This window comes from Hibiscus syriacus, unplaced genomic scaffold (genome assembly GCF_006381635.1).
Source record: "Hibiscus syriacus cultivar Baekdansim isolate YM2019G1 unplaced genomic scaffold, ASM638163v2 tig00110348_pilon, whole genome shotgun sequence".
Classification (NCBI taxonomy): domain Eukaryota; kingdom Viridiplantae; phylum Streptophyta; class Magnoliopsida; order Malvales; family Malvaceae; genus Hibiscus; species Hibiscus syriacus.
Window position 1 is genome coordinate 2050286 of NW_024062699.1, and position 72089 is coordinate 2122374.

Here is a 72089-nt window from a genome sequence, read left to right on the forward strand (position 1 = left end):
TCGGTCTAACAAAGCGGGGTCCTATATTTGCTCCCATACAAATCCTCGTACGAAGCCATCTGGATGCTAGACTGGTAGTTTCTATTGTATGCGAATTCGGCCAGTGGTAAATAGTCTTCCAACCTATTCTTAAGGTCTATGATGGTACATAAGCATATCCTCTAAAATCTGAATAACACGCTCAGACTGGTAATACATCTGATGATGGAACGCAGTGCTAAAGTGGAGTTTGGTGCCTAAAGCCTCATGAAGAGATTTCCAAAATCGAAAAGTGAAAGAGGATCTATATCTGAAATGATCAATGACAGTACGCCATACAACCTCATGATCTCAGGGACATACAACTGGGCTAGTCTCTCAAGGGTAAAATCCATCCGAATCGGTAAGAAGTAAGTGGACTTTGTCAACTGATCAACTATAACCCACACTGCATCATGTTTTAGTCTAGTTATTGGTAACCCTGTCGCGAAATCCATTTCATGTGATCCCATTTCCACTACGGTATCTGAATCGGCTGAAGCAACCCTGAAGAAACCTAGTATTCAGCCTTGACCTGCTGACATACCAAACATTTAGCTACATACTCAGACATCTCCCTTTTCATGTCTGGCCACTAGTATAAGGATCAAAGTTCTTGGTATATATTTTTTCTACTCGAAGAGATTGAGAGTGGACTACAATAGGCTTCATAGAGGATCTTATTACGTAATCGTTTGTCAGAGAGAACACATAACCTACCTCTAAAGAAAAGTTCCCCATATTCTCTCAGCTCAAAACCTAAGGCCTCACCCTTGTGGACTTTCTCTATGCGAGTCCTTAAGTGACTATCTAAACTCTGAAACCTCTTAACCTCGCCCACTAGCTCGGGCTCTAGTCGCAGCTCGATTAATAATCCATCATCACTAAATAAGCTCAGACGTGCTAACAACTCTCTTAGCTCTAACATTGACTTTCTGCTCAACGAGTCGACAACTACATTCACTTTCCCTAAGTGGTAGTAGATCACACAATCATAATCCTTTAATAGTTCAACCCACCTACGTTGTCTCAAATTCAACTCTTTTTATGTTAGGATATACTTGAGGCTTTTGTGATCGGTGAAGATATGACATTTTTCGCCAAACATGTAGTGCCTCTAGATCTATAGTACAAAAACTACTATTTCATATTCTAAGTCGTGGGTGGGGTAGTTACGCTCTGAGGCTTGAGTTGACGAGTAGCATAAGCTACAACTTTCATTCTTGCATCAGAACGTACCCAATACCATTTAATAATGCATCACTAAATATGGTGAAGTCATTTCCCGATTTCGGTTGGGTTAGCAATGGGGCTTGGGTTAGAATGGCTTTCAACTGCTTGAAACTTTTTTAAAATTTCTCATCCCAAACAAAATATACTCTTTTTTAAGCATTTTAGTCATCGAGGCGACGATCGTCGAGAAACCTTTTACAAATCGTCGATAGTACACGACAAGGACTAAGAAACTATGTACTTCGGTAATATTCTTCAGAGATTCCCACCCCAAAACAACTTGAATCTTCTGAGGGTCAAATCGAATGCCATCCGTTGTCACTACATGGCCCAAAAACGCAATTTCAGACAACCATAATTCACACTTCCCAAGCTTAGCAAACAATTAACGCTCTCAGAGAGTCTATAGAACTATACAGAGGTATCAGTCGTGCTCATCCTCTGATCTTGAGTTCATAGGTATGTCTTCTATGAACACCACCATAAATTGGTCCAAGTATAGGTGAAACATTATATTCATTTGGTCCATTAATACCATCAGGGTATTGGTGAGTCTGAACGATATTACAAGGAACTCATATTGACTATAACTTTTCCTAAATGTCATCTTGTCTATGTCTTTATCTTTAACTTTCAACTGGTAGTACCTCATCCCTTAAGTTGGTAAAAAAGGTCATCTATCTTAGGGAGTGGGTAATGATTCTTGATGGTTAACTTATTTAATTGATGGTAGTCAATACACAACCTCATTGAACTTTCATTTTTCTTGATAAAGAGAACCAACGCACCCCATGGAGAAATACTTGGCCGAATAAAACCCTTTTCTAACAATTCTTGAATCTGAGCCTTTAACTCTTTTAGTTCCATCGATACCAAACGGTAAGGGGCAATGAACATCGGGGCTGAACCTGAAAAAATCTCAATGCTAAACTTTAACTCTTGATCGAGTGTTAGTCTTGGCAATTCCTCTAGAAAGACATTTGAGAAATCTTGCACTGCTCTAATATCTCCCAGTCTCGGGACTGTGGCTCAAGTGTCGTTCACGTGAGCTAAGAATGTCTCACAACCTTGGTCTAACATTCTTTATGCCTTGATGGTTGACATAATCCTTGGACACCTCGACTTCTCACTAATCATTACAACCTTGATTTCGTATACCTTCTTGAGTTTAAACTATCTATCTTTACACCTCAAGCTAGCATCATGCTTTGAAAGCTAATACATTCCAAAAATTAAATCAAATTCTCTAAAGTGAAGCTCTATGAGATCGATTGGAAATATTTTGCCTTGAATTTTTACTGGGCAACGACGGTGGACTTGGTCTACTAAGACGTCTAACCCTAGAGGATTGGACTCTCTGACCTTCATCTCTAGATCATCGGCTACTAAGTTTCTTTCCTGAGGTAAGTCATGACATATGTATGAATGAGTGGATCCTAGATCCACTAGTGTTATAACCGGAATAGAAAACACTGTAAATGTACCTAAGATCACATCTATAGGGCTACACTCCTCCTAAGCTCTAATGACATACTAACATGAGGTCACCCTATGCTTGAAACCAACTGTTAATCTCTGCAGCTCTACTATACTGCCCTGAAATATATTTCTCGCCTCTAGCAGATCCCTGACCCCTAAGGCCTGACTGAACATATCTCTGGGTCTGATCTACGGTCCTACTCTCAGTCTCTGGGTAATCCCGAATGAAATGATCCATCGAGCCACAACCAAAAACATCTTCTTGTTCTAGATAGACATGTCCCAATGTGCCTCTTCATGCATGTTTAGTAAGTAGGGTACGATGTCCCCACATATCAGTTGGCACTCACCATAAAAGTTGATGATAAAAGTCTCCGATGAGACCTGGATCTATCCCCACGATATGCGCTCTATGAAAAGCTTTTGAACTGGCTTACTGGGGTCCTCTATGACCCTTAAGAATCATTGGCCCTCTTGTCCTAAGATTGGGTCGGTCTAGAAGACTTAGCCACCCTCTGACCCTGTCCTAAGGTGGTAATAGGAGCTCTAACTCTCATCCCTAAAACCTTTTCAAGTGCATTTGCCTTACGAGACAGGTCGATAAAGACCCCAGATGGATCTGTAGCTAGATAGGTGAGAATATTGAGGTGGAGGCCCTCCTTGAACCTTATGTAGCCATGATATTATGATGCTACTAACTCTAGTGTATACCGACTTAACCGAAGAAATTTTCTCTCATATTCCATCACCGAACGATCCTCTTATCTCAGGTGCAGGAATTGATCTCTCAGGTCATCCGTGTAAGCCTCCCCAATATACTTCTCTTTAAACCCAGACAAAAATGCTCCCACATTGGCCTTTCTGGCTCCATAGCCATCTCAATTGTCTCTCACCAATCTATAGAGTCACCCTCCAAAAGAACGGTGACACACTCCAAATTACCCTAAGGGGTAAAGTGCAACTAGTGAAGAGTCCTCATAGTCTCCCTCAACCACTAGTGTAGGTGCCCTAGGTATGACACGTACCATGTGCATGAGAAGGTCACCTCGTCGACCCCTTGTCTCTCTAATTCAATATCTGAGGCAAACTCGTCTCCGGATTTACCCGCTAAAGTGACTACGCTCTCTACTATGATCTTGTGGCTAGGATCGGTGCTGTCGCTCATGGCTAAATCCTGAAATTACGATAAAATGAGGAATCATTATGGCTATTCCAGACATAAACATACTTTTGATTCGCTAGGGGCATGTATACTTATATGCTTTTACTGACTCAAATCTGCGAGTCCTAAAACTGGCAAAACCTCCGGCATCAAAACTCCTCCAATCAACTTTAATATATATGCTTGAGTTGCATATAATTCTTCTTCCTCAGTATTATTATCATCAAACTCGAGACCAACTTGAACTCCCGAACAAAAGTTACATGGTAAAATCCAGTATGTTGTAAGTTATATTTAATCAACTGGAGTGACTTCTTGGGAATATTGATTCGATGACACAACCTTATCTCGCCCAGCACAGTGCGACACTCCTCTACACTGTAGCAAACGCCTATCCAAGTAAATAATTCTCAACCTGCAATAGCTGCGATTTTTTTTCTCAACGCATTATCCAAAATATTTTGCCAATGATTTTAAATAAAAAATTAATCCGACGTTGAATTTTTAGGTTTAGGTCGTTATAAAAATTAATTTACTCTATTTTATAGGGATGAGATTAACCCAAATAAAACATTTATGTTTGATACATTTAAGGGTAAAGTATATAAATAGTTCCCAAACTTTTATTATATTTACATTTTAGTTACTCAACTTTTGAAACTTGCAATACAATCATCGAACTTTTAGTTCGTTTCCATTTATATCCTTGTCGTTACCTCCGTTAGTTTTGCTGATGTGGCACTTAACTCCCGTTAACCCACCCCTTTCTTCTTCTCCAAGTTATTTTTTCTTCTTCTTCTCCATGTTTTTTCTTCTTCTTATAAAACGACATTAACCTCCATTTGCTTTATTTATGATGATATGCGGGGTTACATAAGTTGGGATCGGACCAATGAAATGACTCATGCCTTTACCACGAGAAGGATGATATGTTTTCCCTTGATTTTCAAGCTTTTGAGAGTTTTGTTTATTTCATCTGAAAGCAAAATGACAAGGTTTCTCGTCTATCTTGAATTTTGCAAGCTGGGAGAAGGCCTTAAGGTTTTGACACCTCGTATAAATGGCATTGATACCTCTGTTAGTCATCATGGAAACCACTTCCTTATCTAGAAGAGAAGTGATGAATTTTTTTGTTCAAAACTACTAGTTTGTCCAGTGGATAATACATCTGAAACTACTAGTTTGAATCATTAAAGGATTAACTAATAATTTCATACAAAGTACCCATCATAGAACTAACAATAACCCAAATAGAAAAAATAAATAATTAAGCAAAATCTATTTGGAGTAACTAAGAGAATTTAAAAAATGATTTCTAAATCCAAATAATCATATATGTAAAACTGAAAAAGAAGCCAACATGTCCAGAAAAGAACCAAATTCATGTTTATGAAGAACATGAATGAAAATTGAAAATGAGGAATTAGTGCAGTGTGAGGAATAAATACTGTTGTTGCAGATGTATTATCCACTGGACAAACTAGTAGTTTTGAACTGAAAAATTCATCACTTCTCTTATAGATAAAGAAGTGGTTTTCATGATGACTAACAGAGGTATCAATGCCATTTATACGAGGTGTCAAAACCTTAAGGCCTTCTCCCAGCTTGCAAAATTCATGATAGACGAGAAACCTTGTCATTTTGCTTTCAGATGAAATAAACAAAACTCTCAAAAGCTTGAAAATCAAGGGAAAACATATCATCCTTCTCGTGGTAAAGGTATGAGTCATTGCATTGGTCCGATCCCAACTTATGTAACCCTGCATATCATCATAAATAAAGCAAATGGAGGTTAATGTAGTTTTAGAAGAAGAAGAAGAAGAAGAAATAACATGGAGAATAAGAAGAAAAAATAACTTGGAGAAGAAGAAAGGGGTGGGTTAACTGGAGTTAAGTGTCTCGTCAGTAAAACTAACGGAGGTAACGACAAGGATATAAGGGTGCGTTTGGTTCATGGAATATAAGATTATCAGTGGGAATATGATTATCGGAATGTAACATTACCTAACACATTACTGGGAATGTTATTACTATGTTTGGTTTGTTTGACAGTAATGTAAGATTACAGTGTTTGGTTGAAGGAATAAAAGATTACTAGAATGTATATTTTATCAAATTGACCTTGTTTTATATTTTTTAACAAGTGAAATTCTAATTATTTAAATAAAAATTATTTATGTAAAAAATCATCGATAATATATTTAGATAAAAATTATTTATATAAAAATTCATCGATAATATATTATTTTATTATTTAAAAATATCATGTATTATTTTAATTTTAATTAATATTAAATTTTATATAATTTATTTAAAAATATATTAAAATTTCACTTTAATATAATTTATATAAAAATATTTCATGTTCAATATTAGGGATTTTTAACTTTCACTATGATATTTAATTTTATAAAAAGTAATTAACATATTCGAAAACTAGCACATTACTTGCAAGTCATATACTACATAACAGAAAGAAGTATAACATTAACCATCAAAAGTTTGTACAATGTTCATACTTACAAAAGATAATAGCCATGACATTCTAAACTTAATCATATATGTTGGTTATATTATATACTCAAAAATTTCTTCAAGTCAAAAGATTGACATATAACTGGCTAAGATACACAAAAAAGTTGGGACCATACTCTAAAGTCATAATAAAAAAGAGATCGACATAATTGTAGAAGGAACACAATCAAAATGATAGTCTAAATTGACGGCATATAGGACTGCAGGAGAAATGGATTGACAACAAATTTGAATATTAAATAATAAATGGCAATAGTAGTTTACAAAAATTCCTAAAATCTCATCACAATGACTAAGCTTCACTCACATGTAAACAAGAACAGAATTGTTGAAGATGCTCACAATTAAAGTAACACAACTCACAATCTTATTCCCAGCTTAGCTTTACTCATTATCTAAGGCTTCCTCAGCAGCAGCTGCCATCAACTCATCAAACTTCTCCGACTTCCTCAACAGTATTTCAATCTATAATATAGCAAATTGTAATAAGAAAACTTCAATGAACCTGAGAATTAATGTTAGTGTTAAATGATTAAAAATGGACGAAAGTAGTACAACTGAATTGTACTATATATTAATCCCTAACCTACCAATTAATAGAATTTATGTCCCAGAACTAGTAATCCACCTAATTCCTCTCTCATATCAACTACACAATAATCAGATGCCTCATTATATATCTAATTGGTTTAACAGTCTTACAACTTACTTTAGCTTTTTGTATAGGTCGTCCGCCTGATTCTTCTCCCATGTCAATGGTGGAAGTCATGATTTCTGTCATATAATGCATATATATCACGATACAAATTTTGAGTTATAAAAAAGAGATGAAAGCTAAAATGTATATTTTGTTATGGTTAAGACTCACTTTTCTCTATGGCTAGCCCATTGTTCTTCAATATCTCAGCAATGGTAACAACAGTAGCAATAGTTGTCAGGCCGCATAGAAAGCGAGTTAAAAGAAAAACAAGAGAAAGAAACAGTTATGTTTTCCTCAATATTCAAAACCAAGAGCCGCATTTCAACACAATCATAAATCACGTTCCATGAATATACACATAGCATGTTTGTATGTCAAGGTAATGTGTTGTATATCAACTCGAGTGGTGTAAAACCAATCATTCACTTTATTCCTTTGATTACATTGAAGTAGCCATGAAAGGTAACAAGAATAAAATAATTTGCGAGCTCCATGATATTTTAGCCACAAAGGTTGAAGCTATCAATTTAGATGACAACTCCATCTCTCAAAAGCTAAACATATAATATTTAATAAGAAATACAGAGAGCAACAAAGCAAACTGCCACTTTAATACTAAAAAGAACATCCGAATAAAAAAGTTCCAAGAGTAAACCAAGCAAGTGAGAGTGGAAAGAAGAGCAAAGAAAGAATACCCATTCCAAGCGCTGAGAGTTCCACCTAATTGTATTGCTGCATGTACCACTGTTAAAAGGGAGCAAAAATAAATGTATAAACAACTAACCAAAAAAACTAATTTAATTCATTTTTTGTTCATATCATGATCAACAACAACAACAACAAAATCCGAACGGAAAAAACAAACGAAAACCCAAAGTCATAACTCAAAGTCTTATATTATTCATTAATCACCGAGAGTTAGAAATTTAGAAAGAAAAAACAAAGTGAAGGAACCTTGGCAAGATTAACATAGAAGAAGAGGAGGTTTCTGGGTATTAGAGACCTGGATACGGTTCTTGTTGTTGTTGGAGCCCGATGAATCCACTGCCTCTATTGTTCCCACCATTCTCGTTATTTAGAGAGACATAAAACAAAATCTGGAGGCTAGAGCGGTGGTGCGTGAGGAAGGAACGAGTGGCTTTACAAAGGGATTTCAATTTTGGGAATTCCAATTTTGATAACACAAACCCATAACCAAGTTGAAGAATAAGAAGCTTTCAGCATAACAAAGTGGGGGAGAAGGCTATTTTAGACAACAAGACGGAAATAATGAAATACCTAAGAGAGATGGGGATAGATATTATCGGGAAAGAGAGACAAAATTACTGTTGGTATTAATTTTTTACCGGTACTTGGTAATGTGGCTCATCCAAATGTGGGTATATTCCTCCGGGAAAAAAACATTCCTTCCGGAAATGAATTATACCCTTAATCAAACGGGGCCTAAATGAAAACGAACTAAAAGTTTGATGATTGTATTGTAAGTTTCAAAAGTTAAGTGACCAAAATGTAAGTACTATAAAAGTTTGGGAACTATTTATATATTTTACCCTAAATTTAAACATATTTATAAAAAAAAAGAGGAAAAGAAAATTGGTTTGGTTGTGTAAGCCCAAGTTGGAAGTCCATGATAAAACGTTATGGAATAGAGGCAGGTTCCTAGTCAGAGCGAGAGTCGAGAGGAGCCTGGGACCGAGAGAAATACAGTCGTCGTCGTTTTTACGCTCCCGTATTATCATCTCAAGTGAGATCCAGAGACTCAGATCTGTAAAAGGGAAAACAAGGAAGGGATCCCACAAATTTTTAAGAAGCGTATTGAACAAGCAAGAACAAGAAGGAAGAACAATAAGGGAATATGTTACCAACAGTGAGCAAAACGCGTTCGTCGCCCTCCACATCTCGGCCGAACTCCATGTTCCCTCAGTACCTCCGTCGAATTGTCAAGGTTCAATCTCTCTATCGCTGGATCTGATCTTCATTTTTATCTAATTTCCATCCAAATTTTTGAATCTTGATGCAATTAGGAATCATTGCTTCCTTCATCCATTTTTCTGTCAGTTGGTGTTGTCCCTTTTCTCTTGTTCCTGATTGAATGGAATTCACATATTTACCTTCCAATTTTTATTTATTTATTATTTTTATTCTAATTTTAAGATTTAGTGGCAGCTTGTATATGGGATCAGGGAGTAGGCTTGCGGTTTGGAATTGATAAAATATAAGTGATTAATGTTAAATCCAGAATGAAATTCCAATTTCAATACGGGAGAAATAATGAGAAGAGAATTAAGCGATTTGTGTGTAATAGGACTTTGGATCCATTTAGTGATTCCTGAGTTTCTTCCCTGAAATATGTCAAAGTAGAAATAGCCTGGACCATTTCAAATTGAATTCCTACTAATTAAGCGGTAATTTTCTAATAAAATGAACAATTTGACTTTGATTTATGTCTTTGTCAAGTTAAATTTGAGCACTCACGGTATTGATTGTTAAGTTTTGAGTAGTTTAATCAACCTAAGTGACTTTTTGTATGATATAAATTCCTGCTTTTTCAGATATTGCTGTGTAAGCTGGTAAATTTCCGTTGCTTCCATCACATAATGTGAAAACTTTCACGAATTTATATTTGAAATATTATGCTAACGGTGAATTCCAGCTAAACAAAATATGCAATTAACTTGGTTTGCTTCATTTCTGATTGTATTATCGCTACATTTCTACAACATAATGTTTGAAGTATATGGTTTGCTTCATCTGATTGTGCAGCTTTGTTGGTTTGTGTAGTGGCAACAAATGGATATTGAATATACCTTCTGGCAAATGCTTCACTTATGTACTGCACCAAAGGTCGTGTAAGTATACTATTAACCCCTTATCACAGTTCAACTTGTTTTTTCCTGTCGTCCCATATTATAATCATTGTTCGGTTACTGGTTGCTAAATTCATATGATGCCTGGAATATAAGAAAAGTACTTATATTGACATTTGACACTCATTTTCTGCTGACTGATAGTTTAATTCTCATTGCTTCCGCTAGATGCATTTTGAGAGAGTCTTGGGATAAAATTTGAGCTAGTAATCCTCTTTATCTCAATAGAATTTTGAGCATTTGCTATTAATTCATTTTTTATCCGGAAAATGGTATTATTTCATTTCACTTATGTTTTCTGTTTGGGTAGAGATCATAGTATTGTGACAGATTGCTGTATTTGCATCTGGTACCGGAAACTTGCTATTGCTTGGTTCTGCGCATGCTTATTGATTTTTTTAGTAAAGGGATTAAATGCATAAAGAAGCTTTTTGTGTGTTAAAATGTTCTTTTCTAATTATTTTTGTTCTATTGTGGACATGATTTTCTATGGTGGATGCAGCTATCAGCACACAAAATATCACAAACGTATGTTCATTTTTCTTTAATTGATTTTTTCATTCATGCCCATTTTCAGCACTTAACTTGTAGCAGCAATGTTTTCAATCACGGCATGCTACTTTTGTTCCCATGGATATACTAACTGCAAGTATAGTTGTCTTTCAAATGACTTGTACGCTATCAAGTGGTAATGCATATACAACTGAATCATGATAATGATCTCTCAATAGTGTAAATCATTTTATACATTGCATGTGCTATTTTTTTATAAGTGCCCTCATCCTTTGGCCTATGCCTACAATAAATTGTATTCTATATGTTCAACTGGATTGTACTCTATCAAGTAATTAACTGAGTGTCAATGAAGATGGGATGTGCTTTCATCTATTACTATTAGGTGACTTATCTCTGCCTTTGTCTCCCCACCATGTGAAAGAAACTATCCAAAAGCACCCATAAGTTGCTAAGAGTTGAAATACCGTGTTATAGCTTTAAAATTAATGCGTCAAAATAGGTTTTCTTATTTTTCCTTTTGGGGTTAAGTTTCATGTTCCACTAACATGTTAAAGGTGTGATGTTATTAGATTCTTTCCATCATCTAATGAACTACAAAAACATTTTATTTGTCTTTTTCGTTCAGAAACCAAGAACCAGTGGGCGCGCGACGACCCTGCTTTTGTTGTAATCTGTAGCCTTCTTTTGGCAGTTGCAACAGTAGCTTATTGTGCTGCGTAAGTTTCTTTTTTCATTCCAAACATGACTGCATATAAAGAAAATGACTAGCTAGGCATCGGAACTTTAAAAGTGATCCTTGCTTTTAGATTTATTGGGTTGTTTAGGAATTAGTCGTCTTAGATTCAGTTTTATTGATCTCACATTGGTGTGCGTATGTTCTATAAAAAAAACATTGGTGTGCTTATGGTATTTATAATTTGTATGGTATCTTTTTGTAAGAATTCTTGTGTTGAGTTTATAAACAGCCTTGGATTTTTTGTAGTCTTAAGCAACATGATTGGGGCTGCATCATGAGGGTGCTAAGTTCTCCCAAGTAGAGTAATATCATGGCCCCAATTAGGGATGGCAAACGGGCGGGTCGGGTGCGGATACCCCCTCCCCCATCCCCATACCCACCTAATATTTTTCAATCCACCACCCGCCCACCACCCATGATGGGTAAAAATTTTCAAATCTACACCCGCCCACGCGGGTACATTCTCAAATCCATCCCCACACCCACTACCCACTGGAGAAGTACCCGGCTAGACCCGCCTGACAACAAACTTAAGTTATACATAAGTAACAAACATAAAACAAACACATCTATTAAGAAACATAATAAAATAAACTAATGATTATCTGAGTTAAGTGTTAATATAGATTTTAAAGTACATAAAACATCATAATAAAAGACATAATTAAAGTCTAGAAATATAAATGACAAGCACATAATGTTTTTGTTCTTTGGCACAACATTCTAAAATTTCAAGCAATACTTGTGACATCTGATACTCCAGTATTACAATCATCATTCTCATAAAACACCATAATAAAACACCAGTATTGCAAAATACTCGGTTGAAATTTGAATTTGAAAAAGTCAGTTTCAATGGCGTTAAAAATGGAGGTTTTTGAAGCACATGTGAAACACTTAATTCTATTCAGTGGCGTTAAAAATAGAGATTTGAGAAGCAACGATCTGACTCTGTTAGCCAAAAACGTGGGTGCTCAGTCAGAAGATATTGATTTGTAGAACATTAAGAAATTAAGCTTAAAACAAACATTAAGATGAATCTAAAAAATAATTAAAAATCAGTACGAGCAAATAAAAATTAAACTCTTAAAACTAAATGCAGAGGAGCTTAAAACGAAATGACTACGGAAATGACTCTTACAAAAATTAAATTTCAAGTAAAAAAGGAAGAAACATACATGAATAAGCTGGAGAGTGAAGACAAGAGGTTTGAAAGAAAAAAATTTATGCATAAACTTATCCCTAATACTTGGTTAAATTACAAGTTATATCTTATACAATATTAGGATTTATAAATTAGTCTCTTAAAATTACACCTAAATTCAGAATGGTCTAAAATTTAATGGATATTTAGTTGGGCGGGAGGATGTGGGGAGGGCGGATGCGGGGCGGGTGGATGCGGTGCGGATGCGGGGCGGGTAAGGTCTCAAACCCATTACCCGCCCACTACCCGCGACGGGTACCACTTTCTAAATCCACACCCGCCCACTACCCACTAAAATTATACCCATCCCCGCCCCAATTGGAGCGGATACGGTGCGGAATCCACGAAATTGTACCCGCTTGCCATCCCTAGCCCCAATAATGTACTAACATATTTGGATTCTTTAAGAATGCTAATGGAATTATTTTCTTTTACTTCTTCCTTTTCCACTGAACTGCTGGATATATTGTTGACCTAGCCATTGTAATATTTTTCTGTTTTCTTTGTAATGCAGGTATGATCACAGTGCTGCACATGCTGTTTTTGTAGTTATTTCAGTATTGCTTTTCCATTTTTTACTAACTGGAGTAATTCTGGCTACATGTTGTTGGTAAGAGGCAGAATCTATTTATTTTCAAACGGGAGTTTGTTATCTCTTAAAGTAATATCTTAACTGTTAGCTCCAAATTGGCGTGTAGCATATATACTGATAATATCTATTTGTTATATTGGAAAGCTGCATAAGTTAAGTTAGTGTCTGTCATTCTTTCTGAAGGCTCAGTTGCTTTTGGAAATAGGCATATATCTGTTCAGTGCTAAAATTGTTGCTTCTTTTAATTAGGTCTGAGGATGCAGCTGAATGCTATAACTGTTTCACTATTTTTATAATAGGAATGTAGTTATGGTTGTGAAATAGGCTGTAGCGGTTTGTTGTCTTACATCAGTCTTGCTTATGTTTTAGGTTTGTTGATTATGCTTGTTCCAATGAGAAAAAAAAAACTTATTAATAAGTCCAACACAACAGTAAGAATATATATTAGATGCTGCATGCTTCTGCCACAAATGTAACAGTGCAAAAATAGCTGAAGGTTTTAAGCTTCTGTCAGCAATATAAAATTGAATGAGATAAAAGCTAAAGTTATATGTATTACTAAGTTAGTGCTTGTTCTTTCTGAAGGCTCAGATGCTTTTGGAAATTGGCATATATTTGTTCTGTTCTATAATTTTTGCTTCTTTTAATTAGGTCCGAGGCTGCTGGCTGCAGCTGAATGCCATAACTGTTTCACTTTTTTTTTAATAGGAATGTAGTTATAGTTGTGGAGTAGGCCGTCACGGTTTGTTTTCTTACATCAGTCTTACTAAACGAGGGAGATCAAATTTTTCATTACATTTTACTAACTCTGACTGCTTGGGATATCCCAAGGAATTGTTAGCCAAAAATCTACATTGATTTAACTTTATATGGAGGCTATATAAGCCTTAGTCTCGTTCCTTATGCTTCTTCCAGTAAGAAAAAAATATTAATAACTCCAACACAACTGTAAGCATGTATATGAGATGCTGCAAGCTTCTGCCACAAATGTAACAATGCAAACATAGCTGAAGGTTTTAAGCTTCTGTCACCCGAAAAAATTGAATGAGATAAATGCTGAACTTAAATGTATTACTAATTTCATGCTAGCACGGTTGCACAAGGGAACTTGTTTGGTGGTGAATTTCATTTTCTTACTCCATGCAGGTTTCTGACAAATGCTTATCTTCGGGAGGAGGCTCCAAACAGTCACGTAGTGGAACAACGGGTTGAATGGCAAGTCTGAAGACTTCTTCCTATTTTTCCAGAAATTTTTAATCTCTTTTTGTGTGAGCTGTTTATACTGGTTTGGTTGTTATTTGATAGATCCGAATCATTAATGCTTTATTTTTTCTGCAAGCAGCAGAGTAGGTTGTGAATATTATTATCTAAAATAATTGTGCGGTGCTGACTGTAGCTTTTCTTTGTTTGAAGGCTGTATGCATTTGATGTGCACTGCAGCTCTTTCTTCCCAATGTTTGTAATGCTTTACGGTAATTTTTTTATTAATCCCTGTTTGTCACTTCCGTTTGTATTTTCCAATTTAAAGGGATCTAATGTGAACATTGTTGTTTTGGCAGTAATTCATTATTTTCTGTCACCTCTTCTGGTAGCCCACGGGTTTATCCCTGAACTTCTGTCAAATCTTCTTTTCATGGTGGCAGTTTCTTACTATTACTACCTCAACTTTTTAGGGTATGACGGTAAGCGTGTCTGCATGCCCTTTCTCTTTTATCCCTCTGGTGACTAGCCTATCTTTTTTCTTTTCTGGCTATGGAACTTCCCGAAGAAGTGGCTAATTATTATTACCTTTGGGAACTGGCATATCTATTATACTACAGTACTTCCCTTTCTGGAGAGAACAACCTTTTTCCTCTACCCAATTGGTGTCATAATTGTTTTATCGCCTATCTGTAAGTTTTTGACTTTATTTCTAATTCTGCTTTGGCATGGGGATCATAGCTAAGCTGTAAAAAAACTTATTCTGTTGTGCAGTGATTTTAAGTGGCTTCAATCCTTCGAGATATTTTATGAATATATATTTTAGCCAGAGGGCATGATGTACGGAATGTGAGATCGGTGACTAGTTTGGAGGTGGGATCATTGTTAGGTGGCTTTTGATGATTTGCATACGTGTAAAAGGCAGAAATGCGGCAAAATTTTAAAAGAGGAGAGGGTAAAAAAAAGGTAACCTTCACCTGTTTTTATCTTACCATCAGGAGCAGAACTTAAAACCAAATGAAATTAGGTTAGATAGAGAAATGAGTTTTCAGTGTTGAAGATGATTGATCAAATGGAGCTATTTGAAATGTAATGATTTGACCCTTTGTTTCTTATTAATATGTATTGTGTTCTATCTTAGAAATCATAGTTTACGAGATCTCTCCTTTTCTTTTAATAGTATTTGTGTCGGTTGGCGTTGCCTAATTCAGGCAAGTTCACCACTGGTGATGCTCTGTATATGTGCAATGGTCCTTGATTAGTTTAGTAAACCTCTAAACTATGGAGCTCCTATTTATTGAAGTTTGCTCTTGTCACCGGGTAAGGATTAGTTTAACAGTAGCGATAAATATTCTCAAGTTGATATAATCGTTGCAAATCGTTTTTGACTCTTTATGTGAGTGGAACAAGAATGCTGGTCATAGCAGAATTGTAGTATGTCCACATTAAACCTTATGCTTCAATATCATTTCTTCGTAGGATAAAGAAAATTGATTATGGTTATAGTATTAGAATGCGTGTTGAACGCAGACCCTTTAAAATTGTTATGATTATGATGAACTGCCAACAGAGCATTTTTTTAGGATAATCTTAGAAATGGTCACTGTCGTTTGAGTTTTATAAGCTTTTCCTCACTGAATTAAAATAAAACATAAGATTTGATCACTTTCGTTTCGTTTTAATTAAGATGTAGTCGTTGAAGGTTAACGGTCGTTAAATAATTATCGTTAATAAAATGATTTAATTTTTATTTTAACCCTTGAAGTTTAGATAAAATTTGATTAGGCTTTTTTGGTAAATCCAAAGCAGTTTAGGGATAAGTTTGCAATTTACCCTATTTTAATGTTTTTCTTCTTGATTCCCTCTTACCCTGCACACCTCGTCCCTAATCCGGCGATGAAACAGGGAGATGATTTGATTTTCCCTTTTAAACAGCCTCAGGGGACCAAGTTTGGCTCAAGCTTTGTTCTCATCAAAGAACTTCCATGAGTTCTCAACAAGGAACCGTCACGTCTCCTCGGCGATAAAGATCGGGCGGCTACAATATCTTGTGGCAAAAAGCATGGTGATGAAGATACCATTGGTGTCTGAACTGGCGGTGACGTCGAAAAAATCGGCGATTCGGGCGTTCAGATTCCCCGACTTTGATTTAAACGCGTGTTCGAGATGAGCCAAAGCTTTCCCGCTAAGAATGACTCGCATGCCGCCGCTATTGATGCTCGATATACAGATTTTACCTATTTGGTTCTTGATTGTCGACGAGGGATTCTCATCACTCGATTGAACCAACGGTGGTGGTTCAGGAGCCGACGAGACCGATTTCGGAATCCATAGCTTCTAATGATCATCGTACCCAAACAAAAACTCACTTTCAAGAATTGAAAATATCTCGTAACTCAATTTATCGATGTCAATGTTGGGTTCTTGCATCTCCGATTAAGCATTTGACGACATTTATCAAAACCCCAAATCAAAAAACACTAAAAATGGATCGAAAAATCTTTTCTTTCAATGAACTGTATTTTGCACGCTCCAATATGTTGTTTGTTTCACATGAATAATTCGTCTGCAGGAATGAAAATTTTGGTAACTTCAGCTTAAAAACAACGAATTAAACAAAATTAATATAAAACAACAAAAGAATCAAAGTATTACCTTCTTTGAAAAAAGGATCAATCAACAATTTCCAGATTTTCTATTTTGTGATCATAAAAAAAAGGCATCATAAATGAAAGCCAAAACTCCAGATGAAGACAAAGAAGAGAACCCAGAAAGGAGAAAGAGGAGGGCAAGAACAACAACAGTCGTTTGCTTGATAAGAATTCAAGGGGAAAATCAAATCGTCAGCCTTGTTTCGTCGCCGGATAGGACAAGGTATGCGACGTAAGGGCGAATCAAGAAGAAAAACATATTAAAATAGGGTAAATTGTAAACTTATCCCTAAACCACTTTGGATTTATAAAAAAAGTATAATTAAATTTTATCTAAAATTCAAGTGTTAAAATAAAAATTTGCCACATTAGCAAATCGTTAAAGGTTTAATTGCCATTAATCTTCAGTAACCACATCTTAATTAAAACAAAATAAAATTGACCAAATTTATGTTTTTGAATTCATTGAGGAAAAGTTTATAAACTCTAACGAAAGTGACCATATCTATAATTTACCTTCTTTATAGCTGAGGAAAGAGTAGGAATGATAGCGATGAATGATATACCATAGAAAGAACTTACCATTCAAATACACGATAAAGTATATACTAAAAGATGGCGAACATTTGCAATGACAACTACAAATATGGCACTAATCCAACTACTAGTACTTTTTTAAAGGATAAACCGGTACTTAAATTCTAGTATATTTTTTTTTAAGGATAGACCATAACTTAAATTAAACATGGATGGCATCAGCCATTACAAAAGAGTGTATGCATCCTGGGATTCAACCAGCAACGTCATAGGTTGCCGATAACATCGGCGATTTCTACCCCAGCCTTCCACCTCTCATTTCGTGGCCTAACTTGAGTGTTTTTCACGGTTTAACTAAGTTATTGTAAGGTTGTTTGACTCCAATTTTCATTAAAAACTTATAAAAGTTAGACTTATATTGTTATTATATCAATTTTATTAATTGTCACATCATTTACTGTTAAATATTTAACGATCCGAGACTAACTTATTACTCCTTTTTAAAATTGAATGATTATTTTGTAACCTTTTGTAATTGAAAAACTCAACAAAAAAGCTCTTAATTTAGAGGGGACTATTTTGAGTTTTTCAATTATAAAAAGTTAAAAAAAGAAGTACTTTTTTTTATTATTATCGTAACTTTTTTAGGTACGTTTTTTTTTGCTCTTATGGATACTTTATTAATGTGGATAAACTACTTGAATAGACACTAAATTATAGGCGTGATTTTGTTTTGACTACTTAACTATTGATTTTGTGAATTGGATCATTACATTATTAAAATGATTTCAATAAACATAATTTATAAAATTCGTAGATGGATGATCAAAATAAAATAATCTTATATTTCCGTGACTATGCGTGTAGTTTACTCTTTTGTTTTTCTTATGCCGACGAATTATGTAACGTTTTACTACCACTAAAACTAGACGATAAAATACACTCATCCTCTATCAACATTATAGTGGAGATATTAGGGACACCAAAGTCTACCACATTTTTACCTCGCCATTTGGTGCCTATGTAATATAATATATATATAGAGAGAGAGAAAGAGAGTTGTATAAAGATTTTTTCGTTGTTAATAACTATATATATATATATATATATATATATATATATATATATATATTACTGAGAGAGAGAAAGAAATGTATACAGATTTTTTTCGTTGCGAATGAAGATTAATTTAGTTGATTTTGTTATAAGTCTTTAGAAGTTGTACGTAAAAATGGATTATAGTAAGTAATCCCTTCTTTTATATCATATAAAAGTTATAAATGTTATAAAATTCCAATATCATATAATACAAAAAAATTATAATTATGAAGTTGTTATAAAAATTTATTTATATAAATGCCTACTTTTATACATAAAATATGATTTTATTATTATTATCATCATCTATATAAGTGGTGTTGTAATATTTAATCCAAAATACAGTCTCGATTGTAACAATACAACACAATTCACATGTATTGTTTACGACTATAAATATAAAATTCAATGAAGTCCGTCAACACACTCTACATCTCTCTTTTCTCATATATCTTATTTTTTATTATTTTACAATACAAATTTTATTTTAAAATAAAAATAACTTCTTATCACTATTATTACTATTATTATTATTATTATTATTATTATTATTATTATTATTATTATTATTATTATTGTCTAGGAATTGTGATGAGTCATTTGAACAACACAACAAAAGGGAGAAAACAAAGTGATATTTAAACATGTACTTGTTTGTTGATGAAAGTACATAAATTCTTAATTTAGAGGAGTTTATTCTAATAGATCAAGTTGCTTCGGGACACGTCCACGACGAATTTGTATGGAACATCGTTCTTCTCCAACCTCACTATTGCCATGTTTATATAATCCATCTTCACCACTTCAATCATTGACCTTAAATCCTTCTCTTTACACAACCTAAGCATTTCCTCTGTTTCCTTCATGCTCCCTATAAAATTCCCTGTAATCCGCTTCCTATACACCAAAAGTATGTCATTGTCTCAATAAAATCCATAAGCTATAGGAAAATGTTCGGAATTCGTAAGAGGAAAAATAATTAAAACAATATAAAATTCGGAAAGGGTTAAAAGTTAGGGAATTAGACTGACAAAGCATGGTCATTGGGGTAACAAACTGAAGAGGGGTGTTAATAACACCAGTGAGGATCAATTTTCCATCCAGTTTCAACAATGAAATGTAAGGCTCGAGAGGGTGAAAAACAGGCACGGTGTGGATGATATAATCAATCGATTCGGCTGCCTTTCGCATCCCTTCGGCATCGGAGTTGACCAAGTATTCATCGGCATCGAGATGTTCTAATGCCTCCAGTTTTTTCTTATCAGACGAGTTGATCAGTCACATGGTGTCCCATGGCTTTGGCTATTTTCACCGCATGTGCCCCACTCCTCCGAGTCCCAATACCCCTCCTCTCAACTCACTCCTTATTAAACCAAAGTGCTTCAATAGACTGTAAACGGTCACCCCCGCACACAGCAGCGGTGGCGCCTGTTCTGAGTTTATTTTATCTGGGATTTTCACCACAAACCTAAGAAAAACACTCAAAAATGAGCATGTAACAATCCAACAATGATTATTATATGTGGAGCACATTTTTGTTGTTGATTCTCACTTTTGATCAACCATCATGGAACCGACAAAGACGCCCTGTGTGGGTTTTCCATCGGTGTAGACATCGTTGTACAACCAAATCTTCTTGAGACAGTATTGTTCATTATCCGTGTCGAATGGTCGGCAGCTTTTGCAACATCCGACAACATAACCCAAGCCGACAACGTCTCCGACTCTGAACTTGGTTTCATTGAAACCAACTTCCACCACCACACCACCATCTTCATGCCTGAAAAAAAAAACCACCTTTGATTCAAAAATAAGAAGATATGAGATTTAAACATCAATCGGTTATCAAAATAGTGGTCATTATATAATGATAAATGTGTCATTCGAAATTATTATGGCTAGACTGCAATATTCGTAATTACCGTAACAACATCCATTACTTAATATCAAGTTTTAGTAGTACCCATGAACCACTGGATAGAGCCAATAAGTGTTAGTACAAATGGTTGGGATTAGAAAATTTGAGTTTATAATATTAAGTTCGAATCCTACCACTGTCAATTCTTATATAAAACGCAATTATTTCCTGACCTTGGACTGAGGAATCACCCGACCTAAACTTCAATGATGTATAAAAAAGAACCATCGCGTAGTTTGACATGCCAAGATTTTTAATTTGATGAGTATCAGCGTGGCAGATCCCTCAACAAGATAGAAACATCCTCGAGTCCAGTCTCCATGCAAATTATTACATCAATGAACCAGAAATGAACCTTAGAAAAATTATAGAAAACAATTAAAAGAAAATGAGGATACCTAAGAGTGTAAGGAGACAAAATCCATGAAGGGTCTCTGGCAGCTTATCCTATTGTTGTTCTCTTAGTTTAAGGGCTACCCATTTTTACTTGTTATCAAAGATGGAGGCGGCATGGCTACACAAGTCCATCTCCCGTTACTTGAGAAAGAGTCCATCGTGATCTTTATTAGCACTTTAAAGACCCCATACTTGGGACATATGCTAGGAAATGTTACCAAAAACTTTGCCAAACTTATTATCTTTGGGGAACTAATTGAGAACGCTATTAAAAAGTAACAAAATTGATGGAGGGGAAGGCTCCAACTTGAAAAAGCTCATGTACAAGAATAATGATAATGAGGAGAACAACACAAGCACTTATATTAAGAATGTTTTGAAGAATGTCACAATCACCCAATCGAAGGTTAAGAAGGTCGATACAAACTCGTAGAAATGAATTTAAAGGATCAAGGAGGGAGGCTTAAAGGATATCTTTTACACTACTACCAGTTCCATATGGTGAGATATATAAAGAATTACTAAAGGCAGACGTGGTCCGTCCATACCACCCCACCCCCTTCGACCTTCATATCCACGTTAGTATGATCTAAGTTCACATTGTGAATATCATGTGGAGATAACAGAGCATTCCATTGAGAATTGTCTTGTTTTTAAGAAAGTTGTGCAAAACTTGATTAATACTAGGAATCTAGAATTTAACTCGCCTGGCGTGACAAGAAATCCATTACCCAACCGTAGAAGTCATGACGTGAACGCGATCTATGAAGACTATAGACTCATAAAACTCTATAGTTTTACAACTCCTAAGGCGTTCCACTGAAATTTCAGGTGTCGGAACCGGAGAAGGGAGAGCAACAAGTGCAAGCTGAACTCATGGGATGACTCTCGCAATTCTCTATAATATCGTATTTAAAATTTGAAAATATGTGACTCTCATCGCGTCGATGTCTCCTTAAAATCTGGAATAAACTCGTCTTCTAAATCATTGGAGAGGGAGGCCTAGCTCTTGTTTCAAGTTTCCTGGCTTTTGTCGAGTTCACTAGTCATCTACTATCCTACAATGATAAAAGCGGAGAATATATTTATAATCCCAGCATAAAGGAGTACCCTTAACTCCTTTTATCCATATATTTATGCACATCACTGGTATCGATCTTAGGACAGACTTAACCTGATACTCTAATACCACTAAATATAACACTCTACACTCATTCTAATATGTATTGTCACATGATTAGGGCCTTGATTAATCCTTATACCTTTTTTGTGACCCACTTGATAAAAAAATTTAACCATTTAATAATAAATGAAAAATATAAGTAAATATCATGCATTTGTTGAAACTTGGTATTTAAAATATGGAGCTCCATTTCTCATGTATTCGACAAAATAAATAAGCAATTTCAAAGAAATTTTATGCAACAACCGAAATTCCTATGACTGCTCCTACAACGTCTACATGGATACATTGCCCAACAAAAATCATGTGTTCTTCTTCATCTTCATTATCTTCCTCTTGTTCCTCTCCTTTTTCCTCATCATCGTTGTCCACTTCTTCTTCTTCGTTTTTCCTCATTATCTTCCCCCAAGTCCTTCACCTTCAAGTATTTGCTCTGCAGTCCCTTCTTCATCACCTTGTTCCACTCTCCTCCTTTCATTTCCCAAACAAATCCTCCAAACAATAATTACAAGAAAAAAATTGAAATTATATATATTTTTTCTTATCATGTTCATCGATTCTTTCGTTTTCGAAAGCTTAAGTAGTGTCGCAACCGTCTTTCGGTTGGGTCCCGGAATTGGGCTTCGACTTGAAAAATGTGGATTGGAGTCGCCACCGATCGTTTATTTTATGAAAAATGGGTTGATCGGATACCTTATTTCTTACCTGATCTGCGTCTTACCAAGGATATGTCGGATTCGGGAGTCGATTACAGTCAAGGAAGGGTTAGCACCCTTGAACTGCCCTTTCGGTACTATATAATTTCCAGTTGTCTTAATTAAGAAAAATTGTAACTTTAATTTAAAAGGTAAAATAGCGATCCCTGAACTTACCTCTGATTGGTTGAAACTCTTATTAAAAAGGTCAAAAATGTTAGATAAAAATAATAATAGTAAATGAGCATTAAATAAATCAAGAGGGAAAAAAACATAAAAAAAATATAAAAAAAAAAATACATGCAGACAAAAGAAAGGCCTAGGGGATAATAAAATATAAATAGATATATATAAAAATATAATATTAGTAAGATAATAGTAGGAAATTAAAATAAAGTTAATAAACGTATAGAACAAAATATAATAATAAAAAGCATAGTAAATAAAAAAAATAATACATTTACATATCTATGTATAAATAATGACATGTAATATATAATAAAATATGATATAAATAATAATAACAAAGGTAAAGATAATAGGAAAATCGATAAAATGAAAAATATACATATACATAAGATTAATAAATAAAAATAATTAAGTAATAGTAAAAAATATATATATAATGGGAAAAGATAACTAAATATGTACGTAGACAATAATAATAAAGATGAAACTAAATAAGATATATATACACACGTTAGTGACAATAAATAAAAATAAACAATATGTTTATATATAAAAAAAATAATAAGATACTAAAAAGTATAATAAATACAAAAAACGGAAAGGATAAAAAGGAAACGAAATAATAAATAATAAGCGGTATAGTTAAATACACATAACAAGGACTAAAATGTAAACAGAAAGAAAATTGTGGGCCAATTTAAAGAGAGTTTGAGATTTACAGTCAAATGTGGGGGATTGAATTGAAAGGAAAATCGAATTACATGACCAAATTCAGAGAGAATCAGGGCTTAAATTAGGATTTAGGGCCAAAATAAATGCATTAAATCTGCGAGGGACCAAAAATGAGATTGCTCCATTTGCGTTTTAAAAAACATGCGGGTCTGAGGGAACACGCGGGTCGGGTCACGGTCCAAGCGGGTCGAATGGGCTTAATATACAAGCCAAAATTTTTTCTAATTCTTTCATTTTCCATCTCAAAAACCGACTCATCTCTTCTCCTCAGAGCAAATGCTCTCTTCTGTTCTTCATTATGAAGAACCGGCCACCGCCTGGGTTCATGAAAACCCAGAACACGGCCAACGGCGCCGGCCGCCATTCATCTGCGGCAATACTCGAAAAAAAAATTGATTTTTAAAGAGCTCTTCGTACCCTCAGTTTACAAAATGTTTTGTTTTTGCAAAAGAAAACCTCTGGGGAACGTAGATCTGAAGTCAAAAACTTCGAAATCTCCCTCTTGGTCATTGGCTCAAGACGTTTTTTCGGAGTTACTCTTGAATCAAAACACAAAAAGGCACGAAAATAACATGCAAAGGTACGATTTTTACCTTTTTTCGAAATATAAGTGCTTCGGAATGGATATGATTTGCTTGTAATTTATGCTTTTTATTGCCTATCAACTCTGTAAAACCAAATTACATTAGGGATTACATGCTATTTATAATATTCAAGCCACCCTATTTTTGGGAGTTTGATTCCTAGTTAAAAACTGATATTTGCTATTGGTTTGCTGTTGCACCGAAATAATTGGTTGTGGGTTGTTATTGAAGGATCTTCGTGCCCTTCTTGCGCCGAAAGAGTCGGGATTGGTGGCGTGCAGCGTGGGGAACCTGGGTTACTTGGAGATGCGGTGCTGGTGAGAGAGAAACTGCTAGGGTTTGGCTTGGAACGGGCCAACTTGTTTGGGCTACTGTTGGGCCATTATATTTGATTTTGAGGCTGAGTGTCTTCAGCTGCCCCTCTTTGCTCATTATCGTGTAACGAAAATAGAGCAAAGATTAAAAGACACGAATTTCGGTCATATCGAATGTCTTCGATCGTGGAATTGAAATCCGATATTAGGACTGGTTTGTCGATATAAGATGACTCCCTCGTTGTGAAGTCGAGTTAAACTAGAGGCTCCTGAGTACGAAATCCTTTCGTCGTGAAGTTGAAATTGAACTCGAAGCTCCGGTATGGTTGTGCTACAGATGACCCATTCGTCACGAAGTTGGATCAATCTATTTGTGAAGTTGGTATTGTATATGGCTCATTCGTCGTGAATTTGAGCCTGAGAATTGGAAATCCTTCGTCGTGAAGTTGAAATCCAAGTATTGTTCCGAGTCCAATATCCTCCGCTGTGACGTTGGAACTGGTTCTGAAACTGGGAAATTACTTGTTGACAACCAGCGGTCCCTTCGTCGTGAAGTTGAACTTACGTTGTCTGGAGTCCAATATCCTTCGTTGGGAAGTTGAAATTGGCTCTGAAATGGAGAAATGTTTGGTGACAACCAGCGGTCCCTTCGTCGTGAAGTTGAACTTACGTTGTCTGGAGTCCAATATCCTTCGTTGTGAAGTTGAAATTGGCTCTGAAATTGAGAAATTGTTTATTGACAACCAGCGGTCCCTTCGTCATGAAGTTGAACTTGCGTTGTCTGGAGTCCAATATCCTTCGCTGTGAAGTTGAAATTGGCTCTAAATTTGAGCAATGTTTGTTGACAACCAGCGGTCCCTTCGTCGTGAAGTTGAACTTGCATTGTCTAGAGTCCAATATCCTTCGTGGTGAAGTTGAAATTGGATCTGAATTTGAGAAATGTTTGTTGACAACCAGCGGTCCCTTCGTCGTGAAGTTGAACTTGCGTTGTCTAGAGTCCAATATCCTTCGCTGTGAAGTTGAAATTGGCTCTAAATTTGAGCAATGTTTGTTGACAACTAGCGGTCCCTTCGTCGTGAAGTTGAACTTGCGTTGTCTAGAGTCCAATATCCTTCGTGGTGAAGTTGAAATTGGCTCTAAATTTGAGCAATGTTTGTTGACAACCAGCGGTCCCTTCGTCGTGAAGTTGAACTTGCGTTGTCTAGAGTCCAATATCCTTCGTTGTGAAGTTGAAATTGGCTCTGGGTAAAACCTGCAAAGATATGCATATATGCGATGTTATGGATGTCATGCTCTTAGGTATGCCTAAAATGTATGGGTAACATATGTTATTCTGGGCTCTGGAGAGAAATCTTGATTTCCGGTGGCCTGTCGTTGTTGACTCTTGATTTTGAGGGCTTGAAGTTCCGATCTCTGATCTTGAATTCTTCAAATGTCTGAGTCTGATGTGCACATTCTGGTTTTTTTTTTTTTTTTGAAATGCTCCTCAACCATCTCAAGCATGTGCATGAGTCTTGATCGGCCTCTGGGTACCTGTACTTTTCAATGAATCTTTGTACAGTAATATACGATTATCTTTCATAAAAATAAATAAACCATTAGGTTTAAATCTAATTCAAGATGCTCGAAAGGAATTGGAGGAAAGATGGTCTTTATTCATAAGGGAGGAGAAGAACAAATAATACATGGCAAACATTCTAGAAGACGAATACACAATGATGTGTAAATGAATGTCTTAGATCTCGATAACGTGGGCACTTCTGAGCTGAAAAGTCTTTTGGTGACTTTGAATGCAGTCTTTGCCAAAGGATCTTTGAAAATGCGACAACGTTTGGGAGGGTGCAACATTTCTCCGATTTGTTGAGTTCGTAGAAGATTCATGTGCCGGGATGTTTCCACTGTTAATATCCAAATCGCCCTTTTCGGGTTTTCAACTTGGACCCATCCTTGGTTGCAAGACGCCCTTTGCGGGTTTTCACCTTGAACCCACCTTATTTTCTCTTCTTTTTTCCTCTTTTTCTTTTTTTAATTTAGGGCGCCCTTTCGGGTTTTCACCCTAAACGTTTTTTTTTTATCTTAGGACGCCCTCTCGGGTTTTCATCTTAAGCGAAGTATTTCTTGACTGCGTCCGAGTTAATGGGATGTGGCAGCTCAGGTCCGTCCATTTCAGCCAGGATAAGGGCTCCTCCGGAGAAAACCTTCTTCACGACATAAGGTCCTTCCCAATTTGGCGTCCATTTTCCTCGGGCATCTTTCTGGACTGGCCAAATTCTTTTTAGCACCAGATCTCCCTCGCGGAATATTCTTGGACGCACCTTTTTGTCATGTGCTCGGATCATTCGTTTCTGATAGATTTGACCATGATGAATGGCTTTCAGTCTTTTTTCATCTATCAGATTAAGCTGATCATATCTGGATTGTGCCCACTCTGCATCATCCAGTTTAACTTCTGACAAGACCCTGAGGGACGGAATCTCGACTTCAATGGGTAGCACCGCTTCCATTCCATAGGCTAATGAAAATGGAGTTGCCCCAGTCGAAGTTCGTACCGAGGTTCGATAAGCGAACAAAGCAAAAGGCAACTTCTCATGCCAGTCTTTGTAAGTTTCAGTTGTTTTCTCCACTATCTTCTTAATATTTTGTTTGCTGCTTCTACTGCTCCGTTCATCTTTGGTCTGTAAGCAGTGGAATTGTGATGTTTATGTTGAACTGTTCGCAAGCAGCACTCATCATCTTGTTGTTCAAGTTTGTTGCGTTATCGGTGATAATCCTTTCGGGTAGACCATACCGACATATAATTTCTTTCTTCAGAAACTTGCAAATAGTGGATTGAGTGACACTGGCGTATGACGCAGCCTCTACCCATTTCGTGAAATAGTCAATTGCTACGAGAATGAACCGGTGACCATTCGAAGCCTTCGGATGGATTTGCCCGATAACGTCCATGCCCCACACAGAAAAAGGCCATGGTGACGTCATTACATGAAGCGGATGGGGTGGAATATTTATCTTGTCTCCATAAATCTGACATTTATGACATCTCCTAGCATAGTTGATGCAATCGCTTTCTAGTGTGGACCAAAAATATCCGCATCTCATTATTTGTCTTGACATCATATGCCCATTTGCATGTGCTCCACAAACTCCATCATGTACTTCTTCCACTATCATTTTTGCCTCTTCAGCATCGACGCACCTTAGCAGGACTTGGTTATGGCTTTTCTTGTATAAAACCTCTCTGTCAAGGACGTATCCAGCTGCCAACCTTCTAAGGGTTCTCTTCTCGATTTCAGTGGCTTTTTCTGGATAACTCCGATGCTTAATATACTGCCGAATGTCGTAGTACCAAGGCTTAGTGTCTTTTACTTCTTTAATTTGGTAACAATGAGCTGGGTACTCATACGACTGCATGTTGATTGGCATCATTTCAGACTCCCCACCAACCCTGAATACGGCTGCCAATGTAGCTAAAGCGTCCGCCATCTGATTTTCTTCTCTAGGCACGTAGTGGAAGGTGACTTCGTTGAACTCTTCGAGTAGATCCAGCACTAGTCTCCGGTATTCTAACAGTTTTATATCCTTAGTTTCCCATTCTCCTCGGAGCTGATAGATTACTAAGGCTGAGTCTCCATACACCCGCAAAGTCTTTATATTTTGTCCCAGTGCAGCCCGAATTCCCAAGACACAGGCTTCATATTCTGCCATGTTATTGGTACAATCAAAGTTCAGTCTGCTGGTAAACGGGTAGTGACTCCCTTCTGGGGAGACTAGGATTGCCCCGATGCCATGTCCTAGTGCATTTGATGCCCCATCGAGGTGCATTCTCCAGGAACTGTCCGTTGAAATGCTTGCTTCCTCTAAAGATATGGCCATTAAGTCTTCATCTGGGAAATCAAAGTCCAGCGGCTCATAGCTCTCATCAGTTCTGCTTGCCAAAAAATCGGATATGGCGCTGCCTTTTACTGCTTTTTGGCTCACGTATCTGATGTCAAATTCAGACAAAAGCATCTGCCATCGGGCTAATCTTCCGGATAGAGCAGGTACACCCATCATGTATTTTAGTGGGTCTAACTTGGAAATTAGCCAAGTGGTGTGATACAACATGTATTGCCGAAGTCTTTTTGTAGCCCAGACCAGGGCACAACAAACCTTCTCAATAGGGGGATATCGGACCTCGCAATCGGTGAACTTCTTGCTTAAGTAGTAGATGGCTCTTTCCTTCTTCTCAGACTCGTCGTGTTGACCCAGGACACACCCCATGGAGCTCTCGAATATGGAGAGATACAAAAACAAAGGTTTTCCTGGGATAGGGGACATCAGGACAGGAGCGTGGGACAGGTACTCTTTTACCTTCTCAAATGCAATTTGACAGTTTTCATCCCATGCTCCAGGGCTATTCTTTCGGAGGAGACGAAAGATGGGGTCACATTTGTCGGTTAACTGAGAGATGAACCGAGCTATGTAGTTTAGTCTGCCTAGAAAACCTCGGACTTCTTTTTGGGTTCGTGGTGGAGGTAGATTCTGGATAGCCTTAACCTTATCAGGATCGACATGTATGCCTCTCCTGCTGACTATAAAGCCTAGTAGTTTTCCAGATGTTACCCCGAAGGTACACTTGCTAGGGTTTAGTCTCAGCTGGAACTTTCTCAATCTCTGAAAGAGCTTCCTCAGATTCTTGACATGTTCACTCTCGGTCTGTGCCTTGACAATCATGTCGTCGACATAAACCTCGATTTCTTTGTGCATCATGTCGTGGAACAGGGTCACCATAGCTCTCTGATATGTTGCCCCAGCATTCTTTAATCCGAAAGGCATCACTTTGTAACAGAAAGTTCCCCACATTGTGACGAAAGTGGTCTTCTCCATGTCTTCGGGATGCATCTTGATCTGATTGTACCCCGAAAATCCATCCATGAATGAAAAGTAGGCGTTCCCGGCCGTATTGTCCACCAGAGTGTCTATGTGTGGCAGAGGAAAGTTGTCCTTGGGACTGGCTTTATTAAGGTCCCGGTAATCGACACACATGCGTACTTTCCCGTCCTTCTTCGGCACAAGCACTATGTTGGCCACCCACTCAGGGTATTTGGCCACTTGGAGAAAACCGGCATCAAATTGCTTCTTGACTTCTTCCTTGATCTTAAAGAGCATTTCTGGTCGCATTCTTCTCAGTTTTTGCTGCACTGGTTTGAATTCTGGTTTGATTGGCAGTTTGTGAACTACCATATCTGTGTCTAGTCCTGGCATGTCTTGATACGACCAAGCAAACACATCTTCGTACTCCTGAAGTAAGGCTATCAGGTTTTTTCTTGCTTCAGTCGAAAGAGTTGTGCCGATTTTAACCTCCTTTCGATCTTCCTCAGTGCCCAAATTTAAGATTTCGATCGCCTCCTCATGTGGCAGTATTTGCTTTTCTTCTTTTTCTATCATTCTCAACAATTCGGTAGGCAAGTTGTACTCTTCTTCCTTATCACATTCTTCAGATACCCCAAGACAAATGGTTGATTTAAAATCCACCTCCGGATCAGGGTCATTAGTGCCCACATTATCGTTATCTGGGAACCTGAAAGGAGGAAGATGTGTATGTGTGAGAGGATAATATCCCACACGGAATGGTCAAGAACTAACTTTGAGAGTAATTGGAAATGAAGTACTGGAATGAAGGAGATAGAAAATGAATAAAAGAAAAATTTGTTTGCCATGGAAAACAAAAATGCATCCTTTATTAAACTTAAACAAAACATTTATTCACCCTTACAAAAGATCACCTATTGCCCCGGGTATAGGCAAATAGGGATAGTTCGAATATTACTCTGAAAGATTCTTGTAAACCACAGGTAGTTCTTCCACCGACCAACTGCTAGGCACGAACCCATGTGGCAGAAGGCATATCCTGGATCTATCTCTGTTGTCAACATCTTCTGTGGTCACGGCATTAACGTTCAGATCTTCCAGAGCCGTTTCTAACTCGGATGTGGTGGTCTCAAACACATAACCACCTGACTTGAATGTTCTGAAAAGCGGCGGGAATGTCATGGGCTTCCATTGAAATTCGTTCCCAGTCAATCTGGCCAATCTTCTCTCCCGGTTCTTTTGGATCTCCTTTCTCTTTTCATGATAACTGGGCTGAAAACCGAGCCCAAATTGGTCTAATTTTGAGATAGGAATGACAGGATTGATCATCCCTTGCAAATATTTCCCAAAACCTCTCCCGGTTCTGGCGCCTCGGCCTAGGGTTTGCTTGATCTCCATCCTTGTGCATTTGGAGAGTCGAGGTCTTGGGATTCTCTTTCCTTCCGCCACAAATGTGGCATTCACAAACTCCAAGGAGCGGAACGAACATTCTACCGCTTCCTCGTCTACTTCGATGTATGGAGCCTCCGTGGTCACGCTTGCCACGATATCTTCCTCAGCGTTGATAGTTACTAAGGCTCCGTCAATAACAAATTTAACTTTCTGGTGCAACGTGGAGGGTATTGCACCTGCTTGATGAATCCATGGCCTTCCCAAAAGACAGCTATAGGACGGCATGATATCCATCACAAGGAACTCAACATCATAGGTGGCTGGTCCGATGGTCAATGGTACCTCGATTTTTCTGATTACCTCTCTTTTGGTCCCATCAAATGCTCGGACCACATTCTGACAAGCTCTTAAATGAGAGGTATCGATTGGTAGCCTCTTCAATGTAATCGAAGGCATCACGTTCAGGGCTGAACCATTATCGATTAAGACACTTGGTAAAGCGTGCCCCTTACAGTAGGTAGTAATATGTAACGCCTTTGTTCGGCCTCTTCCTCCGGATGGAATCTCATCATCTGAAAACGAGATGAGATTATCAGCTTGAATATTGTTCACCAGTCGATCCATCTTGCTGATTGGTATATCTTGTGGCACGAACGTTTGATTAAGGACATTCAACAACGCTTCTCGGTGTGCTTCCGAGCTTAAAAATAGTGCTAGCATTGAAGTACGTGTAGGTAAGTTGTGGAGCTGTTCTACAATGTTGTACTCGCTGTGCTTCAAGATCTTGAGGAACTCTTTAGCTTCTTCCTCCTTTATAGGTTCATTGACAACTAATACATCTCCTTTAAACAGCTCCAGTGGTCTTTGCCCCACTTTACTATTACCTCCTCCGGAAGTACTCACCTGACACTCGTACTTCCATGGCACTTGCCGACTGTCCTTATATTGAAAAGGCCGAGGTGCGGAGATTATCACCTTGGCGGGTGTTGTCACTGTCATGCTTGCCTTAGGGGTAATTATCAAAGGACTACCCCTACCAAATTTTCTATCTGATGATTCTCCGGTGGCACAAACATCTGCTTCCAAAGAATCTTGAATTTCTTCGTAAAACTCCAGCTCTTTCTGGTTCATCATGAGTTGGACTAACGATCTGAACTCTGGGCAATCTTGTACTTTATGTCCTTCTTCGTTGTGGTAACAACAATGGTTACCATCTTCATTTTCTGTCGTATCTGCAAGAAGCCCTGCCTTCACCATTTGGCTCCATACCCAAGCCAAAGGAGATTTGACCTCTGAAACACTCAATTTAACTTTCCTGCCCCCTTCGGTAGTAACGGCATTGATTCCTGTCTCCTGATGATTGGGCAAGGGATTCTGGGCGACGTTTGGTGCTCCGGAGTTGAAAGTGATCTAATTCTTGTTACGCATTCGTTGCACAAGTCTCTTGAATGCGAGACAACTTTCAATCGAATGCCCCTGCACACCGCCATGGTATTCACAGTGAGCACTCTCGTCATACCATTTCGGGTAAGGGGGATTTATTGGATTCATAGGATAAGGCGACACTGCATGAGTGTCGAAGAGCTGTTGGTATAATTCTTTATACGTCATGGGAATGGGGTCAAACTGTTCCCTTTCTCTTTCTCTTCTTGGTTCTCTCTGGTTCTGTCTAGAAGTACCGGATGGTACAGCTGCTGTGGAATTTGAGCTTGAGATCGTAACCCCTTTGCTGACACTGTAGGTGTTTACATTGTTGATCTCTCGCTCTTGTTCTTCATGGGAGGTTTTTACTGGAGTCTCCTCCCTCAATCTTTCCTTGTTTAATGGCCAACTCGATCATTTCACCGGCCATGACTAAATCTGAGAAACTTCCCGACGTGATTGCTACCAAATGCCCGAAGTAAGGTGCCTTCAAGGTCTGTACAAATAGCTTTCTTGTTTCCTTTTCATCCAAGGGTGGATGAACTTGCACAGATAAATCCCTCCATCTCTGTGCGTACTGTCGGAAAACTCTCATTGTGTTCTTCTCTAGGCTTTGTAACATGACCCGGTCTGGTCTCATATCGTTGATATGCTTATACTGCTCCAAGAAAGACTTGGCTAAGTCTTTCCACGTCTTGATATGAGTTCGGCTAAGCTGGTTGTACCACCGAATAGCTGAACCGGACAGGCTCTCCTGAAAACAATAGATCAGGAGCTGGTCATTCCCGCCATATCCTGTCATCTTGCGACAGAACATAGTGATATGGGCTGAAGGGCAACTGTTCCCGTCGAACTTCTCAAACTCCGGAACTTTAAACTTTGGTGGAAGCACCAGGTCTGGAACTAGGCTCAGCTCCATTGCGTCCACTCCATAATAATCATGGTCTCCCTGGACCATCTTTATTTGATCTTCTAATATTTTTATCTTTTCTTCCATCTTTTTAGCTTTATCTTCCTCATCAAAGTCTGGGACATGATAATCATCCGGATGATCATCAGGGACGATTGTAGAAGTTTGCATCTTCGCAGCAGGTGCAACTTTCGCTTTGGTAACGAATGAGTCCCCGGGTAGTGCTACTTTCCCTTTAGTAGCAGATGCGTCCCCGGGTAATATTCCGGGTGAGATAACCACTTGCGGGGTTGGTGGTATGGCCACTCCCTCGGAAGAAATACCCCCTGATGCACTAGTTTGCTGTAAACCCGACAACTTGGCTACGATTTGGTCGACCAAGGACTCCTGATTTTTCTTGATGGACTCAAGAGTACTTTCACTGTTCTGAGCCATCTTATCTTCTAGTTCCTTTTGAAGTCTTGCCATGTGCTCTTCGATCTTCTCCATTCTGGCTTCCATTTGTCTCTTTTTTGCTCGAGTATTGTGCGGGTGATGTGTATCTGATGCTTGTGGTGGTAAGCTCGGTGTCTGAGACATGTTCTGTTAGTTAATACGAATGTAAAAACATGGAAAAAATATAAAATAACATACATGAAATATAAGATGCAAGAAATGCGATGCATGATGTATGCAATTGGAGGCATTGATCCAGAAAAGTGTTCATTATTATAAATAACCCTTGTTCAGACAAAAATGTCTTATCTTTTAAGAGACATAAAAACAGATTAAAGGTACATTCGGACTAAATCCTCTAGACCCCGAACAGCTTCCAATAGGTTGACAAGTCTTCTGCCTTCATCTGTCACTGGTTGAATGCCTTGTCGAACCACACCAGCTTCCCTTGCTAGGCCGTGAAGATGACGGGCTGCTTTTTGCACTTGATCCAGGAAATCTCAGATGGTTGCGTCTCGGGCCCTCACCCTTCGTTGTGCTTGTTCCCAACGGAAACGCCATTGTAATCCTCCGTCGAAAGGCACTATCTGAAGCTCGTTTGCTTGCCTCTTGAACCCATCTACAATAGCTTCTAACTCAGCTATTGTCTTTCCATCTTTCTCATGTTGTCTTTCTAAGTCAGCTACCCGAACTCTCAAGCGCTGGTTCTGATATTGACTATCTGCCAAGCGTCTTTGGGCAGTCTTCATCTGTTCCTTCCAAGCTTTCTCATCAGGCCCCTCAAACTTCTTTTTCAGGCTATGAGCTTCGTCTTTCCAGTATTCAGAGGTTACCTTCAACTTGGAGTTATCCTTGACCTTATCTTGATACCCCTTTCTCAAGTCTTCAAGCTCAAAACGGACTCTTTTTTGTTCTTTTTCCAATTTTTCTGCCCGATCTTTCTGAGAGTCAGCATCAAGCTTCCACTGATAACGTTCAGCTTCCAGTTCCTTTATCCTTTGCTTCAGCTCATTATTCACGGCTTCAAACTCGGTCTTGGCTATCTCGAGTTCAGAAGGGACATGCCTGAGATGTTCTTCCATGGTTCGGGTGTCATCACAGTTTGGCACAGGGATGTTGTCATTCTTTCTCAATCTTCGCCACTCCACATAATCCGGAGTGAGCATGCTTCTGGCAGCTACAACATCCATCCGGAATACTTTTCTCCAAGAATCGGCTGCTTCTTTGATCATCTTCTTATAGCTATCGCCGTGATACTCAAACTCTGACCTAGCCAACCCGCACGTTGCTGGGACAAACTGACGTGCTCCATATTGTCTAAGTGCTAATAGCGGAGCATACCCGACTGCTCCCCAAAGTCCAAGTAAGGTCACAGTGTCGGAGTCACCACATCGAAAAAGAACATCACTAAGGAATAACCAAGGGGCTCTCCAGACAATATCTCGGTCTTGAAGATGCGTAAAGACCTTCATCCATTTTTCTTTCGAAGCGCCTTCATGTCATTTTAAGGTAATAAATTCACCTAGAGGTGAATAGGTGGTGCTGAAACGGCGGTAGGCAACCCCGTCAGTCTTCCAGAAGTGGCTGTGAATCCAGACTTGAAGGAGCTGAATGCACCCGGTGAATCTTCCTCCGCCAGTTCTTCGGCAATGATTGAGAGATCAAAAGGTCTCAGCCAAGATGACAGGTACTGGATTGACTCTTCTCGAGAGTTGTTCGAATAGCTCCACTACGGTGGCATCGATGTATCCCAAGGTCTTTGGGAATAAAATTAGACCATACAGACCTAATGCAAACAGGTCTATTGTCTTTCACTCATCGGGATGGTGCTTCATTAGTTGTTTGATATGAAGCCAAGCGATTCCTTCTCCACTACCCTTACATCGAGCTCGGTCAGTTACCCATTTTTCATCAACTCCGGCAACCTTAGCTAATGCATTTTGAAAGGTTGACTTTTAATGTGCTTAAGGTAGGCCCGCTCGAGTTTGATGTTTTCACAATGCAGCAGTGTAGTGTATTCTTCTATGGTGGGCACCATGTCTTCCCGGTTAAAGGTGAAGCAACTGTATCCCGGGTTCCAAAATTGAACCAAGGCTCTAATTAAGGGCTCATCAATCTTAACATGAAGCAGAAGTGCAACATCACCGTACCGTTGGCTGAACTTCTGTTTCACCTCATTCTTCCAACTGTCCCAGATGTCCCGGAGCTCTTGTATGTCATTCTGCTTTAGGCTGATTGAGGCGTAGCTAACCAGCTCTGACACATAGCTGTCTTGAAGACTGTCTCCCTTTTCCTTCTGAGTCTTCTCGGACCATAGTCGTACCTTAGGGTTTTTAATCTCTTGTATTACAACACCTTATCCATTAATTCAGATTATTTTGTACGTAATGAACGTCTTTTAGGGATCAATGGCCTTTTGTTATGATGCAAATGCTAAAAACAAACACAAAGGCAAACGGTTAGTAAAATAAAAATAAATGGAAATAAATAAAAATAACAAGAAATAAATGGTAATAAAAACGTAAGGAAAAACAAATGGTTAGGAAAGAATTGTCCTAGGTTTTGGAATGTGGTTTTGGGGTAGGCTCTATTTCTTCGAAGTCTCCTGGTTTAGGTTCTAAAAACGGTACCCGAGTTCTCCTTGCTGGTGCCCCCTTGGGCTTACCAGACCCTTAGTCCTAAACCCATCACAGGCTTGTGTGGACTAAGTTAAACTCGAGGGGACACATTCCCTTATGTCTATGCGGAGAATAAATTCACACGAAGACATAAGGTATATGAATCCCGAAGGCTACTTGCTAGGCATATGCGGTGAATAAATTCACACGAATGCGTCGCTTTCACCCCCACTTAAAACGGGTTTGGAGCTCGGGTTTAGAGCCTTAGATGAAAAAAGACTTTAAGGGCTGAAATCATTGAGAAAACGATTAGTACAACTATTTACGCGAAAAAATATAATCAAAAGTAAGCAATAAGGATCGAAATGTTACCTTAAAATTTAAACTTACCCTTTTCGTTGAAAAGACAACTGGAAATTACCTTAGCCTGACTCACTTACCTGTGTCCCCAGCGGAGTCGCCAAGCTGTCGCAACCGTGTTTCGGTTGGGCCCCGGAATTGGGCTTCGACTTGAAAAATGTGGATTGGAGTCGCCACCGATCGTTTATTTTATGAAAAATGGGTTGATCGGATACCTTATTTCTTACCTGATCTGCGTCTTATCAAGGATATGTCGGATTCGGGAGTCGATTACAGTCAAGGAAGGGTTAGCACCCTTGAACTGCCCTTTCGGTACTATATAATTTCCAGTTGTCTTAATTAAGAAAAATTGTAACTTTAATTTAAAAGGTAAAATAGCGATCCCTGAACTTACCTCTGATTGGTTGAAACTCTTATTAAAAAGGTCAAAAATGTTAGATAAAAATAATAATAGTAAATGAGCATTAAATAAATCAAGAGGGAAAAAAACATAAATAAAATATAAAAAAAAAGTACATGCAGACAAAAGAAAGGCCTAGGGGATAATAAAATATAAATAGATATATATAAAAATATAATATTAGTAAGATAATAGTAGGAAATTAAAATAAAGTTAATAAACGTATAGAACAAAATATAATAATAAAAAGCATAGTAAATAAAAAAATAATACATTTACATATCTATGTATAAATAATGACATGTAATATATAATAAAATATGATATAAATAATAATAACAAAGGTAAAGATAATAGGAAAATCGATAAAATGAAAATATACATATACATAAGATTAATAAATAAAAATAATTAAGTAATAGTAAAAAATATATATAATGGGAAAAGATAACTAAATATGTACGTAGACAATAATAATAAAGAGGAAACTAAATAAGATATATATACACACGTTAGTGACAATAAATAAAAATAAACAATATGTTTATATATAAAAAAAATAATAAGATACTAAAAAGTATAATAAATACAAAAAACGGAAAGGATAAAAAGGAAACGAAATAATAAATAATAAGCGGTATAGTTAAATACACATAACAAGGACTAAAATGTAAACAGAAAGAAAATTGTGGGCCAATTTAAAGAGAGTTTGAGATTTACAGTCAAATGTGGGGGATTGAATTGAAAGGAAAATCGAATTACATGACCAAATTTAGAGAGAATCAGGGCTTAAATTAGGATTTAGGGCCAAATAAATGCATTAAATCTGCGAGGGACCAAAAATGAGATTGCTCCATTTGCGTTTTAAAAAACATGCGGGTCTGAGGGAACACGCGGGTCGGGTCACGGTCCAAGCGGGTCGAATGGGCTTAATATACAAGCCAAAATTTTTTCTAATTCTTTCATTTTCCATCTCAAAAACCGACTCATCTCTTCTCCTCAGAGCAAATGCTCTCTTCTGTTCTTCATTATGAAGAACCGGCCACCGCCTGGGTTCATGAAAACCCAGAACACGGCCAACGGCGCCGGCCGCCATTCATCTGCGGCAATACTCGAAAAAAAATTGATTTTTAAAGAGCTCTTCGTACCCTCAGTTTACAAAATGTTTGTTTTTGCAAAAGAAAACCTCTGGGGAACGTAGATCTGAAGTCAAAAACTTCGAAATCTCCCTCTTGGTCATTGGCTCAAGACGTTTTTTTCGGAGTTACTCTTGAATCAAAACACAAAAAGGCACGAAAATAACATGCAAAGGTACGATTTTTACCTTTTTTCGAAATATAAGTGCTTCGGAATGGATATGATTTGCTTGTAATTTCTGCTTTTTATTGCCTATCAACTCTGTAAAACCAAATTACATTAGGGATTACATGCTATTTATAATATTCAAGCCACCCTATTTTTGGGAGTTTGATTCCTAGTTAAAAACTGATATTTGCTATTGGTTTGCTGTTGCACCGAAATAATTGGTTGTGGGTTGTTATTGAAGGATCTTCGTGCCCTCATTGCGCCGAAAGAGTCGGGATTGGTGGCGTGCAGCGTGGGGAACCTGGGTTACTTGGAGATGCGGTGCTGGTGAGAGAGAAACTGCTAGGGTTTGGCTTGGAACGGGCCAACTTGTTTGGGCTACTGTTGGGCCATTATATTTGATTTTGAGGCTGAGTGTCTTCAAGTAGTTATGACATACATTAAAATAGAAAAAACTGAGGTTAAAAATCGAACCTCATGATCGCAATCGGCGAGCTTTTGTGGAAGAATACGAAAAGGAACTGTGTCAAGAAGAGGAGCTAAAGCCCATGAAGGACAATATAGATCTTGATTAACGAAAGAAGAAAACTTTCGGCCGAGATTTCAAAGAGATTGTTGGGAGTTTCTGGTCAGCCGCTTCAGTTTCCAGCAAGAAATTTCAAAAATGGAAGCAGAAACAAAATCTTAAAAAGAGTAGAATTGGATGTGGGTTGGCGAGATTACCAGTCGAGAAGTCCTTAGGAACACAATAAAGAGAAGCCCAATCAAAAATTGCTAATTACGGGTTCGGAAGACGGTCGTTTGATGATTCGAGGTATTCTTTTGATGAACTCATTGTTGTGAATTCCATCAATCAGGACAAAACCCTCCCCGGAGGATCGGTCAGACGAGGGATAAAATGAAGGCTAATAAGTTCAGTTCTTGTAGGATCGACTCAGACGAGGGATTAAGTTACAGAGTGAAGAAGGAAAAAGAGTGAGGAGGGAATGAAGAAGAAGAGTCTGAGACATGTGGGGGTAGAGGGGTACTTTAGGTCTATCATTTCTTTTATTTTTAATTAATTTTTATTTATTTAAATAAAGAAAATAAAAATTAAATAATAATGTTATATGTTTTGATTAGTATGTGAATTTTATTTTTAACGGTACTAATATTTTTGTGATAAATAAAATAACGATTTATAATTAAAGATATAAAATATTTTAAAAAAATATTCCCCGATGCTAGAACTATGGATCGACGAGAGTACTTTACCCTATAAAATATTCCCCGATGCTAAAATTATGGATCGACGAGAGTACTTTACCCTATAAAATATTCCCCGATGCTAAAATCGCCTCTTTACTTTTTCTGAAGTAAATTTACGCCATCTCTCCTTCAATCTTCTTCTTAAACCTCTCAAAGACTGCCTCAAACAAGCAAGTCAACAAGTCAATGGCGTTTTCTGAGTTTAGGCCTCTGGAAGAGAACTCACTCATCGAATACATTAAAGCGACACCGTCTCTGTCATCCAAGATCGGCGATAACTACGATGGTTTAAAGATCAAGGAAGTTGGGGATGGCAATCTTAATTTCGTCTACATCGTCGTTGCCCCTTCTGGTTCTTTTGTAATCAAGCAGGTTTCACTCTTTCCTTTTCTCCTTTTATACCTTTAAATGGTTGAAATATGAAATGGGGAGTTTTCTAGTTTTTATGTAAAAAGTGTTAGAATACAGGCACTTCCGTACATACGATGTATTGGTGAATCTTGGCCGATGACTAGGGAACGGGCATATTTCGAAGCGACGGCGTTAAAAGCACATGGTGGACTATGCCCTCAACATGTTCCTGAAGTTTATCACTTTGACCGTACCATGTCTTTGATTGGAATGCGATATTTGGAGCCTCCCCATATAATCTTGAGAAAAGGGTTGATTGCTGGGATTGAGTATCCACTGTTGGCAGAGCATATGTCAGATTACATGGCCAAGACTCTTTACTACACTTCTCTCCTATTTCGGTCAACTACAGAGCACAAACGTGAAGGTAACGGATTCCTACGCATTTTCTTTTTCAGTGTTCTTATGTTTTGAGTTCGTTTTCGGTGCAGTTTGAATGCTGTTTTGGCAAGTACATTTGGGATTTGGAAGTTAGGGTTGACGTGAATTTAGATTCTGTTTTCATTATGGCATATTTGGTTGCAGCATTGATTTAGAACAAAGTTATGTTATATCTACGCCCCTGTTTAAAGAATCATATTTGATGAAACATACCGAACTGTTGGGAGTTCAGGAAGTGGTTATAATTGTATTAAAGCTGTGTAAGCTTGCTGGTAGTGCTATTATAACCTGTTATATCTGACAAATCGTTGCTCCAATGATGTCTATACACCGAGGAAATGTGAGGGGGTATGTTTAACTCTGGCATTCTATTAATATATTCCTAATTATCATATCTTCCTGAACAGGGTTTCATCAACCCTTAGTGCAATTTTAGCAGCTGCAAGAATATATTTTATTAAAAACTTATAACCTTCTATCATTGGACGGAGCCATTTCTGCTGAACAAGAAAAAAGCATAATTATCAGCTTGTCATTTGGCCTCCACTAGTCCATTTGGAACAAGTATATATGTATATAGCTCAAAGAAAATATTATTGTCTAATTTGATGAAATTTAGAAGCTTGCAGATATTATGCTAATGAATCGGCATTTGATGTTGTGCAGTGGCTGAGTTTTGTGGGAATGTGGAACTATGCAGGCTCACTGAGCAGGTTGTTTTTTCTGACCCATATAAAATATCTGAATATAACCTTTGGACTTCACCTTATCTTGATCGTGATGCTGAGGCTGTGCGGGGGGACAATGTATTGAAAATTGAAGTGGCTGAACTGAAATCTAAGTATGGTTGCTTTTCTTTTTAATGCTACTGAGTGCAATTATATGGTTTATTGTTCAAGTTATTAAACATCCCTCTATATAGGTTCTGTGAAAGAGCTCAGGCTCTTATTCATGGAGATCTTCACACCGGTTCTGTGATGGCTACCTGTGATTCTACTCAAGTCATAGATCCAGAGTTTGCATTTTATGGACCAATGGGATTTGATATTGGTGCTTTTATTGGAAACTTGATTCTAGCTTTCTTTGCGCAAGATGGACATGCTGATCAAGGGAATGACAGAAAAGTATGTCCTTTGTTGCTCTCGTATTGTTTAGTGAGAACTGTCCTGTATATTTGTCGTTTTAATTTTTCGTCTTTAGACATAGTTCCATTTTAGTGTGTACTGCTTTAATATATGCTGGAAGCTAAGCTTTAATATTTGTCGTAAATCTTCTTGTTTAGCTACTTATGTCAGTCATATATTCAATGACAACGCTATCATATCTTGCAACTTTATTTTTAAAATATTCTCTCTGGCATCACCATTTGTAGCTCAAAATAAGGTTCTCTTTGTTTCATTGTCTGTAGGACATGTTGCTTTTGCAAGTTATTAGGAATGTCGCAGAAATGTTTTATAGTACCAAATATAATAGGACCTACTATTGAGCTTAGGAAATTAGATATTGGTCAGATATAAGAAGATGATAAAATGAAGTGCACGTTTGTGTCTTCAAATCAATTGGTATTCTCTGTCGGTTTCCTTCAAGATTTCCTAATAAATTGATTGCTGATGTGTAGAATGAAAAATGTGGATCCCAAGGCACACATATCTTTGTACATGAAACTTTCGAGGGAGTTGCTTATATATTTGTCTGTGTACATACATATGCATGCATCACACATATAGCTTTTCAGGCTACAGAGCATCAATTATATATATTGAAGACTTCCAATGTTCATTTTATTTAAAAATATATACTGAAGTAATATATAGAAATGATGAACTTCATATTGGTATGCAGATATACAAAGAGTGGTTATTGAAGACAATTGAGGATACATGGAATCTTTTCCACCAAAAGTTCACTGCGCTTTGGGACGAAAACAAGAATGGGTTTGGGGAGGCTTATCTTCCAGCAATTTATAACAACCCTGAGCTTCAGAAGCTTGTACAAGAAAAATATATGAAGGAATTGTTCCACGATACACTCGGCTTTGGTGCTGCTAAGATGATAAGGTGAGGTCCTCTACTTTTTCTTCAGTACTTGCCCTCATAATTGCCAGTGTTTGTCTATGGCAGTCTGTTGGCTTGCATTTGTCTTGGAATAAACCTCCTTCTAGAATTTTTCCTATATATGCTATGGGCCTTGTGTTTAGATGCATTTATGTTCTAATGACTTCCAGGAGAATTGTTGGTGTTGCTCATGTTGAGGATTTTGAATCAATTAAAGAAGCAGGCATAAGAGCAGATTGTGAGCGACAGGCTCTCGAGTTGGCCAAGACACTCCTGAAGAAAAGGCGAGAATTTGTGTCTATTAGTGAAGTTACTGCAGCCATGAAGCAAGTCTAATCATGATTGAAGAAACTGCTGGGCTTAGATTGATGGAAGGCGTTACAGGATCCAGACATTACCTACCATTTGTAATTTAATAAAGGTTTCATGGTCCTTAAACAAAGAGGCCTTTGATTGTATGTGTTTATGACGGAAGTTTTCTGTCTATGTATCATTACTGGCGGTGTTGCAAAATATGGTCATGTATCGACTGTCTTGGTTCTTCAGAGTGTTCCACTTGACTTTGGGCTATGTAATGTTTGAAAATTGAGTGAGGTTAAGTCAATTAATCTTCCAGATCATCATTTCAATCATGCTTACCGGTGTGTTTTAAGAAAATACAGGTAATGCTTGCAGCTACGTATAAAGGAATGTCCGATGTGACTTGGAGAACCAAAATAGACTTGTGAATCAGATTCTACAGGTCCTAGGCAATATGCAGGTGCCTTTTTTATTTCTTATATAGATTCATTGTCAGATCCAATGCAATTTTATTTTCATGTTCTAATCATTTTTTTAATGTTTCTTCACTTAAGCTGTGGCTAAGGATTTCGTTGTTAAAAAGTGATGATGATTCATCAGATGTTGATAATCTGGTGAGTTAAAGTCTCCACTCTTGGTGCGATATCTTACCATTGATGACCATTGAGATGCTTTTGGAAAATTTGTTAAGACTTGAGTGTTTGCCTTGATTTTAGAATCGAAGTCACAGTTTGAAGAGTTCCTTGAATTGGTTTATGGAATATGGATTGTTGATTCTTCATCCTTGTTAGATAAAATAACAAAATGATTTTGGTATGGCAATTACTAATAACTCCAACTTATCAAGTCATAATTGAACGCCAAAAGCTACAATCTTAAAGAGAAAAAAATATTATGTCTCATCAGCTAATGGCCAGGACAAGTGGCGAATAAACGAGGGGAAATAACGTAGAACGATTTGGCGAAATGAATGGAACAAAGTATACAAAAGAACCCATGTTTAATTGGAGTAGCAGAACAAATGCACTGCTCAAAATGGAGATAGCATTTATCTCAATGTTCACTAAAAAACCGCTTCCTACAACAGGTATGTCTTCACGCATTTCAGCTGTCTATTGAAGCTGTAAACTTTTCCAGCTGATATCTTTGCTGTTATCGTAGTTCCTCTATAATGTATTCGTTTGACAGAATTTTGTTCCATCGACCAAAGCCCGAATTCCTCGAGATCTCCTCCTTGCCAGCCGATGCTGACTGTCACCCCACCACGTGCTTTCAACCCTTTCACACAACCGTTCACCCATTTATCCCGAGGAAGAGCGGGGAGTAAGTAAAGATCTTTCATGGTGCTTTGAACAAACATTTCTGCAACTGCTGCTGAAAATCTGGTGTATAGTTGCATATTAGATACTAGCACAGTACTAAACTTCTGTTATTTCCATAACACTAACAACAAAAGAAAGCTGCTTACCCGAAATTGGCATCGATTTGGAAAGGAGGATGTGCAGTGAACAAGTTGCTGTAGAGTCCTCCCTCAAAGTCAGCTTCATGAGTTGGATCCACCAGACTAATTAAATGCTTGACCATGCGATAAGCATGCTCGCTGTTGTGAAGACGAGCCCACAAAGCAGTTTTCCATGCTGTTGACCACCCTGGACCATTCTCCCCTGTTTCAGACTAATGTAAGTAGACTGCCTAAAATATATTCATAGTAAGTTGAAGACAATACAAATCTTCATTTTGTCACTGGCCGCAGTCATCAAGGTTCTAATTATACCAATGCAACAGTCAGCATAGATTAGTGGTTCTAGAATCCATCAGTCCGTAGTTATTGAAGTTCTGAAGATGGCGTGTTTAAAATGAACGTAATATAAGCTTCAGGTAATGATTTTTTCATAAAAAAAACTACTAATTCAAGTATACTGAAAAAATGTCAACGTTTTGCGACTCATTTCTTCTTTGTAAAGATATGCATGTTCACAATGAAGTCATTCTCACACATATACCTCTTTTAAAGAGGGTGTAATCAGCAGCTTTACAAAGGTCTGGAGTCTTTTCAACAGTAATCGTGTGCCCGGGAAACAGGCCAAAAAGCTGTGATACATGTCGGTGATGCACATCTGGGTCCTGAAAATCCAATGCCTGCTCGAAAAGCAAGGAATATTTTCATCTACCTTGTAGAACACAGAAAAAAGAACTTCGACAAAGATCGGGAGATGTTGACATACCCATTCCATAATGGAACCATCTCTAGCAATTCTTGTTGGTGGCAAATTCATCTGAGCTTCACGGACTTTTCGAATTAGAAGATCGTCTTTTCTTCCCAAGATCTGCCTTTTAAGAAACTAATTAGCATATAAAGATACCAATTGGGGCGAATAAAAATTCTGAGTTATTATGGGAGCCCATTTTACAGAAAGTTTACTCGAGATTAGCAGGCTGGAAAGCAGCTTCACTTTCGATGGCTGGAAGATTAGTGTTGGTAAAATCGGTGTTGTCATCCTTACCTATTTTTTACCTCTCTATTTTTAAGATTCCGGGGAAGGTAAATCAGAAACTAAATTCAGCAATGACCAGATTTCTTTGGGGTGAAGTTTCAGACAAGAAAAAAGTTCATTGGGTGAATTTGAATATGGTATGTCAACCATTTGAAGAAGGTGGCTTAGGAGTTTTGGATTTGAGTTTGGCTAATAGAGTTTTGCTTGGGAAATGGGTTTGGAAATATGCAAATGAAAAAGACTCTCAATGGAAAAAATTAATTTGTTGTTTGCATAATATCAGTACGTTATCTTTGTCAATAGGCAAAGCTGTTTCTCCTCAAGATTCTTGGCTATGGAGAGGGATTCTGAGTAACTATGAGAAAAAGGACGAGATTGGAGAGTGTTTGAGGTCCAACTCGAAGATACAAGTGGGGAACGGTAGGTCAATTGAGTTTTGGAATGATATTTGGGTCAATGGATCTTCTCTAAATATACAATTTCCTAGGATTTTTGCCCTTTCTACTAATAAAAGGGGTAAAGTGGCTGAATTTGGCGCCTTTGAAAATAATGGATGGGTTTGGAATATTACACTAAGGAGAAATCTTTGTGATTGGGAGTTTGAGCAGTGGTGTGCGTTAATGAGTTTGATTCATAATATTGTCTTGAATGAATCTATGGAGGATTTTCTAGCTTGGTCGGGGAAAGGCGAAGGTGTGTATTTGGCAAAATCGGGTAGACTCACTATTTCAAGTAGAATGGGAACTCCTTTTCAGTGGAAGAAATGGGTGTGGTCTGGAATGGCTCCTCCTAGAGTAGAAACATTTCTTTGGCAGATTACTCATCAAAAATTGGCGGTTAGAGTGGAATTGAATAAAAGAGGGAGTTCGATAGAAGATGTTCTGTGTCCTTTATGTCATAAATATGAGGAAACAATCCATTATTTGTTTATTTCGTGCTCGGTTGCAGAGGAATTGTGGTACAGATTTCTAAGACTATGGGATATCTCTTCAGTTATGCCTCAAGAACCTTCTTCCCTTCTTTGTTCCTGGTCTTATCTAAGGGAGCAGTCTACTATTTGGAAGTTTATTCCAGGAGTCGTTCTATGGTCTTTATGGAAAGCTAGGAACTCAGTGGTGTTTGAGAATTGAAAACTATACACTTCTTCTTTGTTCTTCATTTCCAGGGTTAGATTAGCTAAATGGTTTTTAGCGAAATTCCCTAATGCTAATATTCAGGTTGATATACTTGTAGGAGATCCAACGTTGGCAGATACATTTCACTCTATTTCCTATAAATCGAAGAAGGCTATCTACTGGTCTCCACCTCCTATAGATTTCTTTAAATTCAATGTTGATGGAGCAATGAGAGGTGATGGGCTGCAGGGTGGAATTGGTGGAGTCTTGAAAGATTCGAATTGCCATATTTTAAACTCGTTTTTCTATAGCGGTGGGTCTTGGTCCTCCTATGTTAGCTGAGCTGAAGGCTATTAAACAAGGAATTGATCTATTCCTTTCGTCTGAATGGGCTTCGAAAGGAAGATTAATCCTAGAGTCTGGTTGTAAATTAGCAGTTGATTGGATTATGTCACTAATTTTTGCCCCTATGTTTCTCAGTACTTTGGTTGGGGAAATTGGGACCTTAGTTTCTGCCAGGGGTATTATTGTTAGATGGATTCCTAGGAGTTGCAATTCGGAGACAGATAAGTTAGCTAAGGAGGGAATTGGTTGATGATTATAGCTTTATGGTAGGTTTGGTTTGTATTTTATTTTGGGAAGTTATGATGTAAGATGTAAGATTATGTAATTTTGGTTTATTAATAAGATGAGGTACTCTTTTCCTCCTTCCGATGTTGCCTCTTCCACAAGAGCCAACTAAGAAGGAGGTTTTTAATGAGACCTCCTATTCCTATAAAAAAAAAACAGAAAGCATGGCCTATTCTAAATAGCATAAAATAAAACACTTCACCTCAGCAGCAGAAACAATTTCAGAGAACACTTCTCTTATGATTGCAATGTCCATGGTCGATGAGTAGCTTACGCTAGCCGGCTTGCCGTCTGGAGCAATGAACATATGCTCAGGAGAAGTTGATGGGTTGGTTTCAAGATATCCTTCGGGTCCCTTGCTCATCCAGTCCAGAAGAAATGATGTACATCCTTCTAACAAAGGATATGCCCTTTGAAGAAAATCCTAATTATGCAAGAAAGACAAGAAATGGTTTTAGAAGACAAAAGAAAAATATATATATATACATGAGCTATTAGGCAGCACTGCAATGAACTATTTTTGTATGATGCCTTAAAAGAAGAGTTTGCAGCGAGGTCGATAACAAGAAACTCGAGTGTAAAACAAACAATTTGAAGGCAAAAAAAATTAAAAATAAAGGATCTTACTTTGTCCATTGTATAGGTGAAATGCTCCCATAAATGAGTGCAGAGCCATGCTCCCCCCATTGGCCATAGAGCCCATACAGCCTCACCTCGGTCTGGTGATGTTTTTGCCCATATGTCAGTCACTTGATGAGCAACCCAACCTCTTGCTTCGTAATTCACCTGCAACATTCAACGACCAAATAAAGAAGTGTACGCTTGGATGATACAGGAAGGCATAAGATGCATAAAACCCAAAAATAAAAGGAAAATCATTCATGGACAACAAAAAGATAGTAGAGATGGCAAGCTTAATAGTTATTTCGGTAGCTTTGGGGGCCAATATTTGATGATTTCAAGATGAGAAAACATGAAAATTTTATGTAAAACTAAGACTGAGAAGTAGAAAGACGATTTTCTTCAGAAGTTATCACCGACAAGCTTAAAAGAATAAAAGGGAATCCCATATCTAAAAGAGTAGTCCTGAACTAAATTTTAGATGCACCACATCAACCTGCAGAAGAGAAAAATAACAAAAGAAACTTACTTTTGCAGTTTCACTCCCATTGACTGACATATTCGAAATATAATCGAACAAAGGCTCCTGGCATTCTTTTAGGTTGCAAGAAAGGGATGGCCAATAGTTCATTTGCAGATTAATATTGAGATGAGGAGCACAACTGACAAAGAAAAAAGAGGAAAATATCATCAAGTCCAGATATACATATCACTGAAATTTAAGTGTCTTTAGTTGGTAATAACTTCTTTTGAGATATCATAATGGCGTAAGCAATAACTGTATCAAATTTGTTCCACTCATATATACAAAATATGAAAGGGGCTAACAAATTGTTGGTCTAGAACCAAGAATGTGTGCTTAAGAGTGTTGAAAACATACTCCCATGCTGGCTCAATATCCTTGTTCCAAATACCCTGCAGGTTTGACACCTGAGTTCCTGGTCGTGAAGAAGAAATAAGCAAATACCGACCGTATTGAAACAAGAGCTCCACAAAGGAAGGATCTTCGTCTGTTTGAAAAGATTGGATCCGGTCAGCAGTTGAAACTGCACCATCTTCGCTTTTACTGAAATAAGAATTTTTTGGAGAAGATTCAACTTTATTCATCTCCAAAGAGTCATCACTTAAGTTGCTCTTCGAACCTTTTGAAAGCTGCAGAGAGACACGATGAAAAAGATTCTGATAATCATCGAAGTGTCGGGCATAAAGATCAGAATATGACAAGGATTTTATAGATTTCAACGCATCGAGAGACTCTGAAATGGGATCCTTTTTGGAATCTGAGGGCTTGGTGAATGGACCATCAAAGGAAGACGAAGCTACCAGATGCAAAACAGCCCAATCTGAACCTTCAACCTTCAACTTCTTGTCATCTATAATATGTGAAACACCTCCTTCACTAATTTGTAAGTCAAGAATAGCAGCAAACTGAATTCCCTTTGGATTCCCATTTGCAATAACTCTTGGTTGAATTCTTTTACCGGGACACTTTCCTTGCATTAGAATCTGATTTCGCCCATTTGCTTGCGAATGATGGTGTAACTTGCTGTCTAGATAAACTGTAAATGAAAGCGACCCCGGTTTGCTTCCAGAAATCTTCGTTACTATAACATGATCAGGATATGACGCAAAATGTTCCCTTGTAAATTCGACATCATCAACAGAATATTTCACCCTTGCTGTTGCAGTTTCCAAGTCAAGCTCTCTGCTATATGAGCCTTCTGTATACTTCATATGCGAAGCATCAAACTCTAGCTTCATATCCCCCAGCAGCTGGTAAACCTTCATCATTACAAAAAGATCACTCGAATATAGAGCTCGAACCCGAACTTGATGAGTTGCACAAGGTAAGAATTCATTGAAGCTTAAGTCAAAGCTCAAAAGTTTCCTATAAGTAGAAGCTCTTAGGAAAGAAGAATACAGAAAGTAAATTAGATAATTCACATGCAAGAACTATGCAACAAATATTTTTATAGTCCCTCTTCCAGCATGTCTCTTCAGCTTAAGGATATTGTGGTACTATTATGTTCAAGCTTCATGTTCAGTTTAAATTAGAACTGTTTTCTAATAACTAAACCTGAAATGTCACCTGGAAATATTGTTTTCAAATGGAAATAAGATTTATAAAAAAAAACTCCAAAACTCGCTTGCAGTTGGATACATGATTAAAAGAAAAGTTATGCAAGGGCTGAAACAGATAACATACATCAGAGGGATGACCTGACAACTCGACCGCTGCTTTTGTGGCCTCGGCATAATCACCAAGGTCAACCAGTTTCCTAACCTCCGATAGGGCGATTGGAGCGTCCGGATCCGTGTAATCCCCCGGAACCCCAGTCCACAAAGTGTCCTCTACGAAGCAATTCAAACAACATTGGCTAATTCAGTTTGCTTTAATACACATTAGGACACAGCAACTAATTAACATCGCTGCATATCAAATTTTCAGCTGCTTCTCATAGTCACCAAACAGATGATTCTATGCTAAGGTCGAACTTATAAAATTCTCAAAAACGGATTATCAATATAAAATACAAAGAAAATATATAAAATATATGATAAAACATGTTTAAGACGTATAGAAAATCAATGATAAAACATCTTTAAGAAAATGCATAGTATAAAAAAATCATCTTTTTTCACTAAATAAAGTATTTAAGGGCCAAGGGGTGGTTTTGGAATCTAATACCATTGAGCTGAAGAGTTTCCGTTGCAATGCCGCCCCACACCATGGCGCCAAGGCGACCGTTTCCGATGGGAATTGCGTCGGTCCAGTGGTTGGCAGGCCCGCTGAAAGTAACTTTCAACTGCCTGGAGGTTTCGGCATGGTCCATATATGTGGGATTCCAAAAGTCCTTCTCCGCGGGGTTTCCGCACCAAAACCCACCCTCCATCTTCCATCGCCAGCAAGAATAAGAAAACCCACACAAAGCAAAGAAAATGAAGCAGTAATGGTGAAGAGGGTAGAAGAGGGAGAAAATAAAAGTGATAAACTTGAGCAGTTACGAAGAATACAAAGACAGGGAAACAGCGAGGAGTGTGGGGTTGAGATACTATAAACAACACAACACAACACTGATAAATGCAGTAGCAGAGACGAGGGACCCATGAGAGAAACACCCAGCTGCACGCGCCTCTATGTTTGTTTACGTGACAGTTTATCACTACAAAAACTAGAAATGTTGACTTTTTTTTTACTACTACTCGTACTCTCCTACTTTTTTTTTCCTTACTGCAACCTATGGATCGATAAAGGTAACTGTAACACAAAATTCTTCCACACTGCTACCATGAATCGAAGAAGATGGAAAAATATCATCTTCATTAAATTGGAGGATGGACATTGTTGTGATGATCCAAGCATCCTCAAGCTAAAAGTGGTAAATTTCTATAAAAAGCCCTTCTCCTGTTACTGTTAGATTAGGCCGCGAAATATTTGTGAGTTGTTTTTGGTTTTCATAGTTTCGGAGAAAACGAGTTGAGGCTGTTGTTGTTGGATGTGTCTGAAGAAGTTATCAAGCTGTCTTTGAGATGCCACAGTTGAAAGTTTCAGGGATTGATGGTATCCATGCATTATTTTATCCAAGGATTTGGTCAATTGTTCGCTTGAATCTTTTAGTCAATTTCATCGTAATTAGTTTATGCATGTTCCCTTGCAAGATTGTCATGATTCATGAAGATCATTGTTAATCGGGTAAAAGTAAAACCCTCCTTTAGTGGAATATGCACTCCAAAATCAGGCTAGCTTATGTGCCAAGAAGGAGCATAACTTATAATATTAATTTAGCTAAGTAAATGATCCATTCCATAAATTACAAATATGGTGAAATGGGTTGGATGACCATCAACATATAAAAAATGTGTATGACGAAGATTTTATTAAAGACACATTAATTGATGTGGAACTCTCAAATAAATTGATTATATCAATTACGTATTGTGTTACATCAGTAGCTACTCGGATGTTTTAGAATGAGAAAATGATAAGGGAGTTCAAACAAATTAGATAAGATTAGTATTATGTATTATCTCAAGCAATAGCTAAACAAGAGGAGGAGGGATTTTCGAGGAACATTAGACTTTCATGTAATGGTCATAGAATATCACATTTATTTTTTTTGTATACGACTGGTTTGCTAACCATAAATAAATATGAGAAACCTAACTATGATCTAATCATGTCAAACCATCAAGAATAAATATTAGATTTGTGGAAGTGTACATGAATCAATTGTTGAAGATTACCTAGAAGGTTGAGATCTTGAAGATTGCCTTCCGGTTGTGATCTTCCAAGAAGATAGAATTCCTTTTAGTATTAACTCTATGACAGAGATAAGAGAAAATGTGAGATATCTATTTCTTGGGGACCATAATACATTTATATAGCTGATTGAATCAGTTATTATTTATACTTATAACTATGCCCTCATCAAATTATAAATACAACTTTAATAGTATCTACACTTTTATTTTCATGATACTTCTAATACCTTATGACTTTATAACATAATTGGTCACTTAATTTATTCACATTTTATGATAACAATATACAATATAAATATGTGCCCATAATTATAGATTTTAATCTAACAATCTCCCACTTGGGCAACATATGTTTCCTAATAAATGTATAGCCTTATGAGCTCAAAATATGTTATCATGTAATAGGTATTATATAAAAATCTCATCCATCAACTATATCTATATAGGATCAAAGCGGCATTTGACATATCTATCATGATAGACCCATCAATGATCACGTATACAAACACAATCAAATGACATATATCAATCATGGAACATATATGAAAATTACATGCAATGTGAACCGTACATGTCTATTTCCAACTGGTCCTCTTTAAACATAAGTGAGGTCAGTCTCTAAACAATAAAATATAGTGAATAAATTGAATACTTTATTTTTGATCGAAAAATAACCAAATACAAAAATGTCTGAAAACTAACATAAGTAAACAAAACTCTCACTTAAACAATGATATCATCAAGTGATATAACACCCATATGAGCAGTGTGCTCATGAAATACCTTAAGTACTAAACCTTTTGTGAGTGGATCCGCTATCATGGAGTTTGTTCTAATGTGTTCAATGGATATTTTTTCATTTTGCACTATCTCTTTCACAACTAGGAACTCTATGTCAATATGTTTTGACTTAGACGAGCTCCTATTCTTGTTGGAATATAGAAGTGTTGACTTATTGTCACAAAATAATTTAAGCGGTCTTTCAACATTCTCTAAAATATGCAACCCATTGACAAAATGTCGTAGCCATATTCCATGGTTTGATGCCTCATAGCATGCTACAAACTCTGCTACCATAGTTGAAGAAACTATAAGTGTTTGTTTGACACTTTTTAAAGATATAGCTCCTCCAACTAGCATGTAAATATAGCCTGAAGTGGATTTTCTATTATCTTGGCATCCATCGAAATCAGAATCAAAATACCCGATAACCTCCAAATGATCTGATCTTATATAAGTGAGTATGTAATCTTTTGCTATTCGAAGATACCTCATAACCCTCTTGGCTTTTATCCAATGGTTCATACCAGGGTTGCTTGAGTATTTGTCTAACATCTCAATGATGTTCGCAATATTTGGACACGTACATACTTGAGCATACATCAGACTCCCAACAGTTGAAGTGTAAAGAATCTTTCACATTTCCTGAATTTCACGATTGATTTTAGGACATTGAGCAAGACTAAATTTGCCTCCTTTAGCGACAAGGGTGTCAGCTGGTTTACTATTTTGCATGCCAACCTTTTAAGTACTTATCGATGAAATTCTTTTGTAACAATCCAAAAATACCCTGAGATCAATCTCGAAGTATCTGGATTCCTAAGACAAAATAAGTGTCACCAAAATCTTTCATTTCAAAATGCTTAGACTAATGTCTCTTGGTTTCATGTAACAAACCTACATTATTTGTGGCAAGCAAAATGTCATCGACATATAGAACCATAAATACATGCTTACTTCCACTAAACTTGTGTTTACACAATCATCAACCATATTCATCTCATTAGATAACTACTTGATGAAATTTATGGTACTGTTGACGAGAAGCTTGTTTCAGCCCATATATGGATTTAGTTAATTTACAAACTATATCCTTTGGATCTCCCAACTCAAAGTGTTCTAGTTGCGCCATATAAATTGTTTCTTCAATGTTGCCATTTAGAAATGCGGTCTTAACATCCATCTGGTGTAACTCAAGATCAAAATGAGCAACAAGTGTCATAATTGTCCTAAAGAGTCTTTCGATGAAACTGGAGAGAAAGTCTTTGTAAAGTCAATGCCTTCCTTTTGAGTATATCCTTTAGATACAAGACGTGCATTATACCTCTCCATATCACCATTTGTATCCCTCTTTAAATATCCATTTGCAACCAATTGGTTTTTCACCTTCAGGTAATGGGATAAGTTCCCAAACTTTATTGTCTTGCATGGACCTATACTCATCTTGCATGGCATCAATCCACTTTTGAGAGTTAGTACTTTTCATGACCTGACGAAAGTTGATTGGATCATCTTCCATCATTCCATTATCATCCTCATTTTCTTAAAAAAATACAATGTAATCATTTGGAATAGCATTTTTTCTTTATCTCGTGAATCTCCTTAATTGCACATGTTGAGTTTGTTCTTTTGGAACATTACCTCATCTTGAATAGGGAGTTGTTCAACATTGTCTTATTGAGGTTTTGGATTCGCTTATTGATTAAAAGGTATAGAAACTTGAACAATATCAAAAGTGATAGCAGGAACTGAACTGGAATTCAATTCCTTATCAAAAGTAATGTCTTTAACCTTATTTTCCCTCCAAACTCAACATCCTCAAAAAATGTTGCAATTCCTATCTCAAAAAAAATTCCTTCAATCACAACCACTGCTAGAAAATCTTTTTTGTTAAAAAGATAGTGATGGTCTGAGCTGGATGTTAATTTGTTGTCTGAGATATGATAGTCATTTGAGACTCTAGATCAAATTTTATCATATTTCAAACAACATATTAACATCCAGTTCAAACTGTCATTAGATTTTTAATGGAAAAGGACAAATTTGGAATATAATAAATAGTCGTGTGATCATTTTGTAACTTTTAATAGTCCGGGGACTCAAAAAAGAAATATCCTATAGTTGAGAGATCATTTTGTAATTTTTTATAGTCAGAGGACTTAACAAAGAAATACCATATAACCGGGGGACCATCTTTATACTTGACCCAAAAATCATTTATATAATTTACCCAAAAATATATAACAAGTAACAACTGAATACAACCCCATTTTCATCTCTCGCTCGCTCATTCCGCTTGACGGTGAGCCAGAATTAAAGGCCCTTCTTCGTTATTACACGCACGCATTCATCTCTCCTCTTTTTCCTTCAATCACCACCACTGCTAGAAAATCTCTCCCCTCGCAAAATGCACAATCATTAAAGGTTAATTCATTTAACACCTTCCTCTTCTTTTTTTCTTTCTTTCTTTGTTTTAATGCAAACAAAAAGAAAATAACAACTAAAACATTAATGGCAAAGAAAGTTTGCCGCTATTAATTTCAAATTCTATTGCCATTTGTCGCCTTCTCTTGTTCAGGGGAAAAAACATTGCGCATTGCCATCTCAGTTAAGTTTTTTTTTTTATTTCTTTTCTTGCCGGAGCTCATAATTTTAGCTTAGGTTATGTATGCTAAGTTGAGGTTTTATTTACGTAAGTTTGGTATTCGATGCATGCTTAACCATTTAAGTTGTAGATGAGCAATTTCTTTGTTAAATGGAAATGAAATGATGCAATTGCTTTTTCGTAGCATGTTTCAAGATTCTCTCCTTTTTCCTCCCTCAACTAAGTAGTAAAACTGGTAATAATTTGATGTTTACAAGTATAATGTGCTATGATTTCGTGTTCTTTTCATTGTTATTTCCTTTTGAACAGCTTGTAACATTAAACTCTCCGTAGTTTCTGCTTATTTTGGTTAATTATTTAATTTTGAACCCTTTAATATTCTCCTATCATAGGTTCATTAGCTAGGTTAGATTGTACACAATTCGCTGCTGGCTCATTGTGATGGAACGCTACACAAAAACATTCCTAAAAACTGTGATTTCGGGTAAGCCTCGTTGTTTTTGTTGTCAATCTCAGGCAAATGCATACAATTTTGAGGTTTTATATCGTATATTTGAATGATTTTACCATCCATTCTGTCCAACGTTATTAGCTGTGTTTTTCTGAAATTGCACAACTTACTGTGGTAGTATGGTGCAGGTATGGGTCATTGCTAGCCTTGTAACCTCTATGATCAAGGTTGAACATATGGGTGTATCTCCTTCACAGGCAAAGGGTAAAGAGGGAAACCATGTTATTCATGAAGAAAGTACAACACAAGAGTCGCATGAAATCGGTAGCGAATATTTACTTACAGGACTTTCAGAAAATAAAGACCAATGTGATCGTGCAATGACACAAAATGAATCAGCAGAAATAACCAATGGTGTGTCTTGCTCCAGCATTGACAAACCATCTTCCGAATATGTGGCTAGAGGTTCTTCCCCAGAACATCTGGGACTGCTTTCTAGAGGTGGCAATGAGCATAATCAGACTCAAAACTTTTGCCCTCAAGAAATTGTACCAAGAAAGACACTTGAACACAAGCATCAGCATGGGTCTGAAATTGTTCAAATTGAAGAATCGTGTCCTACTAAACAATCAATACCATTTTCTAAAGGTTTGTTCGAGAATTCTATTACAGATAGTTTAGGGTTGTCACCAGAAAATGCTGGAAAGGACACTCAGAGTAATAAACTCTCATCTCCCCAACAAGGTAGTGCAGAGACAACAGTCGATTCCGAATCTGGAAACATATGCAAGGAACTTAGTGAATCGCCAGAGCAGGGACAACAGCTTGATTTTGAAAGTTTACCGACTAGTATTGAAGAAGGCTCTACTGATGTTTTTAATCAATCATCGCAATCGAATCCTGAAGATACAAACAAGAGCAACCATCGCAATCATTTACAGTTACCTTCTGAAGAAGCAAACAATGTTATTCAGACCAGTAAAAGTTCTCCTATTGATGAAGAAACAAGCAATGCTATTCAAACCAGTAAAATTCCTCTTGTTGATAAAGAAGGAAACAATGTTATTCAGACCGGTAAAAGTTCTCTTGTTGATGAAGAAGCAAACAACGTTATTCAGAGCAGTAAAAATTCTCCTGTTGATGAAGAAGCAGGCAATGTTATTCAGACTGGTAAAAGTTCTCTTGTTGATGAAAAAGCAAACAATGTTATTCAAACTAGTAAAAGTTCTCCTGTTGATGAAGCAGCAAACAATGTTATTCAAACCAGTAAAAGTTCTGTTGATGAAGAAGCAAACTATATTATTCAGACCAGTAAAAGTTCTCTTGTTGATGAAGAAGCAAACAATGTTATTCAAATTAGTAAAAATTCTCTTGTTGATGAAGAAGCAAACAATGTTATTCATACCAGTAAAAGTTCTCTTGTTGATGAAGCAGCAAACAATGTTATTCAAACCAGTAAAAGTTCTCCTGTTGATGAAGAAGCAAACAATATTATTCAGACCAGTAAAAGTTCTCTTGATGAAGAAGCAAACAATGTTATTCAAACCAGTAAAAGTTCTCTTGTTGATGAAGAAGCAAATAATGTTATCCAGACCAGTAAAAGTTCTCATGTTGATGAAGAATCACAAAATGTTTTTCAGATCAATAAAAGTTCTTTTGTTGATCCTTTAGAGTTGCCTCAAGAATTTGCTTTAGGAGATCCCAGCATTCAACAACTAGGCCTCAATTGTGAGGACATGGCCGAAATTTCTGGTGCAGAACAACATAAAACGTCTTATAATTTTGACCAAAGCAAGGATGGACAAATGTCAAAAATGATAAAGAAGGAATCTATACTAAGATCTTTGACAAGCAATGACAATGTTTTGGCATTAAATTCGCAAGAGAAATTTAAACCTAGTGAGTTGAACAATAATTTGGCTGATGTTGGTTCTAGTGAGCCGAGAAAAAAGAGAAAAAAGAGGAGGAAAAAAGAGAAGTAGCTGATGAATATTCAAGAATCAGGGGGCATCTTAGATATTTATTGACTCGGATAAACTATGAGCGAAGTGTGATTCTTGCATATTCTGCAGATGGCTGGAAGGGTCTAAGGTGTGTTTAATAATTGTTCTATCTCGTATCTCTCAAGCAATGTTGTTTATGAGTTAATTCTGGTGATAATGTAACAAAATGCTTTTTATATATTAATTAATTAGCTGACTCTATTCCCATATGTAATGGGGTGAGGGGAAGGTAAGGTAGTAGGCTGCCCCCAACGTCAGGTTGAGAGCAGCTTCCGTGGAAGACTTCCGGCAGTCAGAATTATGTGGATGTTAAATCGGATATGCTATAGATTAAGATGTTGGTCAAAGCAATAAATGAGTTTTATCCCTACAACTGATTTTAACTTTAAAGTTTGTCACTTTTGAGATTTGAAGAGTAGGAAAGACTTTGAAGAAGAATAAAGTTGAAATGTTGGATCAAATGCAAAGATCTCACCTTTTTTGAACTTAAATTGATTCCTTACATCTGTGTATGTCATCAGAGAAGTCTGATTGCTCATTTCCCCATTGGTATCTAACATGTGCTTGTTTCTTTGGACTGTTTGTGTAACCTTCAGCCTAGAAAAGTTAAAACCAGAGAAGGAGATTCAACGTGCTACATCCGAAATTCTTCGACGCAAATTGAAAATCAGAGATCTATTTCAACATATTGATTCATTATGTGGCGAAGGAAAGCTTCCTGAATCATTATTTGATTCTGAAGGACAAATTGACAGTGAGGATGTAGGAGAATCATAGTTTATATCATTGATTCATTGTTCTTATATCAGTAGCCATTTTCTTATCAAAGATGTCTCTATTTGTGTCTTAGAATTACAAATGCTTAGACATGAACTCTTCTAACTGCAGATATTTTGTGCAAAATGTGGATCCAAAGACCTGTCTCCTGATAATGATATCATACTCTGTGACGGCGTTTGTGACCGTGGATTCCATCAATATTGCTTGCAACCACCTTTGTTAAAAGAAGACAGTAATACTCTCCATTTCATGTTTTGAGTAATAAAGGGGTTTCAATTGTTTTATTGTCTTTAATGCTTTTCTTTTTCCACACCATACCTTGTTGATACAGTTCCTCCTGATGATGAGGGTTGGTTATGCCCTGGATGCAATTGCAAAGTTGATTGTATTCAATTGCTTAATGAATCTCAAGGAACAAGTTTTTCTCTCACTGACAATTGGGAGGTAAATTTCATATTTTCTTTCTTTTCACTATTGAGACATATATGTGTTCCTCACTACCATTCTTCTTTCAATAGAAGGTCTTTCCTGAGGCAACACTATCTACAGATGGAGAAAATCTAGACCCTATCTTTGGACTACCATCAGATGATTCTGATGATGATGATGATTATAATCTCGATGATAATGATTATAATCCAGATGATTCAGAAACCGATAAGAAAGATTGGAGAGAGGGGTCAAGTTCTGACGAGTCTGATTTCACTTCTCCATCTGAAGAATTGAAAGTACAAGGTAAAGGTGATCCCTATTTTGGGGGGCTCCCATCTAATGACTCAAAGATGATGATTATGATCCTAACGGTTCAGATGATGATAATCTGGCTAACTGGGTAAGCTAAATTTCGGATTTTACATCTGATTCCGTGAATCTTGGTTCTATGTTAGCATATGACATTTCTTCCCAAAAAGATGAAGAAGACCCCATGTCTTTGAATGATGAGCTGTTATCAATAATGGAATTAGCTTCTGGAGAAGATGATGCTATTGTTTCTAAGAAACGGAACAATGAAAGGTTGGACTACAAAAGGTTATATGATGTGAGTGTCATGTGCAGTTAAATTATTATACCAGAGACGTATGGCAAGTCAAGTCACTTCCTATATGATTTGGGGTATATACAGGAGACGTATGGCGATGCTCCTTCTAGTTGCAGTGATGATGAAGATTGGATCCACGATGCTGCTGCACCCAGAAAAAAGTTGAAGCGTACTGCAGAAGCGGCATCAGCATCGTCAAATGGAAATGCTTCTGAAAAGGGAGTTGCAACTCTATCTGGTTCAGGTGGTAAAAAACCGAGTTCATCAACATAGAAGATTAGGGGAAGCTGCAAAGCAGGTAAATGTAGTACACTATATGACTTTGATTACTCGTGACAGGATCAAAACATTGGTATAATCCGGCTTTTGCTTTGTGAAAAATGTAGCTTAATTCGGTTAATGCTTTATCTTCTTCTGAAAATCAATCAATTCGATCGATTGTTTTTCTTCCATTTATGTATCAGAGACTTTACGAGTCTTTCAAGGAAAACGAGTATCCTGATCGATCTACTAAAGAGAGTTTGGCTAAAGAGCTAGAAATAACTTTCCAGCAGGTTGTAAATTACCCAAGTTTTTCCTCAAATTTTTTTTGTTAACATTTAGTTTTTGGCTCATTACCCCAAGTTTCTGCATTGTGCAGGTCAGCAAATGGTTTTGCAATGCTCGTTTCAACTATTCATCATCTATTCATGAAACCTCAGCCGATAACGTTTCGGAAAATGATATTCCCGTAGCTCCCAATGAGAATTTGGAAGATCCATATATACAAGACAACTCGAAATGATTATCCGATGGGAATTCAAGATTCAACGTCTTCATGATAATCCTTAAATTTATAGCTTGATTTTTCTGTGGCTTAATATCAAAATAAGTACATAAATTATACTCTTTTTTTCAATATGTGTTTAAACTATTTGATATATTCATGTGCTTAACGTTGCAAATGTTATCATTTTAGGTGTTTGGGGGCTTTCAACGGTGTTAATTTTTTGGTTTAATTGACATGTGTCACGATCTGATAATTTTAAAAAGTTTATTTAAATTAAAAAACAGAATAATATATATTTTAAAAAAACTTATTTTTTTAAATTACAAAAAAAAGTCCTAAAATTCTAAATAACTTATTCCAATCCCATTAACAGCCATCAAACCATGCCATTGTTGTCAAACCACGACCCATCACCGACAACCCCTCACCATCGTTTCGCCTCTCCCAAAACAACTTATTAGGGTGGTGAAGGATGAATAATGAAGCTTCATCGACAATCTGAGTTAGTTTTTTCAAAGAACAATGAAGCTTAGTTTTTTGTTTAAAAAAACAAAATCAGTGCTAAATAACTGCCCAAACTTATTAGGGTGAAGCTTTCTGTTTCAAAGAATAATGAAACTTCGAGTTTTTTTTCTTTCAAAGAATCGTCACATAAAGCTTATAAGGGTTAGGGATTTATGTGTAGAGATTTAGGGGGATTGAGACAGCGACAAGAGGGATGGCAGGTGGTGGAGTGTCGATGATGAAGTTATAGCCGTTCAACGATACCAAAGACGGGCGGTTATGATCTGCGATGGTTGGTATGAGGTTGGAAAGAATTTTAGGGTTTTGGGTTTTTTTTTAATTTAAAAAAATAGTTTTTTTTAATTTAATAATATCTTTATGTTTTTAAAATTTAAATAAAACTTTTAAAATTGTCAGATTGTGACAAATGTCACTTAACAATAGAAATTAACGATATTAACGGTCCGAGCACCTAAAGTGGTAATGTTTGTAACGTTAAACACCGGAAAGAATCAAAAATAGTTTAGACACCTATTCGAAAAAACAGTATAGTTTAGACACTTATTTTGATATAAAATGTTTTTCTGTTTATATATCCATGTATTATTTGTATAATTTTATATACATTCTGATAGTTAATATTTTGTATTATATACGCTTTGGTACATTTAAGACTTTTTACTATGTTTTTTTTTGTCTTAAATATGTGTTTCATATATATCTAATATTATTCGACAATTAACTCATCTAACTCTCAATGAAAAGTATATTTTTTCACCTAGAGATCATGAATTTGAGTAGTTGTGGTAGGATGTGTGTGTCTTAACAATAGTTTAATTTTTTTTTGAACAAATCATATCTTATAATCACTCCAAATTATTAAAAAAATATTACCCAACACTAGCCCGATAAAATAAAGTAACGTATTTACTAATGTACTAAAAGAATTCATTAAAGTATTTGAAAAGATTAAATATTAAAAATAAAAATACTATCAATATTCTTTTCTCTCTAGAACTTTAATATCCGTTAAACTTTTCTTCATCTTTGGTTGATAGATGATAGTACCAGTGTTGCCGTTACCAATTTTTCTTATTTTCTCTTTATTATCTTATTTCACATTTTTTATTTTTTATTTTTATTTTTAATAACTTTGTGTTGAATTATGTTTCGATATAACAAATTTAAGGCAAAATGTTTTTGGACTTTAATTGAATTTATTCAAAGTTTTAAAAAGGTTTTCAAAAATAATTCAAAGTCCATTAAATTCGAATTTGAGTAAAAATGCAAATGGGTACTGGTACCCCTTCAAAGGGTATCCATACCCGGGTGTACCGATATCCCCTGCAAGGGTATCCATACCCCTATGACTGCTCAAACACGGAATACAAAAAGGGTATCGATACCCCTATGGGTATCCATACACGGGTGTACCGATACCCCCTGCAGGGGTATCCATACCCCCTGACTGCAACGGCTAGTTTAATTTGAATTTAACAAAGGTAGTACCGATACCCCCTTGAAGGGGTACCGATACCCCTTGTTATGGGCAGCCTATTTTTGCAGAAAAACCATCTCCAAACGGCTCGAAAACATCCCCAACGGCTAGATATGACTTCAAACACATTCAAAGCCATAAATACAAGCTGAGACACTTGAAGAAAATAAGAACACCTATCCAAGCATTCAAACACAAGATAAGAAGTTTTTATTCTTATTTTCATTCTCTCTTGTAAATATTGTTCTACTGAGCTTAATTCTTGTAAACATCTACCTTAGAGAGGTTTTCTTGTTTACATTTCCTTTCATTGTAAAGGGGAAAGGTTCTAGCTAAGCGCTTGTAAAAGCTAGGGAAATGTTCTAGTTTATCCCGTGAAAAGCTAAGGAGTTTGTAAAGGTTATCTCTTTATCTTTGAAAAAGAAAGAACAAATTAGTGAATTTGTTGGAAAATCCTTGGTGAGGAGCTAAGGTAGTGGATGTAGACTTGGTTGAGTAGTCGAACCACTGTAAATCGCTGTGCAATTTTCTATTTTTCAATCTCCTTACTCCCTAAACACAAAAATAGACGTGACCCCTCTTGGCGAACCCTTTCGATTGTCGATTCGAGCTTTCGTAAATCCCAACAATTGGCATCAGAGCTTAACTCGTTAGAAGGCTTAACATCCTTGAGACAATCCTAGAAGACGCTGTCAACACACCTTTTCGTCCTACTAGGATTCAAACTCCTAAAAATAGGTTAGAATTTTGATAGGATTTAAACTCCTAAAAATAGGATAGAGTTCTACTATGATTTAAACTGCTAAAGATAAGATCCACAAGCACTATAAATAGCCATTGTAACTCACTATTGTAAGATACGCTTTACAGACAAAATACAGAGGAAAACACAGAAAATACAAAGGCAAAGCTATTGTAAATGATTCGAAGTAATAAAGGTGAAAGCTTTTTTTATCTTTTGTTTGTTTCTCTTTACTCTTCACTTGCATGCATTGTTAATCGTGTTTTCTTTGGAGAACCCCAAAGACAAATGTTTTAGCCGATGACCCAGAGGGAGTTTTTTCGAAACTTTGATTTCAGATCTACGCTCCCTAGAGGCTATTTCGCAAAAACAAATTACATTTTGAATGAGAGTACGAAATCTATCAAAAAATGAAAACTTTTTTATTTTTGCCGGTTTTAATCTTCAATGTTCTTTGACATTTACCCACTTAATTTACATTCCTTTCAATTTAATCCCTTAATTAGTTTATATATATATATATATACATACTTGCTAATTTATTTTTAATTTATCATTTTTTAATTTTTCTCTATTTATATACGTTATTACCCATATATATATTTATTTTCTTTGAATTTTTATTATACTATATATTATTTATTTTATTTTTTTCTTTTATTCTACTTATTTATTATATATGTATATTTTTTATATTTTATTATTATTATATTTTTTACTTTCTCTTTCTTTTATTATTCTTATATTATTACTTGTATTATTTTTATATATTTATATATATATTATATATTTATTTTTATATATTATTGATATATATTTTTTATTTTCTATATTTTATATATTATATTTTTTATTATATATATCATTATATATTTATTTTTTTTATTGATATTATTGTTGTTATATACATTTTACTATTATTATAATATATATATATATTTTACACAAGTTAATTATATCTACCTACTTTGTCCCCACCCTCATCATTTTTTTCCTCTCAATTATACTTCACCAAACCTTACTTTCTTTTCTTCCCTTTTCGGTGTGATTGTCTTTTTTTAACTACTTAATATCATTATTAGTATTATTACTATATATATATATTGTAATTATCTTTATTTGTTTTTTACCATTATATGTGTATATGTTCTTTTCGTCATTTAATTTATTAATTATATATATTACTTTTATTTATTTTATATATATTATTATTTGTTATTACTATTTTGTTTATTTGTTTATTTATTTCTTTTTCTTTTTTATATATATTTTATTATTTGTTTTTTTTACTTACTATTTTATCTTTACTTTCTTCATTTTATCATTTTACTTAATTTGTTTTCTTTTCATTTTAATTTAATTAATTAATTTCTTATCATTTTATCTAACATGACTTTTTTACTTTCTTAAGGGTACATTTTCAATCAATCAAATGTAAGTTTTGGATCGTTATTTTACCTTTCAATTTAAACTTTCAACTTTCTTAATTAAAGACAACTGGAAATTACATAGTACCGAAAGGGCGGTTCAAGGGTGCTAGTTATTCCTTGACCGTAACCGACTCCGGATCCGACATATCACTGGTAAGACGCAGATCAGGTAAGAAATAAGGTATCCGATCAACCCACTTTTCGTAAAGTAAATGATCGGTGGCGACTCCCAATCTATTTTTCACGTCGAAGCCCAATTCCGGGGCACAACCGAAAGACGGTTGCGACAGCTTGGCGACTCCGCTGGGGACACAGGTAAGTGAGTCAAGCTAAGGTAATTTTCAGTTGTCTTTTTAACGAAAAGGGTAAGTTTAAATTTTAAGGTAACATTTCGATCTTTTTTAATTACTTTTGATTATATTTTCGAGTAAATAGTTGGACTAATCGTTTTCTCATGATTTCAGCCTTCAAAGTTTTTTTTTCATCTAAGGCTCTATACCCGAGCTCCAAACCCTATTTTAAGTGGGGGTGAAAGCGACGCCTTCGTGTGAATTTATTTACCGTGCGGGCCTAGCAAGTAGCCTTCGGGATTCAAATACCTTATGTCTTCGTGTGAATTTATTCACCGTGCGGGCATAAGGAATGTGTCCTCTCGAGTTTAACTTAGTCCACACAAGCCTGTGATGGGTTTAGGACTAAGGGTCTGGCAAGCCCAAGGGGGCACCGGCAAGGAGAACTCGAGTACTTATTTTTAGAACCTAAACCCGGAGACTACAAGGAGTTAGGGCCCACCCAAAAACCTCATTTTAAACCCTAGGATGCTGAAATTATTTTCTGCTTTACTTTCTGTTCAAAACATGTGAACTAGAAATTTATGCGGTTAGGACTTGTTCAAAATCAACTTGCGGGATAGAGATCATGTCCGGGTAGGAATAATAAGCTTGTGAGGTAGATATCATGTGGGGTAGGACTTTTATTTTCATGATTGCTTTGATTATTATCTTTACCTTACTAACTCTTTTCATTTTTTCCTCTCTTTTATTTTATTTACATCATCTGCATCATTTAAAAGAGGTGTTGATCCACCAAAAAAATGTGTTCGTTAACCATAAATAATGCATTAATGGACAAAGGTGTTGTAATACAGGAGATTAAAAACCTCGAGGTACGACTATGGTCCGAGAAGACTCAGAAAGAAAAGGGAGACAGTCTTCAAGGAAGTTATGTGTCAGAGCTTGTCAGCTATGCCTCTATCAGCCTAAAATAGAACAATGTGCAAGAACTTCGAGACATCTGGGACAGTTGGAAGAATGATCGAAAATAGAAGTTCAGTCAGTGGTATGGTGACATTGCACTTTTGCTTCATGTTAAGACCGGTGAGCCCTTAATCAGAGCCTTGGTTCAATTCTGGAACCTGGGATACATTTGCTTCACTTTTAACCAAGAGGACATGGTACCTACCATCGAGGAGTATACTACTATTGCACTGTGAAAGCATTAAACTGGAGCGAGCCTACATCAAACATCAAGAGTCAGCCTTTCAAGAACAGACTGGCCAAGATTGCAGGGGTTGATGAAAAGTGGGTGACTAACCGACTCCGAAACAAAGGTAACGGGCAAGGAATTGAGTGGATCCACATAAGGAAACTAATGAATGACCACCCTGATGAATGGAAGACTATAGACCTTTTTTGCACTAGGTTTGTATGGCTTGATCATCTTTCCGAAGATTTTGGGATGCATTGACGCAGTCGTGGTGGAACTGATTGAGTAACTTCCGAAACGAGTCAACCCAGCACCAACCATCTTAGCCAAGACCTTTCGGTCTCTCAACCATTGCCGAAGAGCTGGCGGAGGTAGATTCATTGGATGTGTTCAGCTCCTTCAAGTCTGGATTCACAGCCACTTCTGGAAAACTAATGGGGTTGACTACCGCCGTTTTAGCACTACGTATTCACCTTTAAGAGAGTTCATCACCATGAAATGGCTTGAAGGCGCTTCAAAGGAAAAATTGATGAAGGTCTTCACACATCTTCATGACCGGGATATTACTTGGAGAGCCCCTGGTTGTTCCTTAGTGACGTTCTTTTCTGATTTGGGGATTCTGACACTATGACCTTACTTGGACTTTGGGGTGCAGTTGGGTATGCTCCGTTGTTGACACTTAGACAGTATGGGGCACGTCAGTTTGTCCCAGCAACATACGGATTATCTACATCAGAGTTTGTGTATCACGGTGACAGTTATAAGAAGAAGATCAAAGAGATAGCCGAGTCATGGAAGAAAGTATCCTAGATAGATGTTGTGGCTGCTAGAGATATACTCACTCCGGATTATGTAGAATTATAAAGATTGAGAAAGAATGATAACATCCTGGTGCCAGACTGTGAGGACACACGGACCATGAAGGAGCATCTCAGGCATGTCCCTTCTGAACTTGAGATAGCTAAGGCGGAGTTTGAAGCTGTGAAAAATGAGTTAAAGCAGAAGGTCAGAGAACTTGAAGCCGAGCGCTATCAGTGGAAGCTAGATGCCGACTCTCAGAAAGATCGAGCAGATAAACTGGAAAGAGAGCAGAAAAGAGACTGTTTTGAGCTCGAAGATTTGAGAAAGGGGTATCAAGATGCTGTCAAGGATAACTCGAAGTTAAAAGTGTCCTCTGAGTACTGGAAAGATGAAGCCCATAGCCTAAAAAGAAAATTTAAGGGGCCTGATGAGAGAACTTGGAAGGAACAGATGAAGACTGCCAAGAGGCGCTTAGCAGACAGACAGCATCAAAACCAACGCCTGAGAATCCAAATGGCTGATCTGGAGAAACAACATGAGAGAGATGGTAAAACAATAGCTGAGTTAGAAGCTATTGTAGATGGATTCAAAAAGCAAGCGAGCGAGCTTCAGATAATGCCCTTCGACAGGGGTTTGCAGTGGCGTTTCCGTTGGGAGCAAGCACAACAAAGGGTGAAGGCCAGAGACGCAGTCATCCGAGACTTCCTGGATCAAGTACAGAAGGTAGCTCGCCATCTACATGGCCTGACAAGGGAATCTGGAGTGGTTCGACAAGGTATACAACCAATGACAGATGAAAACAGAAGACTTGTCAACCTGCTGGAAGTTGTTCGGGGTCTAGAGGATTTAGTCCGAATGTACATTTGATTGTTTTTATGTCTCTTACAAGATAAAGCATTTTTGTCAAAATAAGGATTATTTATAATAATGGACATTTTTCTAGATCAATGCCTCGAACATTTCATGCATTTTATTTTTCATTTTGCGTTGTGCATCTACATTTCATTTTTTTTCTTTCATAAATATGAAATTTCTTCATGGAGGATTCAATGAAGTGGTTTTAACCACATGACACCACATGGAAGCAAGATTGTAACATCAAAAGAAAAAATTGAAAACAATATAATGGGAGCCTGATCAGCTAATTATAGGACAAAGCCTACCAGGATGATCTAAGAAAAGAATCCCCATATCCTAAGAGCTACGATGTTGAAGCTGTTAGTTGTTACCACATAAGAAGCCCCAAACATTCCTCTGAAAACTGTAAGGCGCTTTCCGAATAAGGGGGCACGACATATACCATTTGCACTTAGAGGATTGTTTTGTTTGAACACGTCTTTGATCTTTCATGTTTAACTTAATCTTTTAAATGATTGAATTTATGCTGCTTTCTAAGGTGGAGCAATTGAACAAATTTTAATCATTAGTTCTTCGAATATTAAATGAATTAATGATTCTTTTAATTCTTCAAGAATTATAGATTTTTGACATATGGAAAGATTAGACCTTTCTTACCATGTCTCAAACCCTAGAATAAAATACCTTGATTCTTTTCCCAAAACAACTCGTGGTCATTACAAAAAAAACCAAATTTTGACATTACCTCCTTTTGAAATTCTTGAACATTGCCTTTATCTTTTTGATACACTCATACCTTTCTTTGAGTCAATAAGATCACACCACTGTCTTTTTTAGACTCAAAAATATCCTTTCTTACCATTAAAACCCAAGGCATTGAATTGTTCATTTTAACACGAGCATTCTTCTAAAGAACCAACTTGGGGCATCTCGCGGGGAGCCTGAACATTGAGACATCTGGGAAAAAAGAAGAATTCATTCGAAATAATTATATCATACATTAATTACATTGTTTTCATGTGAATAGAATTAATCTTGAAAATCTATCCCCCTGGGGATACCTCTTCTGTGAAGATTTACATGTATGAAATGATGAACGGCTTTCTTTCTTTATCCCTTCACAACAGGAGAAAAAATATATCCCTTGTGTCCCCTTTTGAGCTTGTAGTATTTTTCTGATTCAACCCTAACCAAGGATCACCCTCCACACTGGGGGGCAAGGTGGAAGAAATATGCTCACATGAGCGAAGACATTGATTCAGATGAGATACCAAAAGGTGAACCAAATGCCAAGTGCGAAGATTCAATCAGAACAAAAAGAGCAAAAAGAAAAAAGAAAAGAAGCAAAAAAGAACAAAAAAAAGAACAAAAATCAAAAAGAAAAAAGGACAAAAAAGCACATGCAAAGATTCCCTAAAGACAAATGGTACATCAAGCTTCAAACTATGAGATTGATCAAGCACAATCATTCCTGAATCACTGAATCACTTCACTCGAAGATCATAGAGCATCAAGAGAGAGAAATATTTTGAGCAAGATTGAAGGCATCAGAATGAATTGATCCTTGTTTCAACACCCTGAAACACTTGTTTGGGCCTATTTATCCTTTTCTTTCATAACCATGAACCTTAGCCTACATTACGTGCCTTAAAAGTCCCTTCTAATCATACATGGATTTCTAAACAAAAGAGAATATCTTCAGATTTCATCCCACACCCATCAGGATTAATCTTTGTTTGCAAAAAACAATGTAATTAATGCATGGTAGAGAAAAATAACAAATGGGGGGTTCAAGACGTAAATCCTGAATAACGTCTTGAAACCAAAAGAGGATTCGAGTTGAAAACCTGAAAAGACGGCTCGAATATAAAAATTGTGCAACTGAGGCGATCACACAAATTTCTTGATACGGCATCACACAACCTGAGTGTGACCACGAAGGTTGGGAGTCAGAGAACACTTCCAGTAGAGGAGCATGCAAGCTACCCCATCAAACCGTTGAGCATCAAATGCCAAACCTATGAGCATCACATGCCAAACCTTTGAGCATCAAATGCCAAACCTTTGACCAAACATAATAACCTGAGATTTATTTTTTTTATCATTTCCTTGCTTAACCACTTCCCAAAAATAGCTTTGATCTTGGCACTTGTCAAATAGCTATAATTCATTAAAGGATTAACAGTATAATTAATTCTTTGATATCCGATGAACTCTAGTTTATGATTCGTCTCAATTGTAAAACCGTGAAAGTGACAATATTTTCAAAACTTTGGATCAAACATTTTTCAAAACTCTTTTAATTGATATTTTCATAACTTTGAAAATAAAAGAGAAAGAAAAACATTTTTTCAAACAAGACAGTCTCTCTAGAGTGGATCTTGGTAAATGACTTGTGACTTTTAGACACAAAAATCATGCTCAGAATCAATGCTGAAGCAAGAAATGAGGAACATTTGGGGCATCTTTGAAGATTCAACATCAAATATTGGGGCATTTTTGGATATTGGGGCATTATTTGGGGATTCAACATCCTAATGCAAATTATCAGACCTTTTTCAGGAGATAAAATATAACCAATTCATGTTACATGCATCTTATGCATATATTTTAGAGCATCATATTTATCATTTTCCACATACATAATTTTTTGCAGCTTTTAGAGTCAAGTTTCGACTTCAAGACGAAGGATACTCGATTCAAAAGCACCTTTAAAGATTCATGTTGGTTGCTTAACTCAGCAGTAAGAAGCTACACTTCGACCAACTCGACAGATTGAAAGTTTCTCTCGAACTCACAATTTGCTCGAGAGTATATTTCAACTTCACAACGAAGGATATCTAGCTCGAAGCCAAACATCCACGATTTCAAATCCACGACAGAGGATATCATGCCACTCAAGACAACACAAGTTCAACTTCAAAACAAAGGGACGGCTGGTTGTCAACAACAATTTTTTGATTTCGGAGCCAATTTCAACTTCACAGTGAAGGATATTGGACTCCAGACAACGCAAGTTCAACTTCACGACGAAGGGACCGCTGGTTGTCAATAAACAATTTCCCAATTTCAGATCCAATTTCAACTTCACAACGAAGGATATTGGACTCCAGACAACACAAGTTCAACTTCACGACGAAGGGACCGCTGGTTGTCAATAAACAACTTTCCAATTTCATGCCAATTTCAACTTCACAGTGAAGGATATTGGACTCCAGACAACGCAAGTTCAACTTCACGACGAAGGGACCGCTGGTTGTCAACAAACAACTTCTCAATTTCAGAGCCAATTTCAACTTCACAATGAAGGATATTGGACTCCAGACAATGCAAGTTCAACTTCACGACGAAGGGACCGCTGGTTGTCAATAAACAACTTCCCAATTTCAGAGCCAATTTCAACTTCACAGCGAAGGATATTGGACTCCAGACAACGCAAGTTCAACTTCACAACGAAGGGACCGCTGGTTGTCAACAAACAACTTCTCAATTTAGAGCCAATTTCAACTTCACAACGAAGGATATTGGACTCCAGACAACGCAAGTTCAACTTCACAACGAAGGGGCCGCTGGTTATCAACAAACAACTTCTCAATTTCAGAGCCAATTTCAACTTCACAACGAAGGATATTGGACTCCAGACAACGCAAGTTCAACTTCACGACGAAGGTACCGCTGGTTGTCAACAAACAACTTCTCAATTTCAGAGCCAATTTCAACTTCACAACGAAGGATATTGGACTCCAGACAACGCAAGTTCAACTTCACGACGAAGGGACCGCTGGTTGTCAACAAATAATTTCCCAATTTCAGAGCCAATTTTAACTTCACAACGAAGGATATTGGACTCAAGACAACGCAAGTTCAACTTCACGACGAAGGGACCGCTGGTTGTCAACAAACAACTTCTCAATTTTAGAGCCAATTTCAACTTCACAACGAATGATATTGGACTCCAAACAACGCAAGTTCAACTTCACGACGAAGGGACCGCTGGTTGTCAATAAACAATTTCCCAATTTCAGAGCCAATTTCAACTTCACAGCGTAGGATATTGGACTCAAGACAACGCAAGTTCAACTTCACGACGAAGGGACCGCTGGTTGTCAATAAATAACTTCCCAATTTCAGAGCCAATTTCAACTTCTCAGCGAATGATCTTGAACCCAAGGCAACACAAGCTCAACTTCACGACGAAGAGGCGGCTGATTGTCAACAAAATTTCATTCAGAGTCAATTTCAACTTCACAGCGAAGGATATTGGACTCGAGACAACACAAGTTCAACTTCACAACGAATGGACGGCTGGTTGTCAACAAACAATTTCCCGGTTCCAGAGCCAATTTCAACTTCACGACGGAGGATATCCAATTTCAGGCTCAACTTCACGACGAAGGGGCCACCCGCGGCTTCAACTTCACGACGAAGGGAATCGTGCACACAAGCATCATCCATTTAGATTGGATTTCAACTTCACGACGAAGGATATCCAACTCAAAGAATGAGTATCTGTCAACAAAGACCTTCGAGTTCGACTACGCTCAGCTCCAAGGCACATCATTTACAGCATAACTCAAGGCTAGAAGGGTTATCT

General features: G+C 36.9%; 3 protein-coding genes, 1 long non-coding RNA gene and 3 pseudogenes across 5 annotated transcripts; 3 read left to right on the forward strand and 4 right to left on the reverse strand.

Moving 5' to 3' along the window:
- Window positions 1–6811: 6811 nt before the first annotated feature.
- Window positions 6812–8193, reverse strand: LOC120120920 (annotated as a pseudogene).
- Window positions 8194–8777: 584 nt separating this feature from the next.
- On the forward strand, window positions 8778–15195 carry LOC120120812 (protein unc-50 homolog). Its single transcript, XM_039140352.1, has 10 exons — window positions 8778–9072; window positions 9909–9976; window positions 10497–10522; window positions 11136–11226; window positions 12965–13060; window positions 14189–14257; window positions 14456–14514; window positions 14602–14724; window positions 14863–14934; window positions 15017–15195. The coding sequence occupies exons 1-10, from the start codon at window positions 8983–8985 to the stop codon at window positions 15079–15081; spliced, it is 759 nt and encodes a 252-aa protein (XP_038996283.1). The 5' UTR covers window positions 8778–8982; the 3' UTR covers window positions 15082–15195.
- Window positions 15196–19226: 4031 nt separating this feature from the next.
- LOC120120921 lies at window positions 19227–20927 on the reverse strand (annotated as a pseudogene).
- A 1262-nt stretch (window positions 20928–22189) lies between these two features.
- LOC120120813 lies at window positions 22190–39229 on the reverse strand. Of its 2 annotated transcripts, XR_005515936.1 has the most exons (3): window positions 38956–39229; window positions 38707–38868; window positions 22190–22517 (listed from the first exon to the last, which is right to left on the reverse strand). It is a non-coding gene; the product is annotated as an uncharacterized LOC120120813 (long non-coding RNA). The 2 variants fall into 2 exon arrangements; XR_005515935.1 differs by having other exon boundaries at window positions 38707–39229.
- A 273-nt stretch (window positions 39230–39502) lies between these two features.
- On the forward strand, window positions 39503–42839 carry LOC120120815 (methylthioribose kinase-like). The gene is made up of 6 exons (XM_039140354.1): window positions 39503–39852; window positions 39949–40258; window positions 40939–41113; window positions 41195–41396; window positions 42115–42329; window positions 42497–42839. Exons 1-6 carry the CDS (start codon window positions 39667–39669, stop codon window positions 42660–42662), a joined length of 1254 nt encoding a protein of 417 aa, XP_038996285.1. The 5' UTR covers window positions 39503–39666; the 3' UTR covers window positions 42663–42839.
- Window positions 42840–43604: 765 nt separating this feature from the next.
- Window positions 43605–50436, reverse strand: LOC120120814 (alpha-L-fucosidase 2-like). Its single transcript, XM_039140353.1, has 10 exons — window positions 50177–50436; window positions 49694–49839; window positions 48368–49269; window positions 48017–48149; window positions 47494–47652; window positions 47069–47290; window positions 44852–44953; window positions 44630–44765; window positions 44095–44290; window positions 43605–44008 (listed from the first exon to the last, which is right to left on the reverse strand). The coding sequence occupies exons 1-10, from the start codon at window positions 50379–50381 to the stop codon at window positions 43705–43707; spliced, it is 2505 nt and encodes an 834-aa protein (XP_038996284.1). The 5' UTR covers window positions 50382–50436; the 3' UTR covers window positions 43605–43704.
- Window positions 50437–55804: 5368 nt separating this feature from the next.
- On the forward strand, window positions 55805–60213 carry LOC120120865 (annotated as a pseudogene).
- Window positions 60214–72089: the final 11876 nt, after the last annotated feature.

Excerpts from the sequence above, each read along its gene's own strand:
- LOC120120814 (XM_039140353.1), bottom strand. The coding sequence starts at position 50,381 with ATGGAGGGTGGGTTTTGGTGCGGAAACCCCGCGGAGAAGGACTTTTGG. Across the intron at positions 49,840-50,176 it reads GGAAACTCTTCAGCTCAATG|AGGACACTTTGTGGACTGGG; the intron begins GTATTAGATTCC and ends ATTGCTTCGTAG. Across the intron at positions 47,291-47,493 it reads TCACCTATACAATGGACAAA|GATTTTCTTCAAAGGGCATA; the intron begins GTAAGATCCTTT and ends TTGCATAATTAG.
- LOC120120812 (XM_039140352.1), top strand. The coding sequence starts at position 8,983 with ATGTTACCAACAGTGAGCAAAACGCGTTCGTCGCCCTCCACATCTCGG. Across the intron at positions 9,073-9,908 it reads ACCTCCGTCGAATTGTCAAG|TGGCAACAAATGGATATTGA; the intron begins GTTCAATCTCTC and ends TGGTTTGTGTAG. Across the intron at positions 14,725-14,862 it reads CAACTTTTTAGGGTATGACG|TACTTCCCTTTCTGGAGAGA; the intron begins GTAAGCGTGTCT and ends ATTATACTACAG.
- LOC120120815 (XM_039140354.1), top strand. The coding sequence starts at position 39,667 with ATGGCGTTTTCTGAGTTTAGGCCTCTGGAAGAGAACTCACTCATCGAA. Across the intron at positions 40,259-40,938 it reads TACAGAGCACAAACGTGAAG|TGGCTGAGTTTTGTGGGAAT; the intron begins GTAACGGATTCC and ends GATGTTGTGCAG. Across the intron at positions 41,397-42,114 it reads ATCAAGGGAATGACAGAAAA|ATATACAAAGAGTGGTTATT; the intron begins GTATGTCCTTTG and ends ATTGGTATGCAG.